General features: G+C 44.6%; 4 protein-coding genes across 4 annotated transcripts in view; 1 reads left to right on the top strand and 3 right to left on the bottom strand.

The window, feature by feature from the left end:
* The window catches only part of zanl (zonadhesin, like), a gene marked incomplete at both ends in the record, with an annotated part of 23,385 nt that extends 2,654 nt beyond the window's left edge, over positions 1–20,731 (top strand). Inside the window, 48 exons of the mRNA XM_079215651.1 lie at positions 16–165; positions 329–594; positions 996–1,080; positions 1,236–1,388; positions 1,552–1,719; positions 1,815–1,912; positions 2,009–2,087; positions 2,200–3,027; positions 3,118–3,311; positions 3,463–3,604; positions 3,901–4,145; positions 4,292–4,440; positions 4,647–4,775; positions 4,961–5,099; positions 5,396–5,537; positions 5,894–6,090; positions 6,265–6,403; positions 6,595–6,711; positions 7,060–7,184; positions 7,617–7,762; positions 8,992–9,135; positions 9,368–9,475; positions 9,995–10,164; positions 10,662–10,864; positions 11,141–11,285; positions 11,523–11,770; positions 11,969–12,146; positions 12,357–12,465; positions 12,557–12,651; positions 12,742–12,918; positions 13,519–13,724; positions 13,811–13,955; positions 14,083–14,180; positions 14,299–14,445; positions 15,010–15,174; positions 15,286–15,413; positions 15,531–15,802; positions 15,890–16,098; positions 16,871–17,015; positions 17,163–17,410; positions 17,497–17,626; positions 17,722–17,923; positions 18,543–18,704; positions 18,892–19,022; positions 19,683–19,885; positions 20,024–20,159; positions 20,282–20,422; positions 20,634–20,731. Coding sequence (XP_079071777.1) covers positions 16–165; positions 329–594; positions 996–1,080; positions 1,236–1,388; positions 1,552–1,719; positions 1,815–1,912; positions 2,009–2,087; positions 2,200–3,027; positions 3,118–3,311; positions 3,463–3,604; positions 3,901–4,145; positions 4,292–4,440; positions 4,647–4,775; positions 4,961–5,099; positions 5,396–5,537; positions 5,894–6,090; positions 6,265–6,403; positions 6,595–6,711; positions 7,060–7,184; positions 7,617–7,762; positions 8,992–9,135; positions 9,368–9,475; positions 9,995–10,164; positions 10,662–10,864; positions 11,141–11,285; positions 11,523–11,770; positions 11,969–12,146; positions 12,357–12,465; positions 12,557–12,651; positions 12,742–12,918; positions 13,519–13,724; positions 13,811–13,955; positions 14,083–14,180; positions 14,299–14,445; positions 15,010–15,174; positions 15,286–15,413; positions 15,531–15,802; positions 15,890–16,098; positions 16,871–17,015; positions 17,163–17,410; positions 17,497–17,626; positions 17,722–17,923; positions 18,543–18,704; positions 18,892–19,022; positions 19,683–19,885; positions 20,024–20,159; positions 20,282–20,422; positions 20,634–20,731 — 8,234 coding nt within the window. The remainder of the gene's footprint in view (positions 1–15; positions 166–328; positions 595–995; positions 1,081–1,235; positions 1,389–1,551; positions 1,720–1,814; positions 1,913–2,008; positions 2,088–2,199; positions 3,028–3,117; positions 3,312–3,462; positions 3,605–3,900; positions 4,146–4,291; positions 4,441–4,646; positions 4,776–4,960; positions 5,100–5,395; positions 5,538–5,893; positions 6,091–6,264; positions 6,404–6,594; positions 6,712–7,059; positions 7,185–7,616; positions 7,763–8,991; positions 9,136–9,367; positions 9,476–9,994; positions 10,165–10,661; positions 10,865–11,140; positions 11,286–11,522; positions 11,771–11,968; positions 12,147–12,356; positions 12,466–12,556; positions 12,652–12,741; positions 12,919–13,518; positions 13,725–13,810; positions 13,956–14,082; positions 14,181–14,298; positions 14,446–15,009; positions 15,175–15,285; positions 15,414–15,530; positions 15,803–15,889; positions 16,099–16,870; positions 17,016–17,162; positions 17,411–17,496; positions 17,627–17,721; positions 17,924–18,542; positions 18,705–18,891; positions 19,023–19,682; positions 19,886–20,023; positions 20,160–20,281; positions 20,423–20,633) is intronic.
* Positions 20,732–25,623: 4,892 nt separating this feature from the next.
* On the bottom strand, positions 25,624–35,298 carry trappc14 (trafficking protein particle complex subunit 14; the record flags this gene model as incomplete). The annotated part of the gene is made up of 12 exons (XM_079215930.1): positions 25,624–25,719; positions 26,128–26,292; positions 26,397–26,602; positions 26,699–26,841; positions 28,394–28,566; positions 28,677–28,738; positions 29,578–29,725; positions 30,921–31,041; positions 31,192–31,278; positions 31,841–31,973; positions 32,147–32,230; positions 34,873–35,298. The coding sequence occupies 12 exons, from the start codon at positions 35,296–35,298 to the stop codon at positions 25,716–25,718; spliced, it is 1,752 nt and encodes a 583-aa protein (XP_079072056.1). The 3' UTR covers positions 25,624–25,715.
* A 6,921-nt stretch (positions 35,299–42,219) lies between these two features.
* On the bottom strand, positions 42,220–50,679 carry gal3st4 (galactose-3-O-sulfotransferase 4; the record flags this gene model as incomplete). Its single annotated transcript, XM_079216156.1, has 4 exons — positions 42,220–43,302; positions 43,650–43,947; positions 46,655–46,771; positions 50,657–50,679. 4 exons carry the CDS (start codon positions 50,677–50,679, stop codon positions 42,220–42,222), a joined length of 1,521 nt encoding a protein of 506 aa, XP_079072282.1.
* A 17,549-nt stretch (positions 50,680–68,228) lies between these two features.
* On the bottom strand, positions 68,229–69,176 carry LOC306734293 (lysophosphatidic acid receptor 6; the record flags this gene model as incomplete). Its single annotated transcript, XM_079215650.1, has 1 exon — positions 68,229–69,176. The coding sequence occupies one exon, from the start codon at positions 69,174–69,176 to the stop codon at positions 68,229–68,231; it is 948 nt and encodes a 315-aa protein (XP_079071776.1).
* Between the last annotated feature and the right edge of the window lie 1,984 nt (positions 69,177–71,160).

Here is a 71,160-nt window from a genome sequence, read left to right as displayed (position 1 = left end):
TTTATGTTTCTCTAGCAGTAGCACTGGCTTCCTGTGACTTTAACCAGGACAGTGAACCATTCTGCAGGTTCAGACAGGACATCTCAGACAACGGTGAATGGACCCGGCACAAAGGTTCAACCCCGACAGCTGGCACTGGCCCCAATGGAGACTATCCTGATGGAGGTCAGTTCTGAATGGATGGTTTATCTGAAATATATAATTTCTGTACAATTAGTGGAACCAATAGTGTTGACTAGGCCATGATTGTGGTTATTGGAGAGTCTTAATATGGAAACACTGAATTATGACTCAATACACGCCTTCTTCTCTCTAAATCTGTCTGCAGCGGGCTACTATATCTACCAGGAGTGTGACAATGTGGCTAATGTGCAGAAGGTGCGTCTGCTGAGCCCTGTCCTCTCATCATCGGCCTCTCAGATCTGTATCCAGTTCAGGTACTACATGTACGGCTCGGACAGTGAGAATGTGTTGAGGGTTCTGGCCAAGAGGTCCACCGACGAGGAGGAGGTCTGGAAGAAGATGGGTATCCAGAGTCCATCCTGGCTGAAGGGCTCTGTCACTGTGTCCAAACCCAGCAGTCAGAGCATCACTGTGAGTGTGAACAGGTCACTTTACTGTAGATGTTGCTTTTTTTCCTAGTGCACAGACTTTAAATTGGGACCCAACTCAATAAATTGTTCCATCTATTAAAGCTGCATAATGCTAAATTGGGTGCTTTTGACGGGTGTTGCCCAGGGCCCCAATACATTGCTATTTTTAAAAAGCTCAAATTACAACGAAAAAAGAAAACATTGGGTGGAAACGCACTTACTGTATTGTGAAAGAAAAACCATAGCGTTGCGCTAAATGAGCTACAGTTTACTTACAGAGTTAATTGGCACAATAATTGATCCAATCTCACCAGATTACACAATTTAAATTAATCTACAAATCACAAGCAATAGCTGTCTTTTTATCATGTAGGGTGATAATGTATGCTCTTTGGTCTATAGATCGTGTTTGAGGCTCAGAGAGGCTTTAGTTCTTCCTGTGACACAGCTCTAGACAACATCGTCATCACTGAAGGAGCGTGTCCTGGTGAGCACACACACACACACGCCACACACACACACACACACACACACACACACACACCCACACACACACACACACACACACACACACACACACACACACACATGGCACACACACAAATTGTTCTATCCCTGATGATCTAAATGTTTTGTTCACAGCTTGTGTGTCTGGCTGTGATTTTGACACTATTGATGATCTGTGTGGGTGGACGAGTCAAGCTGAGAATCCTGCTATATTTGGCTTTGAACAGTGGAACGGGCAAACTAACACTGCAGGCACCGGACCTGATGATGACTTCTCCAAACCTGGATGTACGTGGTTCTTCTTTTTTTGCTTCGTTTTAAAAAATGTGAACACACATCGACAAAACCTTTTATTGATTTTGTATGAATGTTGACATTTACTTCATTTGATTTGATTTAAATGTATTCTTACCAAATATACAATTGTTATTTTTGATCCTTCCATACATAGTGGGCTTATACATGTTGATGGATTCTGGTGAGGCTATCCCTGGAGTCAAGTCTCAGATCAGAAGTCCTCTAATAACCCCCTCCTCTGGATGTCTGGACCTCACCTTCCACTACTACTTATACGGCACTAGCACCAACATGGAGCTCAGCGTCCACACCATCACCACAGGTTCAATATTTCACTTATCGCAATGGCCATACAGACAGGAACACAGACAGCATTAACACGTTTGTTTCATTTCAATTTTTTTGTCTGTTTACCAGGTGGAATCCTTGGACCTGCTCTCTACACTGTAAGGGGTAACCAGGGTCAGGGCTGGAAGCCTGCAGAGATCCGGTACTTGGGAGCTGCTGCCATTCATGTAAATACTTGAACTCTAGCTGTCTCTGTATATGTGTATGTGTAGGTGGTGCATAGGTTTGCATTAACTTTCTTGTCACATTTGTATGTATTTCAGTTTGTGATCGTGGGTACATTTGGAGAAACCTCTCAAACCGATATAGCTGTTGATGCTGTTTGTGTCATGGCCTGCAAAGGTGAGAAACTGACCAGCGGGAATTCAAGTTACCCTCTGCACCCTCAAAACTATGTATATGTCAATGACTTCTGTTTTATTAAGAAACATAAGAAAACATTTTTAATTTATAGCTCAGCCAACAACTCCTCTACCACCGGTAACAACTCCAGGACCAACCACACCAAAGCCAACAATTCCAGGCCCTACTACACCTAAACCACCAACCCCAGGACCGACTACACCTAAACCACCAACTCCTGGCCCAACTACACCTAAACCCCCAACTCCTGGACCGACTACACCTAAACCACCAACTCCAGGACCGACTACACCTAAACCACCAACTCCTGGCCCGACTACACCTAAACCACCAACTCCTGGCCCAACTACACCTAAACCACCAACTCCAGGCCCTACTACACCTAAACCACCAACCATAGGACCGACTACACCTAAACCACCAACTCCAGGACCGACTACACCTAAACCACCAACTCCAGGACCGACCACACCTAAACCACCAACTCCTGGGCCGACTACACCTAAACCACCAACTCCAGGACCGACTACACCTAAACCACCAACTCCAGGACCGACTACACCTAAACCGCCAACTCCAGGACCGACTACACCTAAACCGCCAACTCCAGGACCGACTACACCTAAACCACCAACTCCAGGCCCTACTACACCTAAACCACCAACCCCAGGACCGACTACACCTAAACCACCAACTCCAGGACCGACTACACCTAAACCACCCACTCCTGGCCCGACTACACCTAAACCACCAACTCCTGGGCCAACTACACCTAAACCACCAACTCCTGGACCGACTACACCTAAACCACCAACTCCAGGTCCTACTACACCTAAACCACCAACTCCAGGCCCAACTACACCTAAACCACCAACTCCAGGCCCAACAACTGTTAGACCAACTACACCAAAGCCAACAAGTATGACAAGTCCTTATCAAAGTTTTTTTTTTACAATAATAGTTTATATTTATTTTGCTCATCTACCAACTTTGTCTTTCCGCTTCACAGAACCATGCCCTCCTGATGCAGAGTATATAGAATGTGGCCCAGCTTGTATCCCCACCTGTATGGAACCTTCCACCAACTGTTCTGGCTCCTGTATCAGTGGTTGCTTCTGCAAACCAGGGTTTGTCTTCAAGGGCCGGCGCTGTGTCCCATTGGAGAAATGTGGCTGTCTGGATGACCAGAATAACTATTATGAGGTAAGATATTCTTGCTAGTATACCCATATGCAAACGTTCCTGTTTAGTAAAAATATATAATGATAATCATCAAATGACAAGAAGGTAGTAGTAGTTCTGTAGTTCTATTAACATCCTACCAATATTGATCCTTTGTTCAATTCTGTTTTAGCCTGGCGAGATTATATTTGGAGATGGCTGCTCAAAGCTGTGTCGCTGTGCAGGGAACTACACCCTGGAATGTGTTGACAACTCGTGTGACCCCACTGAAGAGTGTCGCAATGTTAATGGTGTTGCAGGCTGCTATCCCAAAGGTAATATCTGGTAAATTGTCGAGAAATTGCAATGGGAACCGGTTCTTGCAGTCTAATCACATCTGAAGGCAACTGTTCCCATCGGCCACACACAAGAGCGTACAGTCAGTCGAAAATTAATGAATTCAGTTCGATTAATTATTTTAGCTAATGTTAGAAAACATTAAATGTTGCTGTGTAACTGTCATTGCTGAGTCAGCGTGCTGACTTTATGACTCTTCTCTACTTGCGCTACTGTTTTATTACTTTTTCGCATGAACTAAATAACTGCTAACATACAGTTTCTCATGCCTCAGGTACATCCACATGCATAGCGAGTGGTGATCCCCACTACACCACCTTTGACAAACGCAAGTACAACTTCATGGGCAACTGCAGCTACTTGATGTCTCGACCCTGCAATGAAACAACTCTTCCACACTTTGAGGTCCACGTGGACAATGAACATCGTTTTAACAGTCCCACCATCTCCTACGTGAAGGCAGTGCATGTCTATGTGCACACGGTGAAGATATCCATCCTCAAAGGGGGCACTGTGCAGGTAATAAATGAGGGGAGAAACTAACTCACTTCTTTAACAGATGTAATATCTACGACAGATGTAATATCGACGAATTGTTTACTAGAGCTATGTCCAGAATTATCTGCAGAAAATAAACACTCATTCTCTTTATTTTTCCCGCTCAGTTGAACGGGACCAAAGTAAACCTTCCAGTGAGTCCGGCCCCTGGTGTGTCTGTGTTCAAGTCAGGAAAGCACTACACTGTGTCCATGAACTTTGGTGTGACTGTTCGTTATGATGGAAACCACTTCATGGACATCAAAGTGATCAAAGAGTGAGCAAAGACTGAACTTTACATTCCTGCCCCGACCCCACAGATAACCCTATTTTCAATGGAGATTTTGGAGTGATGTTAACAATGAAGTCTGATCATCAGTGAAAACACAAGTACTTGGTTGGAATGAAAACAATCACAAACTCTTGGACTGAATTGTTGCTTTTCCCCCTCCACAAATTACTAACTAATAGACTTTCTTGCAGCTATGAGAACAAGCTGTGTGGACTGTGTGGAGATTACGATGGAGATTCCAAAGACGACTTCCGTAAACCAGATGGACTATTGACCAACAATGCCAATGACTTTGGACACAGCTGGAACACCGATCCAGAGTGAGTTACATTTGTATGATTGTTTATTTTTGAATGCCGCTTTGAGGCATTTCATATTGAATGTGTTGAGTCTCTATACTAAACAATTGGGCACAGACCAATCACCCCTTCGTTAGAATTACTAGGGTTCTTAAACTTACCAACAACACAACAAGATTTTCTAACAAGGCCGTCTGTGTTGACAGGTGTAACAAGAAACCCAACACCACCATTCCCGAGTGTGATGAGGGAGAGCAGGAACTGTATGAGAGCTCCGCATACTGCGGCATCTTGCTGGACAAAAAGGGTCCCTTTGCTGTGTGCCACCCCAAAGTCAACCCAAATGTAAGTCCTTTCACACACACACACACACACACACACACACACACACACACACACACACACACACACAGGCCTATGCAGTACACACTAATACAAAGCAGTTCCCGCTTTGGATGTTGAGAATTTATTTGAAATTACAATTTCTGTTGGAAAATGAGGAGACAGAGTGAGGTATCGTATCTCAACTAACAGCCTGTGTGTGTGTGTGTGTGTGTGTGTGTGTGTGTGTGTGTGTGTGTGTGTGTGTGTGTGTGTGTGTGTGTGTGTCTGTGTGTGTGTGTGTCTGTGTGTGTGTTCAGAATTACTTCAGGGACTGTCTCTTTGACCTGTGTGAGCTGGATGGAGCCAAGCCCATTCTGTGCGAAGCCATAGAGGCCTATGTCAACGAATGCCAGGACCGCGGGGTGAACATCGGACCCTGGAGGAATGAAACCTTCTGCCGTGAGTGTTGGGTGAAAGAACGGATGGAAGACATGATAGGTGGATGAAGGGATATAGGGAGGGCAAGATTTGTCAAGCATCCCAGAATAAGAAATCAATCCCAACTGACCAAAAATCCTCATACTGATGCAAATGCTTGTTACCGACTTCAGCAGGAAATTACTCCTTTCTCAGCAAAAGGATAATTTCACATCACTCTATGAATGGCATTTTGTACTATTGAATGAATAGTTTGAATTCATTCTGTCATCACATTTTTGCATGTAACCCTGGCTGATACATCAGTAAACGTCTCAGTATATCTTCTCGCCCACCACTATGACTGACTTCCCCCTCTTGTCCTTCCCCGACTGTAGCTCTGAGCTGCCCCCCCAACAGCCACTATGAGCCCTGTGCAAACCCCTGTCAGGATACGTGCACCGGGAAACCTCCCTCCTGCGGCGGGCCCTGCTCCGAGTCCTGTGTGTGTGATGCGGGCTACGTGCTGAGCGCCGGCAAGTGCGTCAAGAAGACCTCATGTGGCTGCACACACACCAGTGGACAGTATTATGAGGTACACTGGATTTGATAAGCCAACAGGGAATGGTGTGTGTGGGAGATTTGGGCATTGTGAGGATATCGTGGTCTCCAATTTAAGCTTCCTCGTGTGTGTGTGTGTGTGTGTGTGTGTGTGTGTGTGTGTGTGTGTGTGTGTGTGTGTGTGTGTGTGTGTGTGTGTGTGTGTCAGCCTGGAGATGAGTTCTATGTGGAGGACTGTAAGCTGAAGTGCAGGTGTAATGCTCCGTTCATTACCTGCATGCCCACTGAATGCCCTCCAATGCACGAGTGTAAAAGCCAGGACGGAGAGCTGGGCTGCTACCCCACAAGTAAGTTCCCACCAAAGACATACTTTAGCTGGATTTTTGTCACTTTCAATCATTTCTTTATACTTCTGGAACAGAATATTTTTTGTTTTGGTGACCACACGGAACAACATCTCCCCGATCTTCTTCCTAAAAGGATGAGTTGCTCCGGCTGCGTTGTATTCTGATGTCCTGTGCGTGTTCCTCTCTCTCAGGCTCTCAGGACTGCGTGGTGTCTGGAGATCCTCACTACAACACGTTTGACAAGAAGTTCTACAGCTTCATGGGAACGTGCACCTACACACTGGCCAGAACCTGCGGGAACAGCACTGGTAGGTTCAGACATTTATAACTATTTAATTTTCAGATTATTTTTTGTCCTTTATTAAAACATTTTGTTGCTAATTGTTTGACCTGCCGCAGCTCTTAAAACACATCATCATACCACATGTAGATGCATGTATCCACTTCAAGGGGTCCTGTAAAAAACACCAGGAGGTGGCACTGCAGCTACATGACACATCAAAATAAACATGCCGCTCATTAGTCTGACTAATCCCACTTTTTGCAGAGTTCATCCTTGAACAGTATAGTATACAGACATTTTAGCGTGATAAATTCACAAGGAATTTAATAAGATGCGGAGTAGACAATGGAGTGTTTTCACGCTCCCTACGCAGGTCCTTGGTTCTCAGTGGAGGGGAAGAATGAGGAGAGAGGAGTGGCCGGTGTGTCCTACCTGAGGAAGCTCTACGTCACCGTGAACGGCATCACCGTGACCCTGATGAAGGCCCGAAGGACTCTGGTCAGTGTGGACAACAAATACAGCAGCACGCCATGAATTCTGTGTCTATAAATGTACTTTCACAAGCCGTCGGTATCACAGGAGGATGACGAGGCATGATATGTGTGCACACATGTGCACCACAAGGACCAGCCGTATCTTAATCTTTTGGTTCAGAGAAATTGCAAGCCTATCCTTTGTTCTCCTCGCCTTTTTATTTGATCTTATCCCTGAATTTTATCTCTTTAATGTCATGATCCCAGAAATCTGTCCACGCTCGTCCTCCTCATTGTCTCCTGTGCTTATCTGTTTGACCCGGCCACAGCTTTTTCACAAAGATCTAAATCCCTGTGTGCTGTTTTATTTATTTATTCACGTGTCAAATGGGAAAAGCTTGAATATGAAGTACCTGTTGTTTCTTCATGTTGTCTTTCCTGCCTCCCCCTCCGACAGGTTAATGGGCTGCGAGTGGCCCTCCCTCACTCCCCCTCTCCGCTCATGACTCTCAGTCTTGCCGGTCAGTACATCACCCTGCAGACGCCCTTCGGCCTCCGGGTGCGCTGGGATGGAAATCATTACGCCCAGATCTCAGTCCCCAGGTTGGTCACACGCTGTCAACAAGTTTACCAAAACAACCCGTGCAAAAATGTGGCCAAAATTAAAAGAGAAGGCTGTTGGAACATGACAGAAAGACGATCACAAATAAATTAAAAATATATAAATGAATAAAACAGAAATAAAACAACCAAAAGACGTCAGGGTCTCCAAGGCCAAAATAATTTCAAAATAAACTTCTGTCTTCATAGGAAATGTACAATTTACGCTGGTTACATGAATATAGTCTCTTTTCAAAATAAACTTCTGTCATAGATTAACTTAGTTTTTAGGGTTGACTTATGTTATGTTTAGGAAAAGATTGAAACCAAATTGAAAATGTTAGTTGAAATAAGTCTATATCGTTACATAATTAGATTTGTTATGTGACTGGTGGTAAATTACAGAAGTTGCGTAGCAAAGCTAAGGTAAAATAAGTCAAAATTGACTTGGTTTCACACGGGTCACAAACAGCGGTCTCCTGGGTGAAAGTTATGTTTGTTTGACCCATTCAACCGCTCCACCCACCTGACGAGTTGGGAGTGAGTACGGGTTGAAATAACAGAACTGTGTAAAAGCTCATTCCAACAATACTAAGGAAACAATGAGAATGAATGTAACTCGTTAAGTTTACTGAAAATCTACCCAACATGGTGTCCCATCAATGCTTAAAAAAAGAAAAGGACTCATCTGGAACGCTTAAAACCACCTAACACTGAATTGACAATCTCCATGTCTTTGGAATCCCACAAAATGAGTAAACATGTGAAAAACAATTGTGCTTCTGATGCATCAATTTATATTTCATGTGACTGTGGATCCGTTCTCAATCCAAATCTCTGCTGCTGAAAAGATGACACGACCGTCTCCAGAAGCTTATGAAGCAGTCAAACACCCTGAAAGACAGATCGATATGGGCCGTGTGCAGCAAAATAGTATATGAGGCTATAAACTGCAGACGGTCACTTTAATCTCGGTGTACGTCATGAAAACTAAGAACTCAGCTGGGATCTGCTATTTCTAATAAACCCTCCAACATTCTTAATACTTTGCTTATATATCTTACATTGACGATGCACAGACTAATAGTATCAGATAAAGAGATTTCTGCGGTTTTGTCTCTTTGTTTCTCGGATTCCATTGAAGGGCCAAACACTGTTTGACCTTTTAAGTCTTCTTAAGACATCGCTCCTCATCTCTTAATCCCGTCTTCTCCTCGTCTTCGTCCGCTCAGCTCCTACTACGACCAGATGTGCGGCCTGTGCGGCGACTACGACGGCAACCCGGGCAACGACTTCACCAAACCAGATGGCTCTCTGGTGGGAAATGTCAACGACTTTGGGAACAGCTGGCAAACGGAGGAAGATGAGGATGACTCGTGAGTTTAACTTCCGAACTTCCTTGGAGAGTCACATGTAGTCCAAGCATGTGACTAAACTACACGTGACCAGACGCTATAATCCGTACATGCTTTCAGTTGAACACAACTGCATCAACATTATTGTGTTTTCTAGAAAAATCGTTATTACAATGCAATACAATGATTATTTTTGAGAAACTAAATGGCCAAAATTGGCAGTGAAACGTGACCCTGTTGTTGCATTGATCAGGTGCAGCCCAGGCACCAAGCCCGACCCGGACTGTGACCCCAAGCTTGAGGCCGAGGTGGTGAAACCAGACAAATGTGGCAAAATCAAAGATCCTGCTGGACCCTTCAGGTGAGAGAGTGGCTTTTTATTCCTACTTTCTGAATCGATCGACATCGATCGGTTCTGAGCGGTGTCAGCACTTTTTATCTGGCGGCGATAGAGGGGGCAAAAGTGTAGGTAGAGGGCGTGACTGCAGATAATGACACATGTCCTAATGTTTTCAAATGACGGTTTATTGGTTCAATGTTGTGCCCTCTTTACAACTGCAGAGAGTGTGGGTGTTTTATTTTGAAAGGGGGTTACAGATTGTGGTATCTTTACTAAGATTGTCTATCTCATTTACCTTTTACAGTTATAGCTCGTTCTTGGAATATCACGTGGAAAGCGGTGGACTCTGAACATAACGCAAACACACACACATATATATATTATTTTTATAGATATTGCATCGTTTACCTCCAATACAAAACTATAAACCTGGCTTCAGCTTTTTCTCTCCTGGGCGAGGAATATAAGTGAAATTCGCAGTGTGTCATCATCGGTTGAGCTTTGCTGGACCATCTGAGTGTTTTTTCCCTCTTTTTCCAGGGAGTGTATAAGTGTGGTGAATCCCACGCCCTTCTTCCAGAGCTGCGTGTATGACATGTGTCAGTTCAACGGCCAGCAGCGCGTCCTGTGCGACCAGCTCCAGGCCTACACCGAGGCCTGCCAGAGCGCCGGAGCCAAAGTCCACCAGTGGAGGACTCCGAGCTTCTGTCGTAAGTAATCAGCGTTTTATCGTTTGTCCGGAGTGACAAAGCTGTTTGATGGATCAACATCAAATTTGGTTCAGACATTTATGTTCCCCTTTGGTTCTTTTTTTGTACCTTTGGCAGTCCCCTGACTTTTCATGTCAGATTGACTTCTGCCAGTATTTCAACATTGGCACTGACCGATTAATCCAATAATTGTTCTCTCTATTGATTCATTTTGAGTTGAAGTATTTTGTCCTTTTAAAACCCCCGAAATATTATCAAAATTGTTGCCCATGTTGTTAGTTCAGTGTAAACCTGACTATTTATCCAACGGTTTTCTTATTTACGGTTTACAAGCCGCAACTTTAACCACCGCAGCACCCAGGCAGTAAAGTATATGTTGGCCGTTTGTTGGTAGGTTCACCTCCCAGTTGCTATGGGACCAGAAAACCCTCCAACATCCTAACGTTAAACTTTTTCATCCCTGTCTTCTTTCCCTCCATCTCGACCCCTCCATGCAGCCCTGCCCTGCCCTCCCAACAGCTCCTACACTCTGTGTGCGAGTTCTTGTCCCGAGACCTGTGTGGGCGTGGTTGGGTCCCCTGGCTGCGAGGACGTGTGTGTGGAGGGTTGCGAGTGTAACCCGGGCTTCATCCTCAGCGACGACAAGTGTGTGTCGCTGAAGGACTGTGGCTGTGTGGACCCCAGCGGGAGCTATCACCCTGTGAGTAGTAGGGCCAGTAGAGTCTTAGAGCCTGATTCTACTGCATTCAAGTCGCACAATTCTGCAGAATATTAGAATGGAAACATGGGAAATGATACATTCCTGCTATTCACTGTTTACCACATTCTAATGTATCGGATCTGAACAATGACGGTGTTGTGAAGGGATTGGATCTGACACATGTATATAATGTGCACATTTGTGTGTGTGTGTGTGTGTGTGTGTGTGTGTGTGTGTGTGTGTGTGTGTGTGTGTGTGTGTGTGTGTGTGTGTCAGGTGAATGACAACTGGTACTTGGAGGGATGCAATCAGAAGTGTGTGTGTCAGAGTGGAGGTTTGATCCAGTGTCACAACAGCAGCTGTAAACCAACCACGGAGAGCTGCCAGCTGCAGGATGGAGAATATGAGTGTCGTCCTTTGAGTATGTCACACACACACACACACACACACACACACACACACACACACACACACACACACACACACACACGCACACACAGCACAGAACTATATAAGCTGTATGGAAACGACCAAAGTCAATAAAACGCAAAAGAGTTGTGCTTAATGAGAGATGGTATTTTGCCAAATAATACTGCTTCTTGTATGATAATATACTGATATGTAATATATTCAAACTAAGTAAAGCTCTCTCGTTTAGGAAATGGCATCTGCTCAGTGTCCGGCGACCCCCACTACACCACCTTCGACAAGCGCACCCATCATTACATGGGGGCCTGCTCCTACACGCTGTCCAAACCCTGCAACGTCTCCTCCGGCTTGCCGTACTTCACCGTGGACACGCAGAACGAGCACAGAGGGAGCAATAAGAAGGTCTCTTACGTCAGGGCCGTGGTGGTCAACGTGAACGGGCTGACCTTCGTCCTCGGCAAGGGCCGCACCGTCCAGGTATGTTAGCGGAGGAGACGCTGCTTATTCTACCAGTACCAGTAGCAACAATGCCCAAAATGCCCTTCTTCAATGTGCACATTTACCAGTTTCTCAGTCTTCTATAGTTGTGAACGTCTTTCGAGAAATCCTCTTGGGGGTTGTAACATATAAACACTCTCTGCCCGCCGTCAGAATAAACGTCTCTGTGTCCTCCAGGTCAACGGGACGGTGGTCGTCCCGCCCGTCACCTCCATCAGCGGGGTCAAGATCTACCTGAGCGGCAAGTTCGTCGTCCTGGAGACGTCCTTCGGCCTGAGGGTGCGTTTCGACGGCAACCACCACGCCGACATCTCCGTGCCGACCTCCTACAACGACCAGCTCTGCGGCATGTGTGGTAAGAACCAGTCGTGTTCCATCGCAGGGTATTAATACCAGAATAAACATCATACTTGTTACATTCTTAAACTCAGAGTCTTGTTGAACCACAATAGCATCCAATCCAGGTTTTGTCCATTCCTTCATGGCAGCTACTTCTGAAGCCTAACTACCAGGCCAACCAAAACACTATCACAAAGGCAGCCCATAATCTTTGTTTCCCCGGCAGGAAATTTCAATGGAAACGCCAAAGACGACAACTTGAAGCCAGACAACAAACCAGCTGCCAACACCAACGATCTGGGAGACAGCTGGCAGGTTCCTGACCCGCGGCCCGAGTGAGTCCCATCACACAGTACAAAAATACAAATTTCACTGCAAAAATCATCATGTTGTTCCATTCTAATAAATCCTCCGCCTCTTCTCCAGCTGCACCAACGGTGGGGGACAGGAGGACTGTGATAAAGAGGTGGAGGAGGAGGCCAAGAAGCCCACCAGCTGCGGCATGATCACGGATCCCAACGGTATGACACTCGCACGCACACGGATCTGTCGCCACGGAGAAAGTGGTCCTTGAGTAAAACGAGTGTGTCTCTTGTGCGTTCGGTCCTCAGGTATCTTTAAGCCCTGCCACTCCGTCGTGGCCCCGGAGCCGTACTTTGGAAACTGCGTGTACGACATGTGTGCCACCGGAGGTCAGACCGTGGCTCTGTGCCAGGCCGTAGAGAGCTACGCCGACTTGTGTGCTGCCGCAGGAGTCCCCATCGCGTGGAGGAACAACACCTTCTGTCGTAAGTCTGTTGCGCGTGGGCTGCACATAAGGGCCATTGTAGAGGGAAATAAATTACAAATACAGAGCCGGGATAATAGAGAAACCTAATCTCTGAGATTATAAAGACGGATGTATGTGTTTAAAAAAATTGAATCTGAAAGATTAAAGTCACACATGTATCAGTGAACCACGTCGATTAACTTTCCAAGATCAACCTCATCACACATCCACCGCCGCCGTTAAACAATGCTGCAAGATGCAGAGTGCAAAATATATCACAATGTATTCCTGTTCATAAGAGAACACGGCAAGAACAAGATGTAAAATACATAATGTTTCAGGACCATGGACTCTCTCAAAGGCAAATATATGACTTAATGACCTAAGAGAGAGAATATTTAATTTCTTTAAAAAAAAAAAAATCTCAGAAATATAAGACATCAACAGCGCTACATATTCTGTCTGGATATCACATCCTGCCACAGGATTTATCAGTCATGAAATCCGTGGCATCATTTAAAGTTGCTCGTGTGAGAAAACTTTCACTTTATATTTGGAGACAAACACACATTTGACAAAACGTCCTTCAACCATCCCTTGTCCATCTGCCCCCCTCCAGCTCTGAAGTGCCCCTCAGGCAGCCATTACAACCCGTGTGGCCCTGCCTGCTCCCAGCCCAGCTGCCAGGACCCCACGGTTGCCGGCTCCTGCAACCAGCCCTGCGTGGAGGGATGTGTGTGCAACCCTGGCCTCGTGCTCAGCGGAGACAAGTGTGTCCCGCTCAGTGAGTGCGGATGCACCGACGCAGACGGACACTACAGGCCGGTAAGTGTGTAGGTGGAGGGTTTTTTTTGCAATAAACTACTTTTGAGCGCACGTCGAGCTTCTCTCCATGTGCACCGTGCGTGTAGGTGGGAGACTCTTGGTTCACAGAGACGGACTGCTCAGAGCGCTGTAAGTGCAACGGCAACGGCAACATCACCTGCGAGCCCTGGCAGTGCAGCCCAGCACAGGAGTGTAAAGTGGTGGAGGGAGTGCTGGACTGCCACTCTACAGGTAAGACGTGCAGGAGGGCCGAAGGTCCACAACACCTTTTACCAACAATAGAAAAATATATTTTTTGAATATTTATAGTTCTGCCAATGATTCGTCCAAATGTGTTTTTCATGTATTCCCTCCTCAGGTAAAGGGGTGTGTCACGTGGCTGGAGATCCTCACTACTACACCTTTGATAGCGTGATGCACACGTTCATGGGCACCTGCACATACACTCTAGTGGAGGTACGGGGGGAATTTCATCTTTACATTTTTATTTGATAAACATCTGTTTGTGCATTCCGAAACAATAGGAAACATAAAAGCATGTTGTTTGAAATGATTTTTTCTCTGTGCCCCATAGGTGTGTAACACCACCAAGGTAACTCCTTTCAAGATCGTAGCTAAAAACGAAGAGCGCGGTCAACCAGAGGCCTCCTATGTCCGCTCTGTCAAAGTCTACCTGCCCCACGGCACGGTGGTGGAACTGCAGAAGAGCCGCAGAGTTCTGGTAAGGAACACCATTCTTTAAATAAAATATATCATATATGTAGAAAACTGCAGAAGCCATGAGACAAGGAGAGAGAAAAAACTTCTAGTGATCCCCTTTCTCAGTCTGATCTAATATTTTCTCTCCTATCCATGACTTAGGAACAAGTCAAAATAATAAGATAATCATTGTAAGTGCTAAAAAAAAGTTTTTGCAGGTAGAAATTATGTTTTAGGTTTGCTGTTGTAATCCTTCTTTCGGCCACAAGAGGCCAAAGTGTACAACAACCCCATGTTCTAAATAGGACTATATTAATAATTATTTTCTTCCAGGTGTATTTTGATTTACATAACTTGCTAACATACAATATATTTGCCTTGTGTTTGAAGTGCACAGAGACATTAAAACTCACAAAGACGACATGAATGCTTTTTGTCATATTGAGAACATGTGGTCAAAATGCGTATTACACCAACAAACACAAAATTGAAGACCAGAATGTTATCTCCGTAGGAAACACTAATGGTAGACATAATGAAATCGCCTACGACTAACTGTTTCTGTTGTCTCTCGATTTCGTCTTAGGTGAATGAACGGCGGGTACGAACCCCAGTTTCCATCGACTTGGACGGAGCCAAGGTGATAACCAGTGGATCCTACAGCCTGCTGGACACAAACTTCGGACTGCAGGTGAAGTTCGACGGCGTCCATCACCTGGAGATCACGGTTCCTGGAGAATACTTCAACAAGGTATGAAGACATGAGGCCCATCTTATTGTCTCATTGTCCCTCTCCCACATTTTGTCAAGTCAGACAAACAAAGGGCTCCTAATAACCCTGCTCCACCTCCCTCCTCTCCAGCTGTGCGGCATGTGTGGAAACTACAACCACAACTCCTCGGATGACAACCGGATGCCCAACAAGAAACCAGCCAAGGATGTGATTGAACTGGGCAACAGCTGGAAATCAGATGGGGACAGTGACCCTGGGTCAGTGGCTCACAGTCGTCACACATGGCTTTCTGTGGTGATGTGGATAGTCTGAGCTAGTTTATGGTCAAATCTATGCATGTTGTTTTTTCACACTTTTTATGTCCTCCCCTCCAGCTGCCTGCCGGACACTCGTCCAGACGTTCACCCCGACTGCACGGCGGAGGAAGAAAAGCTGTACGAGGCTCAGTGTGCCGAGGTCATCCTCTCCGACCGCTTCAAGCCCTGCCAGCCGCTGGTGACCGCCGAGGCCTTCCTGGGTAACTGCATCTACGACATGTGCGAGTACGATGGAATGCAGGCGACGCTCTGCGACAACGTGGAGGCGTACGCTCAGGCCTGCCAGAGCGCCGGAGTCACCATCAGCTGGAGGAACAACACCTTCTGTCGTGAGTTCTGGCCACGCCCATTAACAGGTGAAATAAGAGATTCCAGTCGTGTCCTCTCTTCATTATTCCCTATCCCTTTCCCTGCAGCTGTGCCCTGCCCTCCCAACAGCCACTACTCGGACTGCACCGCCCCGTGCCCCCCCACCTGCTCCGACCTCTTCCCCATCTTCTGCCACCTCCCGCCGACCACCTGCGTGGAGGGCTGCCAGTGTGACGCCGGCTACGTCCTCAGCGACAACAAATGTGTTCCTCTGAACAAATGTGGCTGTCTGGACTCCAACGGGGAGTACCATGATGTGAGTGGAGCGCAGTGCGTATTGATGGCCTGATGGGCCTAGACAGGATGTGGCATCATAGAACATCAGAGACACATGCTGGTTATACTTTACACTTTTCTTAGCAGCTCTTATTAAACATTATAATACGGGTAGATCAAATCAAGCATTCTGATTGGTTGAGTGAGTCACGGGGTGTACTTTATTCAGCCATAAAGTACTGTACAGCCTGTTTACATTTAGAGCGTTCCATATCAGTGCGCACTTAAAACAACAGGTCGATTTAAATTGCGAGACCGTTAGTTGTCATTTCAAGCTTGACAGTTACCAAACATGTTAAGTGTAAACTTATATATTTTGGGGAGAATGACTTTTGATGAGAATGTCAGCGGTGAATAATGTATTTGTATTTGTTCCTACTGTACAGTCAAACGTTGATACGGCTCACAATCAGGAGAGCAGAGCAGATAACGCTCTGAGAGCAGACTAGTTAGCGGGGGTTTGATCACAAAATCGTGATAATTTCCAGTGAGAGATACTTACGTCGGTAATTTCCCGACACGAGGCAAGTTCTCTAAAAATCATGGAGGAGAAAACACTTTGGGCCCCTGGGCTTGTGCTCGTTGAGTAATCCATCCATGCTTGGGACTTAAAGAAAAGATTGTTACGCATAGAAATATATCTTTTTGTTTCTAAACGCATGTGTTATGTGTGTGTGTGTGTGTGTGTGTGTGTGTGTGTGTGTGTGTGTGTGTGTGTGTGTGTGTGTGTGTGTGTGTGTGTGTGTGTGTAGGTGGGAGACTCGTGGCTGACGGATAAATGTGCTGATTTATGTACCTGCAACCTCGGTGGCCAAATCACGTGTAAGGACCACAGCTGTAACTCCAACTCTGTGTGTGCACTGGACAATTATGGAGACGTCACCTGCAAACCTACTAGTGAGTCACTCTGTTTGGCTTCACCTGTGATATCCCAACATTTTGTAGCTAGGCAGTGGACGTTTTGAAGACTTAGTTTAAACCTGAAAAAAAGGTATTGTTGAAATCATAACCCATTTTGATTGTTTCATTGACATCGTCATCTAGAGTTCGACAAGTGCAGCATCGCCGGGGATCCTCACTACCGAACATTCGATGGTTTCACACATCACTTCCAGGGCCCCTACACCTACGTCCTGACTCAGGGCCACAACCTGCAGAACTCCCTGTCGCCCCTCGTGGTGAGGGCGAAGAACATCAGACGCGGGGGGAACCGGAGGGTGTCGTTCCTGGATCAGATCTACATTGATGTTTACGGCTTCAATGTTCGCTTCCTGCAGAAGAAGATTGTTCTGGTCAGTAGTTTGTTTTTGTCTTATTAAAGTTTTGTTTTTGCTTGCGTAAAAAAGCACATTGTGAAATAATCTTGTATCCCTTCTAGGTGAACGGGGAGCGTGTTGCACCTCCTCTCAGTCCAGTTGAGGGTTTGACCATCACGATGAACTCCAGGCAGGTCCAGCTCACCACCGACTTTGGACTCACTGTACGCTTTGATGGCAACAGTCGCGGAGGTAAGAGAAGAAGAAACATCAGCATTCCCTAACTGGCATTGGCTCGTTCGTGAATCCATTCACACACCGCCTCCATCTTTTTGTTTGTGTATCAGAGATCATACTGCCCAGCACCTATAAGAACTCTGTGAGAGGGCTATGTGGAAACTACGACGGCATCACCAGAAATGAGTACATGAAGCCGGATGGAATAGTGGTCAGGGATCTGAACACGTTTGGAGAAAGCTGGAGGGTCAGTGACCGACAGGCGGATGGACTCAAGATCTTCAACCTTCCTCACACTGTCCATGCTCACAGGTAGGTCCACTGTAGGCCAATATAACATTTTAGGGTTCATGTGCATCGATTGTTTAAACCACTTATCATATGATCAATGTCATATGATAATACTTTTCAGGGCAATACTGTACATCAGGAGTTTAGTTTGTTAAGTTTCAATGTCCATTTTCAGACAGATAAATATGCATCGGGAAATACCTCTATACATAAAGTGTTGAAGCGAAAGTAGTGGTGATAATAAATATTTAGTAAAAAAAGACTTATTAACAATAAGAAAGATAAGAACAATGAATAAATAAGAATAAAGAGATAAAAAGGGAAAATTACATTTTTAAGTAATAACTGAACTTTGTTTCTTATAATTTTACCACATGGATGGTCTTTACGTTCGGTGCCTGAATATCCAGAGTAATGTTAATGGTTATATTAGCATTAGAGATACCTTGTCATGAACCAAAATGCAGGTAAAATGGTAGAAGAGGAAGGATCAGAAGATTCCCACACTCTGTGGCAATCATAATCTCTTAACCTTGGATTTTCCAAGCAAATGTTATGGTAATCTGGTTTGCAGTTATTGAGAATGTTGACAGTTGACAGCTTCCTCTGTCCTTCCATCCTGTCTGCCATCTGTCTCCAGGCGAGAGGTGGAGACCGATCCAGATTCAGGCTTTGAGACGTCGGACTGCTCTCAGTCTCAACTCAATGACTACAACAACGTGGCCCAGTGTGGAGCGCTGTCTGACTCCAAGGGGCCATTTGCTGCCTGCCATGCTACCCTGCCGCCTAAGACCTACCAGGAGTGAGTAGTCCGTGTGTGTGTGTGTGTGTGTGTGTGTGTGTGTGTGTGTGTGTGTGTGTGTGTGTGTGTGTGTGTGTGTAGAAACTGTCCTCTGGACAGAGTTACAGTGCAGTTTAAATTGGTGCATAACACATGATTGACTTCATACCCTTACTTAAAATTTAAATATGACTGTTGTGTCTCTCAGTGACTGTGTGTTCGACCTGTGTGCTGAGGGGGGCAGTGCGGCGCTGCGTTGTGCCAGTTATGAGGCGTACACTGTCGCCTGTCAGGAGGCCGGAATCAAACTGGGATCCTGGCGGCAGCAGCTGGACTGTGGTAAGATGACATTCACATCATGTGGGATGTGAATGTGTGCATTGTTAGAACTGTCCCCTGTGGGCCTCCATACGACTATGGAGGCCCACAGGGGACTTCATTAAAATGATTAAAATGTAAACTTCAAAAGGAAAATCTAATTCCACAATGTCAAATAGTTTTTCATTTCATTTTATTGTTCATAGCATGCCTGAATGAGAAAATTATAATGCTGTTGTTGAATTACACTTATATTTTCAAGTTGACATCATTTTAACAATGTTAGCCAGTTAAGTGATACGTCGCCAGAGTTGCAACAACTAAACCGAGCAGTGGAGTAATAACAGGAAAGCGCCGGAAAGCATTCTCCTCTTTATGGTCTATTTTACTCTAAATGGACCATAATTTACTAGATTAACATTATGCTGTGTTGAATAATACTTTAAACTAGAGATTGAGACCATAAACTCATGTTCACAATGTTTACTGAGGGAATAAATCAAGAGAGAAGTAGAGGCATGTTCTATTGACTTCTATACAACCAGAGGAGACCCCCCACCCTGCTGAGAAAATGAAAGATTTAAGACACTTTTACATCGGCTTCGCTCGGCAGAACCGGAGGTTGCCGGCTGGTTGTGACCTCTCTCTCTCTCTCTCTCTCTCTCTCTCTCTCTCCCTCAGTCCTGTCCTGTGATGCCAACAGCGCCTACTCCACCTGCATGTCACCATGCCCCGCCTCCTGCGCTGACCTGGCGGCCCCCTCAGAGTGCGAGGCCACTTCCTGCATGGAGGGCTGCCAGTGTGCGGCAGGCTTTGTGATGAGCGAGGGCGTCTGTGTGCCATACACGCAGTGCGGCTGCACCTTCCTCAACAGATACTACACCGTAAGAGGCCTTCTGGAGTTACAGCAGTGTGTGTGTGTGTGTGTGTGTGTGTGTGTGTGTGTGTGTGTGTGTGTGTGTGTTGTGTGTGTTGATCTCTTTTAACCCTCTGCCTCACCTCTCCACCTCCGTTTCCCGCAGCTGAAGGAGAAGTTCGTGACTGAGGACTGTTCCCAGGCTTGTGAGTGCACCAGCACCGGCGCCGTGTGCCAGCCCAAGGCCTGCCAGGGCGGTTTCCTCTGCACCATCTTCGACTTCAAACGGGACTGCTACAGAGGTGTGTGTCAATGTCATCCTTTAGCCACCACCAAAGCCCTTCTCATGAACAACAAACGTTTTTTTTTTTGCAAATGTACGTGTACACAACTGTCAACAAACGTAATGACTTCTCTATTGTAGCGAGTCCCTGCCTCAGCTACCCCTGTCAGAACGGAGGGAAGTGCAATGAGGCTAGCAACAACACTTACAGCTGTCAGTGTGCGGACGGCTTCGAGGGCCCGAACTGCGAGGTGGAGATCACACCGGGCGGAGGAGGACTGGGTACGTCTGGTTCCCTCAAACTACCATGTTTACACAACAGTTGAACATCTGTATCGGACTTCTGCTGCATACACTGTTAAAAATAACGTAAAATGTACTCATGATAAGGTGATCTATCCAAAGATCTTGACTTTCTCTGTAGATTTCATTGACTCTTATCTTTTCTTGATGGGAAACTGAAGTGAATGAATGTGATTGTTGCTTATGACAGAAAGCAAGTGGATCATCCTGATAGCGGTGTTGGCCGCAGTCGTCGCCATCATCATTGTGACCGCCGTCGTGTGCGTTTGCCGAAAAAAGGCCAAGTGAGTCCCAGCTGGTTCTGTTCTTTGCAAATATCAAAGCATTTTATGTGAGGATGGGTACGGAAGAGGATTAGGGCAACATGGGAAAAAAGGAGAGAAAATAGGAGTTTTGATTCTTTTTTTTTATTTTTAATCAGAACTTTGACATTAATCTCCCAATTCTGAGAATAAGGTATGAATTCTGACTTTAAACTCAGCATTATAAGCGTAAAGTCAGAATTATTAGAGTCGGAATTCTGACTTTAATCCCAGAATTTTTTTTTTACATGTGGCCCTAATCCTTTTCTGTAGAGTGTGTAGTGTGTGTGTGTGTGTGTGTGTGTGTGTGTGTGTGTGTGTGTGTGTGTGTGTGTGTGTGCGCGCCTCATGACTGCTGACCGACCCTGAGGGGTCAGCCTGAGGTCACTGCCGCTGTCCTAAACACAAACTAAATCCACTCTCATCAAGGCCCAGATAATTTTCCTGCATTTTCCTTGCAGGTCACAAGTTTATGTAATTCAGAGGCAGCAGTCTTCTCACAGTGGGTGAGAGAAAATTACAGTGTCATTACCTTTTTTGGGGCGGGGATTTCTGGGCGCATGCAGTATCAGCACTTGGAAGGGTTAGGATGTGATTTACTGTCTTCACTCTACCTTCACTGTCTAAAAGCACCGGCCTCTCACCGTGTCTCGTCCATCCCGTCATCTGGACGTCTCTCACCTCGCTTCTTCTTTCTGTCCGCAGGAAAAACAAGTCTCACGAGAAAAAGCTCAGCATGAAATCTACAAGTAAGAATGATTATTATTGCTCACGGAGAATAAAGATTACGTTCACGAGACGGGAAAAATACTCAAACAAACAGATCGTTGACCTCGGGACTACATTTAAAAGCAGATGACAATATTAGAGTTTATAAACTTGTTAGAGTTAGCACCACCTTACCAGCTGCTTACATGATGACTCATCAGCAAATTCATTGTTACTCACAATGAATCCATTAATTTATTTCACTCCAGTATTTGTTTACTTTTTCAAACTACATTTTTAAATCTGAATAAGATTAAATGATATCAGTGTCTACATATTTTCATGTCTAAGTGACGACTGGGGACAACAGCAAGGAACATATTTTATTCCTCTGTAATATTCTTTCCATAATGCTTAGAAAACATTTTGTCATTTAGAAAAATACTGAAGTGACCCTTTAAAAGTGAATATAATCAAAGATGGACCCCATAGTAATAGTATTAGTTAATAGTAATAGCATTAGAGGCCGACCCACATATTTGCAGGCGGATATCAAGCGCTACAGAAATTAATATTAGTATTAAAGGCAGCATTGATCCCTTTGTATCCTAATTCAATTTCATTCACGCTTAATTTTTTTATTGATTTAATTTTCAGCGTTATCCTTGACGGTTTGTCCTTTTCTCCACTGTTAATATATGGCTCGAGTTGATGCTTTAATAGCCATGTACTAGGAAAAATTGTCCCAAAAAAAACTTCTGTGTATGTTTTGTCCGAAAAAGGAAACTAGCTACAAGTATTTGCGTAACTTTAAGAATCCGTAATCGCCTCCAAATAGTCGGAACGTCTGCAGACAGATTCAACGATCAAATTGTTCCTGATGATTATTCATATCTGTCTCTGCTTCCTCTGACAGCGGTTCCATATTCAAACATCGAAGACGACAGAAAGGACAAAGTGACAGCTATGTAACGACAAACCGTCACCTGAACGTTACATCGCTCCTTCAGCACGCCTCCTGGAGAAATGAAGGAAGATTGTTGTTCAAATTTTAGATATTGTTCATATGCCCATGTTTTGCTTTCTTAACTTATGCTTTTGAAGATGTCATTTTAGTCCGATGTGCACTTTTAATTCACAGAAAAGTGGAAATCCCTGTGTGCCAGTGTTTGTGTATTTATGGAATGAGATGCGTGCAACAAGAGAAAATGTATTTTTCTTTGTCCAAAAGTTTATTATGAAAAATAATTATACTAAATGCTGCACAGTCAGTGATTAGCAACTAAATGTATTTCAAATATTTTGTGCAGGCTCATATTTAATATTTTTTTTGTCCTCAAAGGTAAATGTGTTACCTCAAAGTGCTATAAAATACTATATTGACATTTTGTTTGACACTTTTTCTGACTTAACTTTACTCTCGCTTTAAACCACTTCTGTCCTGATCATTACCAAGTATTTATAAATTATCAGAATTTTTAGGAGGATTTTCATACCTTTCTTCAAAGTATGGGGGATATGAATGATTATCCACAGCATTCATGCTGTTACGGCTGTGGGATCAAACATTGTGGTTTTAACAGGAAAATGTTGTCCTTAAGGGCCTGAGTGTTTATTATAGACAGTTAGCTGTCCAACCCTCACATCCTTGCCAAAATGTATGCCATATACACAATAGCGCAGTTAAAATAATTAAAACATTGAAAATCAAGACCAAAAATGTCCCCCAGGGTTAAAGGGTCAGTAATACGTACCGCAACGTTAAGGTGGAGTTCAAAATCCGATTTATTAACGTCAAAATATACTTAAAGTACCAAATGTAAAAGTACTCATTGCACAGAATGGTACATTTGGTAATAATGTAAATTACATTATTGCATTATACTCATTGATATATTAATATATGTATCCCTTGAATATTGCACCTGGTAAAGGAGGAACATATTCAAATTACTTTACATACTACTGGGTAGCTTCATTTATGTGTCAATAATTATTTTTGCATTAGTAACATGTAACTGTAAAGTAATGCAGTCAAAAGTTGACGATGTAAGAGTAAAAGCATAAAGCAACAGCAAATACAAATACTCATAAGTGTACTTCAATACATACTTGAGCAAACATACTTTCACCACTGATTGAACGTATGTTGTTCAAAAACAACAAACTCTGCCAGGCTTTTTCTTCCCGTTAATATTTTTCCAAATGATGAAAGATGTTCTGTAACGAACAGATTACTAATTGATAAACAGACCAACGCGTCATCCAGCAAAACTTTATTTGCCATCAAAGTGGGCAGAAATCCGGGAGATTCCCAACATGTGACACAACATGAGCTTCCTCGCACACTGAGAGGAGGTTCCACACCGAGGAACGGAATAAAAGACACATTCAGACAAAGAACAGCAGCGGCTGTGTTCAGCCGGACTCAGGGGAAGGCGACTCAGCATTCCAGTGTACTAAAAAAACAGATCTCACTTGTAAAATTCCACACATTTTCCCCACATTCTACGACCTCAAACTCGAGGATTTTGATGTTCGGTGTGAAGGGTGTCGCCATACACATACGTGGGGGTCAATAGGTCAATAATGTCTAGCTGCTTTAACACTGGGATGGCACCATACTGACACCTACAAAAAAGACTTGTAAGTCAATGGGGAAATGTCTTTTTGGATCCTGTGGCGTCACGTGACCGTGTAAATCCACCTCCTCCTATGACTTTATTGACCCCTTGACCTTTCGTCCGGTGCCTGCGCCATCTTAAAGTCCCCCCTAGCCAAGGGGGACCACGTTGGTCCAAGAAAATCAAAGTAGGACATTTGTCAAATGAAATGTAATGTCAACAGTCAAACAATTCAAGTTTCAAATAATACATAAATATGTACTTTCCTGTCAGTTTTCCAGTCATTCATATTGAACACTTCTTTCAAGGAAATTGATCTGGAAATGAAGAAATAAATAAACTTAAAGAACTTTCTTTTTTTTTTTACATAGTTCTATCCGGGGAAAAACCCTAAGAAAGAAATCCTTCTGTTACAATCAGTCTCATTTAAAAGATTTAAGGCTGCTCAATGAAATGCTTTAAATGTGGATTTCAGAAATGTCAAAGAAAGTGAATGTAAACACAAACTGCTGGCTCGAGGCGGCATTACTCCAACAACGAGCTCTCGTAGCAGATGAATCCTTTTTCCACCGCAGACGTGAGACAAGGTTTTCATTTCTGGACCATGGAGTGTATATGAGTGGTCAAATAAAATACAAAAACGTCAATTTAAAACCTGAACATTCACAATAAATAGACGTGTACATTTAAATAAGTCAGCCAGTGTGAAGACTACTGAATGGTGCTGGATCAAGCTCATTCAAATGTGATCCTCTTTTAAAAACAGACCAATTTTGTGACCTTTAAGCTATCAATATTCATTGTGATTAACAGATTTTCAGATTATTGACAACGAAACCTAAAAACTGGCACTTGTTTAGAGGATGTGTGTTGAACAAAGAATAAATAATGAAACTTCTGTCTCATCTTATTCAAAAGGAGCAGTGCGATATTGAACTTCCTGTTTGCCATCATACCCAGAATCAGATTTTGTAGATCAATATCCATTATTTGGAGGCGATTACGGATTCTTAAAGTTACGCAACTACTTGTAGCATGTTTCCTTTTTCGGACAAAACATACACAGAACGTTTTTTTGGGACACGGGGCGACTCCACCGGTAGTAAGAAAGAAAAGAGAAAATGACTAATTCTCTCTCACTCTTCTTTGGGACTGTTACGAGGTCCATGTTTTCAGATTCAGCTATGGCTAGCATATGGGTTGATGGCAAATAAGTACTTCACAAAATGTATCTAAGGAAATACAAACCATTGGATCCTCCCAGCTTTATCTGTGCTCCCAGGCCTGGCACAACCAGGCGTCCTGATTATACCCTAAACATAACCTTTAAATACACTAGCAACTATAAATAAACAAAATCACAGAGGCAATGAAAATAACCCACTGAGTAAAAGGAAATGTAGGCTACAAGGACGTGTAAAAACAAGAATTTAAATGATGAACCGTTGAAATGAAGAATTGTTATAGCCAGCAGCATCGCTCCATCACCTTCCTCCCTGACCAATCACCAGTCCTCTCTGCTCCTCCGTCCATCTCTCCATCCACCATCTTGGCGTCTTCAGGCAGAGGATGAGGCCCTGGCGGCTGGACAGAGGGACCAAACACTGTGCGTCTTCAGTCAAAACCTTCTTTTCCAGGTCATCTGAGGACAAAAATAAGAGTTTTTAGTTTTCTGCCCAGGAGCCACAAGCAATGTGCGTTCCTGAAACGTGGCGACGTGAGTCCGAACATGGTACAAATGTCGGTTTAAAACCATATATTTCCCCCTCCAAAACCTAAAACCAAAAAACCTTTTTACTAGACTGTTTTATAATTAAAAAAAGTCCAAGTTGGTTGGACAGGACAACAAGACGGCCCTTTTTGTTTTTGAATTGGCATCATTTTGTTTCTCCTCATGGTTCAGCTTGGTTTTAGATAAGCTCAACCAATTTCCACGCACTCCTCCACATTTTGAATAGACTCACTAAATGTAAAGAACGACCACTTTAATTTGACATTTGCAACGAAGAGCTCATAATACGGTTTAAAAGTGTTAAAGCGGTTTCCTTACCTGCCGTGAGCCTCTTGGCTTGGTTGCAGCACCAACACCTTACACTCTCTCTTGGCTATCTTTCCCAGTGAGATGAGGGCGTGGTCAGGGGTCGGTGGCAGGCGTCTGCCAATTGGAGGTCCTACGGGAGGATCGGCGGCCCGGCGCACCATCACGCTGCCGGTCCTGTAGCCAGCGGATGATAAGACGGGAACGAGCTGTAAATGTCTGCATAACGTCTGTGTCTTAACATCTTTTATACAAATACAGCTGGCCTAAACCCTCCGTACCTGACGTGGTTTGATCTGGACGGCTGCTGGTGGGAGAAGCTCCGAGATCGTCCGGGGCCGTGTCTCTCCAGCAGCTCTCTGGCTGATGATGGTGATGATGATGATGATGATGAAGATGGGGAGTTCCTCATCGATGACCGAGGCTCCATTGGGGGCGTGGACACCGAGGTTGTGAACTGGAGCTTCAGTTTCATGTGCTGGCTCAACTACGGTGGTGGGGGATAGAGAGACGGGAGTGTCACTGTTTATTTTTCTCAGTTAACTGATTTCTGTTTGAGTGCATCGGAAGAACCAGGCGGTACCTCAAATAGTCCAGACCTGAGGATCTGGAAGGCCACGATGAAGGAGAGGGTGGAGCCCTTCCTACACTGCCCCAGGTTGTTGAGGGGCGACTGGCACACCACTGCCGGGTGGGCCCTGTGATCCTTCTGGCCTGCTTTGTTAGCTGATGGACGGATGGATGGATGGAGGGAGGGAGGGAGGTAGGGAACAGGTGGTGAGGGAGAGAAGGGAGGAAGAAGGTGGAAGTAGATTAAGATAGAAAACCTGATGGCTTAAAGGAAGCTCTGCTACTTTTCTCGAGATGTTTCAACATTCATTGGCACGTTGTTCATGCCACACTATAGAGAGGCAAAGCCTTCCGGTGGACCACCACGGGACCATATTTTGGGAAAAAACTGCGAGAAACAAATAACTGTTTGATCCCGTGTGAATTTTTGTGATGAATTGCATTGTTTGTTTAAAAGATCGTTTCGCACATCAAGAAAGTCGCATTTTGTCAAAAACTGTAGAACTAAGACGAAAATACCAAAAGTGGTGTAAATCTCTCTCGGGAGTTGTGATGCCTGTGTGTGTCATATTGGGACATATTCACACAATAAAAAGAGTCACCGGATAAACCTCCTCAGGTAAGAAAACGCTACATTTGTGCATGGATATAGCCAAGTTAGCTAACTAGCTGGCTAGCCAACTAACTTAGCTATATGCTTAGCCAAAGTGACTCACATTGAGAAGAAAGATGTATTTCACTGATCGATGTCACAAAAAAACTAAACGATACAGCAACATCTCTATGACAGAGCTTTTTTTGACGTGCAAATTATCTTTAAAATGTTTTTTAAAAATCTGATGTTTATTGATGGCACAATTGAGACGGGATAAAAAAATATTCGTCTCTCTGCATTTTTTCACAAAATACGGTCCCATGGGGGAAACCGGAAGGGGCGGGGCTTCACCTCTCTATAGAAAAAAAGTGGTCTAGCAGAGCCAGCCCTATGTCTAGGTGGTGTAGGTGATTTGCTATAAGGGCGCAACAAAAAAATTCTAAATTCAACAAAAACCACAATGATTGGTGTTTGCAGAGGGCGCCAGCTAACATCAGGGGTCTGGGTAGTCTCTCTGTCATGGATTGAGACATGTATATATCATATATCATATATCATAAAATTGCAGTGAAGCTTGAAGTACTGCCAAATCTATATCAAGCAGCAACCTCCAGCGCTGGAAAATGACAACAGTTCCTCAGAATAACGACAATAGGAGTGAACTGACTAACTCACCAAAGATGCCTGATGTTGATTTAAGATTAGTCTTCAGATATGTTTTATTTACCGACATTATATTAGTTCCCAAATATGGCCATGTGTTGGTCATCGGATAAGCAAACATGTTTTTGGCTTCCTCCACTTTCACGCAAAAGTCACACAGCACTTCACAAAACAAAATATTCATTTTGAAGTACAAGGACGTGGCTCAGTATTTCAGCGAACACCAGTGGGTGATGATGGCTGCCCCATCACTGAATGTAGTTGAAAATTATCCCATCTCCCCAAGAGGAATAAATCCAGTAGGAAAGGGGCTTTAGTCTTGAGTGTCGGTGCACATTTAGCTTCGGGCTGTGACACAAAATCCCTCAATCCCAAGAAACGTAATGAGCAGAATCATTTTTGCACAGTAAGAAAAAAAATGAAAGAAAGATGATGAAGTCTGCGACTCACTGTCCGAATTCCAGATCAGCCGGACGGCCAGGAAGTCCTGCAAGTTGTTGAGCAGGGTGTATTTGACCCAGAAGTGCTCCAGAGGCCGGACCGCACGGGGACAGGAAGCGGTCATCACCAGCAGAGGACGGTCCAAGCGGATACTGGGCAACGAGTAACAACTGGAGATGTATCTGCAGGGAGAGCAAACGAGTGTTTCACTGTTGCAATGACACCTGGACAATTCCTGCTCACATGAACATTCTCCTACATGCCAAATGTTGAACAGAAGAGGCGCCGTTACCTTGTCAAAGGCAGTGTTGGAGTGTACCACTGTAACACAGCCACCAACTGGACTTCCAAACCCTACAGACACACACACACACACACACACACACACACACACACACACACACACACACACACAGATCTTTAAACACGTGATGAACTAAAACTAATTAAAACACAGACACACTTTCACAGTGGGTGACACACACACCCGCTGTGACTCACTCCCACATCCACCGTCCTGCTGACACAGAAGTGAGATAATCAGCCTTTTTTTTGTTTAAACGACAGAGCTTTTATAAGAATAAAACTATACATTGTTCAGCTGTTTTTTTTTAAGAGCTGACAAAATCGGACAAATGAGGGCAGAGACTAACAAACTGTTGGTTTTGGTGTTTTCATGGGAATTGTCGACAATAATCTCTTCTCCTTAAAACATAGGAATAAGGTATTCTAGTTTGATTAAATGTTTGACCTCTCAGTTCAGAGTAACATAATCCTAAATAGCGGTTGAATTGGGATTTGTGAAGGACGGGAGCCCTCGTCAGCTGAGGTTGGGGTCAAGACCACCTGGTCCATGAGACCAGAAAGTGGTTCCAGTGAAACCTGGAGACGATGTGTTCTGTGGATTCTACAGAACAACAATGGCACAGTTTTTGGGAAGAGATATCGCTGTGGAATTTTCTAAATGTCCTTTTTTTATGCTGAGCCACAAACTAAATTCCATTGATCTCTATTGTATTGGGGGCATTTGAGCAGCAAAAGTAAAAACTCCCCTTAATAAACCACTTAACACGGAAAAAATAATCTTGTGATTCTACCGAGGAAACGAAAATTTTTGACTTTTGCCATAAACACAAATCTACTTGTGTGATGATCGTGAAGTGAAGGAAGCCGCCTCCTCCGTGTCTCCTCACCTCGCTGGAGTCCTCCTCCGCTCTGTCTTGTAGCTGCAGCTGGAACAGGAAGTTCTGCTCCTCCAGGGCGCTGAGCGTGCTGGGTAAGCGCGACGACTCGCCGTCCATTCGATAGAACGACGCCATGGTGACCTCAGCCGATTGGTGGCTTCATGGGGAAGTGGAAAACAAAAGAAGCGTTTGTTTCGGAGACCAAACACCCTTCCTGATTTGATCCACATAACAGCACCGTGAATTCTGTACGGAGGAGACGACTCCTCCCCAGATAAGTGTGTGTCGTCATGCTGGGTTTTGTGGTGCGCTGATCCGGCATGACGGGAGAGCTAGCAGCTGTGTGACGCTGTACTAACAACATACTCAGCACAACGATGCTCACAAAGCTATGCTATCGTTTGCTCACTAGCTCTAAACACAGCTGAGGCTGATGGGAATGTACCTTTGATGTAGGTGCATACAGCTGGGAATTTTTGTTTCGCTCAACCAGCCACAATAACAACAAATACCACCAATGTCAACTGCTTTGGAGAAACAAAGGTTGTAAAAAAAGATTAGCCAAAAAACAAAGATTGTCTAGCTCAGCGTTTCTAGTCTACAGCGCACGTCAGTCTTCACTTAGCAACATTATGGCTGCGCAGAAGATGGAGCCTCCAGTGAAAAGCAGACTGGGTTACCCACCAGCCTCTCTTGACTTAAAATAGATGAACAACTAAATGTGCTCGAGGCAGAAGTTCAGAGCCATAACACAGTGGGGGAAGTGGTTTGTGCCGCAGCCGAGATTTGGGAAGTTCCTACGAAGGCTTTGAAACTATTCGTGGACGTGTGTTTAGACGTTGCTCAGGGTTACCAGCCCTTCTCAGCTTCTGGAAACCTGAGCAACAAAACAGTCAAGTCGAAGACAATGTTTTGTGTACTGCGCTGCCGATTGCTTCCATAAAGCGTGAAGAAGAGTTTGGTTAAGACGTCAGAATATTCTGCATCCAGCAGGAGATCAATAACCTCAGAGCGCTCCTCGCTTGTTTATGCAAAGTTAGATATTGAACGTTCAAATTGCGCCGACTTCCACGCTGCACATCCGTGGGTCCGCAGCAATATGGCCACCAAGTGTGAAGCGGATCGGAGGAACGGGTGTCGAGGTACGCAAATTACACACTTACATGCAGAAATTCCCTGCTTTACAGTTTGATAGCCCAATACCACCAGTCACAGGTTTGGCTCTAGGGGCCTGTGCAGCAAGCTGTGCAGCATAAGGGACCCTCTTTCCTACGACCCTCTATTCAGATGAGGAAAAACTCCCTGCTTTTGGACAGCTGTTTTTAGTCAGAGAGTAAACAGCCAGAGCTTACCAAACATCGTCGACGATGAGAACTGAGCCGTCTGGCATCATGGGGAGGTAGGAGGAGTTATAGTTAGGAAGGATCTTCACATCTCTGACACACAGCTCATCCTGAGAGCTGCAGTTCAACACTGAGGAGACAAGAGGGGTGGGCGATGGCTAAACTCAAGGAGTGTATGTTTACAGATCTGTGTGTGTGTGTGTGTGTGTGTGTGTGTGTGTGTGTGTGTGTGTGTGTGTGTGTGTGTGTGTGTGTGTGTGTGTGTGTGTGTGTGTACTACCTTTAAGGACAATCAGGTGTTTCCCAGAGACAGCCATGTGCTGACATTGGACACTAGGAGGTGGAAGAACATTCAGGATGGTGCTGACTGGGGATGAAAACAGACACAGAGGTTTAAAAAAGCGTGGCCGCTCGCCGGGTCTCATGTCTATGTCTAGCCTCATGTCTGGTGTCATGTCTATGTCTGGCCTCAGGTCTGGCCTCAGGTCTTGTGTCTGGTCTCGTGTCTGGCCTCATGTCTGGTCTCTGGTCTCGTGTCTGGTCTCTGGTCTCTGGTCTCTGGTCTCTGGTCTCTGGTCTCTGGTCTCTGGTCTCTGGTCTCTGGTCTCTGGTCTCTGGTCTCTGGTCTCTGGTCTCAGGTCTCAGGTCTCAGGTCTCAGGTCTAGGTCTCAGGTCTCAGGGTCTCAGGTCTAGGTCTAGGTCTCAGGTCTCAGGTCTAGGTCTCATGTCTGGTCTCATGTCTGGCCTCATGTCTGGCCTCATGTCTGGCCTCATTTCTGGTCTCTGGTCTCTGGTCTCAGGTCTCAGGTCTCAGGTCTCAGGTCTCAGGTCTCAGGTCTAGGTCTCAGGTCTAGGTCTCATGTCTGGTCTCATGTCTGGTCTCATGTCTGGTCTCATGTCTGGCGTTGAGAGAAACGGAGTGAGTGTACCCTGCGCCCTGAAGGTGCTGAGGTCCTGCCTGAAGGTGTGCATCGGACTCCGGAGCTGCAAAAGAGTCAGGTAGCCGTGTTCCCTCACCTCCACCGTCTCCTCGCCATCCTGCCTCCACACGGTCACTATGATCTGACAGCACAGAAAGGCAGAAGGTTTAGCCGACATCTCTGCTGTCCACCTTCATTTGGTCTTCCTGATAAGTTACACTGACGAGGAAGGTTTCAAACCGGTCTGATGTGCAGCTTTCCCCCCCCCCCCCCCCTCCCGTCCCCCCACTGTGTGTATATGCAGACGTGTCTGACCTTGGCTTTCAGTGTGTTGACCGGCAGCTTATCCAAAGAGACGGTGAGACTGAAGATGACCTGGTCCTCCAACACCAGAGAAGACTGCAGGACAAGCAGAGGACAGGATGTTGAGGGATCAAAGACAGAGAGTTGGTTTTGATAACGATATTCAGAATACATTTGCATACAGACTGTTGACAAACAAGTCTAACAGGGCTTTAACGTATCTAGAAGATGACCGAAAACTGTGTCAAATGCCCATTCCTGAGTCAAAGGGGACGTCTTCAAATGTCTTGTTTTGTCCAAAAAACAGTCAAGGGGAAGTTTTTGTTTTGATATTTTGACAGAAAAGACAGAAAAGACAGAAAAGCAGCAAATCCTCACATTGGAGAAATTGCAACCACAGATTGTTTGACCTGAATTGCAGCTGGGCGATATATAATATTGTGGTGGCAGGGGTGTGGTTAGCCTCAGCTGCGGAGGGGGAGTGGAGGAGCGATTCAGGGAACAGGTGCCGGTCTGTCTGTCTGTCTGTCTCCCATATAAAACAGTGACTGAGGAGGAGTGAGGAGAAGCAGGTAGCAGAGGCGATGCAGCCGGAACCGCTGACAGTCGAGGAAACGACAAACACAGTACCTGCATCTTACCTGTCAGAAATAAAGTGCATTAAGAAACCGCAAACTACCGTGTGTTGCCCTCTTTGTGCTGCCCGGTAATCGCGAGGCAATGGGGATCGTTACAAATATTGCCCAGACTGGAACAATTAATCATAGAGCCACATTGTTAATTCAATTCAGTTTATTTTATACAGCCCAACATCACAAATACAAATTTGCCTCTGAGGGCTTTACAATCTGTTAGCAATTAACTTTCTGTTGGACAACTTATAGTGCAGCTCTGCCGTGAAGTTATACAATTACTATTTAGCATCTTAGTCAAGAGCGCTTTTTGAATTATGAATTTATCAAATTGTAATAGGAGAATAATTATTTTTCATTTCTTAATATCATAGTTGGGAGCCTGTTAGGTCACTAATGGTCCACCACTGACCAAGCAGTCTGAGCCAACTTTTGGTACATGAAGGTTTTAAAAACTCAGAGCAACAGACACAGTTTGAGGTTGTGCACCCAGCCATCTACAGCCGGTACAGAGCCTCCAGTGTTGGTACCGTCTGAGTCGTCTCCACTGCCTGGAGATCTCCTCCCTATCTGCAGCCTGACACGCTAGAAGCTGGATACTGAAACTGGTTTAAAGCCCCTGAGGTCCTGACCGCACTAGCAAGTCTGGACACATCTGGAGCACCAACACCACTGCACAGACCAGGCAGAGCGGAGGCTGCTCAAATCAATCAGAAGAAAGCAGGTCGGTGGAGAAAGGAAGTGTATGAATGGCTATGATTTGGTTTCCCCCTCACCTCAGGAATTAAATAAAGCCACTTGCTGTCACACTGAATGTCTCCCCTAAACTCTCAAACCCTGAACCCTCAGGGACTTACTGACGTCAGCTGGAAAATGGTTGAGTGTGAGAGGCTGCGAGGGCTTGAACTGGTGTAAATATGAATGGGACAGCGCTTTGCTGCAACATATCCCGTGACTACATAACACAATATTGTGTACAATTGTGTATTTATTTTATACTTTGTATTCACTGATTTGAACGTCTTCCTCACGAGATGAGAAGTCAAAACGAAATGTTTGATGAATGTAAAAGAATACATACATATATATATATATATATATATATATATATATATATATATATATATATATATATATATATACACACAGTGTTGGGGGTAACGAGTTACAAAGTAACAGATTACAGTAACAATATTACTATTATAGGTAACGAAGTAAAGTAACGCATTACACTCAAAATATTGATAACTACACTACTTTACTAGACCTCAGTAACGCGCTTTCCTGCGTTACTCAAGACATTTCTACCAGTACGAAAAGTTCTCTTTTAGTGGCGCGCGAGTCACATGACACTTCCTGCATGAACAATCTACGGACCAGTATTACAACTGTTAACGCGATTGAGAACGCGCTCTTGCACCTGACATGTATATATTTTCCACACGTAACATCAACATTAGTAATCGTCAACAAGCACTTTTACTTTTCGGAGTAACTACCCCAACACTGTATGTATGTATGTATGTATGTATGTATATATATATATATATATATATATATATATATATATATATATATATATATATATATATATATAATTTCTGCTTGCATTCCTTATGATTTCATGTGTTTTCATCTTTAATCTGTAATGTTGTAGTGTAAAGGTATTTCATTGGGCTAAACGCCCACGTGCCTCTTTGTTTACCTTTTTTCTTTTTACTGTGTGTTTTACGTCATATTGCTATGAACTGTGGGTAATTCCCTTGAGCAAAGTCGGCATATAATGCAGACTTACGGAAAGGGATCATAAAGGACTCAACATGTCTGTTAGAGATCCCTCAAACACTCCACGATGTGACAGTGGGACAGCCCTAAACCCTCACGGACTTCGCGGGAGCGCGCCTCAAAGTCCTTGAGTCCTTAAAGGTGGAGATCGGGCCTCAGTCTCATGAGAGGTGAGGTGATGGCAGTGAGTTTAAAGGTCATCCAAAAATGTCCTCCGACACATAGACAAGTCGTTGTTCGCTTTAACACCGCATGTCGATGGTCAACACAGTGAGGAGCGCCTCACCTGATATCTTAACCACTCGGACATTTCCGTCTTACCTTCACCGGTTCCCTCCCAGACTGTCGCCCACCAGCGGCCGAGCTGTTGCGGATGAGACGCGGGCTGCACTCACTGAAAGTCCGGCTGCTCTCCGGCGCCCTTTCCCCCCCAGACTCCCTCTCTCCGGCCTCCTCTTCCCCGCTGCTGGTACTCTGGATGTCCGGCTGGTACTCTTCGCCGGGTCTCAGCTCGCGGCTCTCGGCGACGCTCGCGCTCGCCAGAGCGGACAGAGAGCCCGCCAGCTCCTTCCAGCTGTCGCCCCTCCTGCCCGCCTCGTTGCGGGAGCGCAGGACCAGCAGGAACTGGACGACCTCCCCGAGGTAGACGTGGTTCCGCCGCGGAAGAGACGCGTAGTCCGCCGGGTCGGACAGACTCGATATCGGAGCGGCGGGGAAATACATGAAGTACTCGCATTGTGATTCCATCACCGCAACTTTAAGTAACTACACTGTCCACCAGCTGCTGCGGTGTGAACAGCGCGAGACTGAAGTAACGTGGTCTGTTCATGTGGGGTGAAAAACCCCGCGAGCCAGTGTTAAATAAAACGATCTAACTAAAACAGTCGAATACTTTTACTACCACAAACAACATGATTAAAGTAATCCCTAGGACATCGATATCCATCTTCGCCGCTAAGCTTCCGTATCAATACAAACAACAGGCCGGCTAATCAAAAACAGATCTTTATCCAGACCACACTAATCAATCACCAGCCAACAGGACACACAGCCGAGCCGCGACTTTAACCAACAAAAGAACTGAGCAAAGTACAAAGGGAGAAGTGCAGTGAATGTGCAACACGACCAAGGCATTCAAAAGTACACCGATTAGATAAAACGGCACAGATAAAAAATAACCTGCAAATAAGTCAGAGTGGCACTATGACCAGTGTTGGAATTAGATATCTGTTCTTGAGCAAAAGTAGTAATATTGCAATGCAAAACCCCGACTAAACCCAGCTATACTGGGACCGTTTTTTGTAATTCCTTATCTTGTTATCTCGTTCTTGTCATCAATTAAAAAGAAAACCCAGTATATGATCCATTTCTAATTTTCCTCAAGGTGTCTTCTGTGAAGAAATTAAGTGTGTATGTTTTTTTATTTGTTTTGCAAAGCATGTTTTACCATATTTTTGTCGCTAAAGCAAAACAATTTTCACGTGGCGTGTTGGGTTATTTGGGACACACAATTTCCTCACATGGTTTTCAGCCATAATTAGATTATTTCAATGAAACTGTTTTTCTTGACCGTCAATATATGTCTAAAGTTGCTTGGTTTTATTAAGCCTATTATGATGTGCTTTTCCACTCTCCCTTAATCTGACTCAGTTTAGCACGCTAGCTATTTGAAATCCATTCATAAACAGCGAAGTAGGGTAAAAAAAAAGTATTTTTCGCTGAGAATAAATTAAAGAATAAAGTCTCACGAGTAGGCCCAGACAAAATCAAGGAGATGTGTTAGTGGAGTCAAAGAAATGTTGCTTTTATTCAGTACAAGAAAAAGAAAAAAATGGATGCACACAAATCTAGCACAAGTTTCATCCCCCCCAAAAAAGAAAAATCATTTTCAAGTAAGATCCAAGCCAAAGTACACTGTTGCTTTCTGAATGAATCGCTGCCCCGTTCTGTCGAGTGAAATTTGTAACAGCTTGAGAGAATATTAGATCAATGAAGTGTTTCCTGTCAGTGATAAAGAACCAACCGAGTGTTTTTGGAATCGCAGCACAGGGGTGCAAGCTGCTCAGATGAAGTGGTAGGAAAGAGATCCCGTTGTGCACCAGACCTCTGCTGACTGAGACTGACACAAGGCGTACCTTTTACTCAGACACACAATGTAACATACAACGTGTTCATGTGTGAAAACTGTAATACTAGTAAACAGCAAGGAAATAAGTCACAGTACCATGTCAGTAAAAAAAACTAAAACGTTAGAATCCCATTTCTCCTGGAAGAATAAAAACAAAGCTGAACTGTATGTGGGCCAGACAGTCATGAACAGCAAGCAGTCTTCATTTGCCTTTCTGCAGCCTGTGTGACTGGGAGTGATGTGTGTGTGCACAGTGTGGACGGGAAAAGAGAAAAAAAAGAAAATAATTTCAAGATCCTTATCTCTCAAATATTAACTCAACAATATTATATTAATGAGACGATACGCATAATACAGACTCGATAACGTTGGTTTTGAGAAGAAAAAAAAATAAATCACATCTGAAATAGTCCGTTCAGTATAATGAATTTGTATTTCTAATCACCCTCTGTTGAAACAATAGCATGATACAACCCATTTATAATCGCACTAATCATCAGGTAAAATCAATAAATGATCCCACTGAATTATGAGCCAAACATAATTTCTGAGTGGCATGTGGGAGAGTGTGTGCATAAAACATAAGTAACAGATTCTGTCACACTGTGACATCCCCTCACCTCTTAACTCTCATAAATACATTATGTACAAAATGGCAATTAGAATAATAAATACAGAAGGAGGTTGTTTTAAAGTCCTGCTCCGTAATACGACTGCATCCTAAGGCGTGAAACAAAGCATCAAAGTCGCGGTTCTGTTCTGTGCGTTGGCGTTCGTTCAACAGTGGTTGCCCCTAATAGAAGGTGAAACAACTAGTATATATCCCTCCTCTCAGTTGAGAATATAGTCACAATTATCTAATGTTCACGTTAGGTTCACAGGCACAGCTGTAACGTTAGCTAGCGCAGCGGTGCTAGGTGAGCGAGCGGTAAGGAGAGTAGACACCTCGCTAGCTTCTGGCGTGGCGGTTCGTCAGAAGAAAAAAAGTTACTACATGGAGTTGTTCCAGACAAGTACCGTGGATCATCTTGAGTAACCGGGTCAGGATTTCTGGAAAGAGATGTTTGCCGTTGAATCTTTCAAATGTTTTTTTTATGGCGCTTTGAGCACCACGAGCCGAGTGCCATCTAGTACCGTTACATTGGAGCGAAGGCAGACAACACTCAGCAACTCACACCAAAAATATCTAGATTGATAAATAGCACTACAGGGGAGAGGGAAAATATGTGTTTTTGATTTTGGGCTGAACTTTCCCTTTTAATTTCTTTTTACTATTAAATATGAATTTCAGTATGGGCATCTATAAGTATCTATGGGAAGAATGTTTCAGCTACAAACTCCTCAGGTGGTAGCTAATGTTCTCACCATCTTATGAGTTAGGGGGAAAATAATACAAACACTTTGACAAAAAAGATAAAAGGTTCCTTCCATTAAATTCAATTGTAGTGGTGTACTACAGCTTCCTGTCACCGGTGGCAGCACTGAGCACACTGCTTAACAGCACTTTGGTCTGTGAGGGGAGAGAGGAAGAAATCCAGCGGCATTTTTGATTTGCCGCGGCTTGTCTTGACTTTAATAGAAGAGACCTCACTGGTCCTGAACCATTTGTCCCACATCACATTTTATTAGCGACAGAAACGGTGTTGCGGGAGCAGCCGTGCCGCACTGTGATACACAGTGTGAGGCTCCATAATCCACATAAAGGCCACTGTAACGATGGATTATATAACTGAAGCAAGCTGTCTGCAAGTTGAGCTTCCAATTGTAGCGGAATAAAGAGAAAGGACGGAGGGAGGGAACACGGACAAACACAGGTATGTTCCTTTTCATTGGAAATGCTACTGAATTCATTTATTTCCTCAGTGTCCAAAGGAAGCTGGACAACAAACCTCCCATTCACTGGAGGAAACAGAGGAGGCAGCCATGACAACACAATGCAGTGTAAGGTGACGCCATTCACACGCTCTGCCGTTCTGTGGAACACTCTTTGTTTGGGACTATTAGCATCCATCACTCAAATGTCCAACTGGAGCGCCAACAAACTGCAAACTGACTGCACCGTAACAAAATATATATATGTATGACGGGCCATGGAGAATGCTCAGTTCTGATTGGTTGGAGCGTGTGTATCATTTTCAATTATCAGCACACTCATTTTTTCCTCATTTTATCTGCTGTTAGGTGGCTTCCAACACAAAATATGAGTAAACAATACTGCATATTGTGATCTGGCACCCACAGCCACGGGCCTCCTAGGCCGGACCTCCGTACCTGCAGAATATTACTCTCTCAAATGGAATGATCATCGTCGTCACAGGAAAGACCGTGTTGACAGCAGAAAGAGGAAAACCGCAGCAGACGGGCGACTCGCTCTGAAGTGCTCTGACTGCTCACACACAGACCGCAGTCTGCAGTCTGACATCCAGTCCCACAGCAGCTCGCATCGGGTTTCCTGCACCGCCTGACAGCCAGCTCAGCGACTGCTGGTACTGGAGAAAGGCCGCCCCCACACACTGAACTGCAAATAAAGATGTTTCCATTTGCGACCAGACCGGGACCGTTCTTTCCCGAGGATTTGTTTAGCGGCGCACATCTTAGCAAAACACCTTTTTCTATGGCCGAGTTGTAATACAGGCAGGCCATGGCCGAAAAGTTATCAATCATTAAAATAAGTCATGCCTGCTATTGGCGATGCACAACTTGGTCTATAGCTGTCAGAAGCGTTTTGTTCATTTTGTTCAATTAGCTCTCAGAGGGGAAAAAGGACCTGCGGACACTGACGGCGATGGGCAACACTATTGGCCGGCCGAATCACGATTACGAGGCCTTGTGCTCGTGGCCTTCGTTGGTTAGGGTGGTTTAGGTTTAAACAGCAAGAGCAGTGAAATTGGTTCGAGTTAAGGTAATAATATCACGGTCAGCCAATCGGAGGCAGAGTCATGCCTTTGCCATAGTAGGTAAAAGGCTTGAGTTGAGCTGAGATGGGCCAGTTCCACAACGTTTTCAAACTCTTTCGCCTCGTCACGGATCTTAAGTTAAATAAAATCTTAAATTAAGTCTTCACTTTTTTTCTCCCCGACACTTTTCAAACACATGTAAAGTAAAAGTAGCAACTTTGAAACGTCAAACAAAAGAATAACATTTCAACAGGAAAACAACTGCAAATCCTCTCGTTTGAAACTGATTTCCCCTGTTTGTATATATTTGCACACGACAATTCCTCTTGTCCTGCTTAAACCCCCCTGAGCAGTGTAAACTTGGAGTCCCACTCCTTGCAGGGATGCGTGCTCTCAGATCCAAAATGCAGTTGTATCACAATGAACCACAGTACCCATTTTCATCAAACATCCGTAGAAAAAAAACAAACAGACGAACATTTCTCTGTCTGTGCAAAGAAATGCTGTGCTGTTGGACTGTCGAGTGAGAACCTGTCTCTGAGAGGTAGAGACGGTATGTGTCGCAACGTCGGAAGCCTCGCGAGGCAGAATATCAGCAGGCTTTCAGAGAGTACCACGCAGGACAAGGACCAGGAAAATAAAACTCGGGAAAAATGTTGGGTTTTGTCTTTTTGCTTCCCATGGTTGCATCAACCTAATCACGCGCCAGTCGGAGGAGAAAGTGCATTTGCACAGAGAGCCTCTGAGACCGTGTTTACCATTCCACCCACCACCTACTTTAGGCGGCCGGTGTCGCCGCGGTTTAGCATGTGGTGGTTAGCATTAACGCCACGGGAAGCGATGTGGTTCTTTGATGGAAAGAGTTTGTCTCGTAAATCTGTGAGTTTCTCTCTTGGTAATTTCCCACTTTAATCTCAAGAGAATCTCCAAGTTGTTTTCTTCTTTATTTATTTATAATATCAGCCTCCTCCCCCATCTCCATAGTTCTTTAATACCTAAAATGTGAGTGGTATTATTGACATATGTTTATTGTTATGCACCTTTCACAGAGTCAAATTCCTTGTATGTGCAATGTAATTGGCCAATAAAAGATTCTGATTCTGATGCATTGCCTATTTTTTTTTTTTCTCAATGCATTGCTTATGATGGGCTTTCGTGGTTTAGTTGATGGATTTTAACAAGTTATTTTCCGTTGCTTGGCTTCGTGTGGGAGCTGGAGTGTGTCTCCGTAGCCTATTGGACCACACAGCCGGCGAACATTCCCAGAATACTTGCTGACTTCGCTGCTTAGAGTGAATCTGGAAAGGCATTCTGGGGAACTGAGGTCATTATAAAGTATTATAAAGAGATTTATTTTGGCTCACAATGATACCAATTTCCTCTTGAAATGGGTCTTATGGTAACGCCCCAGCATGTGTTGCGCGGCTACCTCAGCAGATCGTGGAAGGAAGGAAAGAAGGAATGTGCCTAAACTGCCAGTATTAAACACTCCTGCAGACCGGCGAGTATCAGGCACCGGCGAACAGGAGCCCGGGTCTCGGATGCTTTTCCCCCTCCTGTATTATTAAGAGATATTTAAGAAGCGGTCCGGGTCACCGGCTCTAGACGGGGCTCGGTGCCGACTTTGAATCCGAGCTGAGAGTTTGCGTCAGCGTAACAGAACGCTTATCCTAATTCTTTTTTTGTCCTTGAACTAGTACCAGCCTATAGTGACTTCACAAAGGGATATTGGTGTTGGACCATACTCTGACCCCAGTGTGTGCCTCTCGCGTGTTACCAGAGTCACAAAGCAAAGCTTGCAATCTTTGGAAAAACCCAGAAGGTGGTTTAACAACATTTAGTATAGTCGCTCTGAATGGAAACTAATTCTGCCCACTGCACGATAAAAGAAGAAGAAGTGTAATACAAAGTCCAAGTTGCAACTGTTCCCTTATTTGGATGGAGAGAAATAACAAATGTCCTTGCTCGTTTTGTACATTATATACATGACTTTGCATGGAAATATAAAATGATTGAGAAATAATCAATATAGTCAAGCATGACCGGCAATAAATATAAAAAATGTTTGTACATTGAGCTGACATTGACATCTCCAGCTACTGCTGATTCACAAATGCAGTCACAACTTTAGAATGGTCCGTGTGGAAATGCTGTGTTTTTCAAAGATTGCCAGGTATTTATGTTTGCTCAGCTCAGAGTGGCGCTGCCTGAGTGGCAAAGACTGGGGCTGCACGTACCTTCACGTCGAGAGATTTCAAGCATGTGCACCGAGGACAACGTGAAACCCCTCACTCTTGAAAGAATAAACATGAACAGGGAATAAAACCGGCTTCCGCGTGCCGATAAATAAACAACAAAGCAGAAGCTACTGGCAGCACGAAAAAGCGCTTTCCCTCATACAAAACCAAAGTGGTCTTTTCATCCAAAAGGTCAAGTAGTCCACGAGAATTACACCGTGAAAAAAAAAAAAAAAGAAAACAAGCAAACAAATCAAAAAGTGGAAGTGCAAAGAGGAGCTTTTTTGTCTTCTCAAGTGTAAACCACACTCGGCTCAGTTTTCAGTTTCATTAGTCCGTCGGTTCAGAGACCAAAGGTACCGTATTCAGGAACCAGACTCGCCTCAAACCTCATCTGATTCGTCCTTTATCTTGCCCCCCCTATCAAAGTCTGGTTCCTCGACATTAAGCGGTTTCCATCCCAGTCTCTCTCCCCCTCCTCCACAGTCCTCCCCCCAGCCCGCCCACCGACCGGCCTCTCTCCTGTCCTGGATGAGTCTCGTCTTAAAAACGAGCCGCCGGCTGCGACCATCGGAACCGGGTTCTGGGGCCCAGGCTGGGCTTGGGCCGCCAGAGCCCTCGGGAACTGCTTCGCATCCAGCACGTCTTTGTACTGGATCTCGGGCCGGATCATCCTCAGGCAGGCCGTCCTCGTGGCGTTGTCCAGCCCCGGCTGGAGCTCGTAGCCGAGAATCTTCACCAACCCACTCTGGTACGGGCGGATGTTTTTGTCTCGGATCCGATGCGCCTCCACGGGCTTTCCGCCGTCCCTGAGGCAAACCCGGGCCAGATCTTCCCGCCGCACCCTGAGAAGAGCTACTTCCTCCTCCATCTGGGCGAGACCGAACCGGTTGATTTCTTCCCAGAAGGTCCGGTTGAAGGATTTGTATAAGTGCCAGTCCAGGGCGTTCCACTGCTGCAGCTTCTCCCGCTGCTCCTCCGTTACATTGGTCACCGTCTTGGCTGGTGAGCGTCCCCCTTTTCCACCGACACCAGCCGCTGTTGCCACTTTGCCCACCCAGCCCGCGCTCATCCCCCCGATGCCGCTGGGCTTCTGCTGCCGGGCATTGAGGCTGAACGAGACGACGGCATCCAGCGGCCAGCAGAGGGCGTGTCTCAGCAGGATCATGGACTGGTCAAAGTACTCGGACACCAGAATCAGGTTGAAGGTCTGGCGGATGATTTCCTCGGCGCGCTGAGCCAGTGTCGCTGAGAAATTGGCGTTGTGGTCCATGCCAAAGTCAAACAGCAACAGGTTGCGGGCATAGTGGTTGTTGCGGAGACGAGGGTCGTAGTACTTCCTAGGGTCGTCGGCAAAGTCGCCCAAGGTTTTGGCTTTTCGAAAGGCAGGCGCTACCTCTTTATAATAGGCAAAGGAAGACTCAGCCAGACCCACCGGGTTCCTGATGATGGAGAAATAGAAGGTGTCTGCAGGCATCACCTTCTCCACCTACAAACACAGAAAAGGAGAACTTGTAGTCACTAATAGGTGCTGTCAAACAAACCAAATCCATAGAGGTGGTGAGTTTCCTGAGTCACATTTAAGATGCAGAGAAGATTATTATTAAGATTATTATAAGAGTATTATTTGAGTATTATTTGCTCAATTTGACTCTAAATTAAGGAATAAGAGGACTTTTTTTCTTCTTTTTTCTCTTAGAGGAACATGTTGTCCGTAACCTACACAGACACATTAAAGTTGGGGATAGAAACAACGTGTATATCATAAAATTATAGTCCAGTGTATCCACATCCCCACAGAATGATAATCTACCTCTCCTCTTCTCAATAACTCACCTCAGGCTTGTTAAATCTCATGTGATTGCCCATGATGTGGAACTCCATGGCCCTGGGACCTCGGTAACCTTTGACCCTGTGGGCGTTGAAGGGGAGTGGGTAGCCCAGCTGGTAGCCCAGTGGCAGGGCGAAGCGGAGGTCCCGCTCCTCCCCGAAGCGGTACAGCATGTTGAGCACGGTACTGCTGGCCGTCTTGTGGGTCTTGAGGAACATGATGTGGGTGTGGGGCTGACAGGAGCCCAGAGAGGGCCCCTGGGCATCAGGGGACGTGAAGATGGAGCGACCAGCGGTCTGGACACTGCTGGAGGACAGGTAAAGGGCCCATTTCAAATTGTGTGCATTGAAAATCCGTTGAAAAAAGAAATGTGTCCTAGCGCCCACACTTGGTTTCTGGTAAACTCTTATTGGTGAATGGCCAGAGTTCATATGAGACAACGGCTAGACCAGTGGTTCGCAAACTTTTTCTGTCATGCCCCCCTTTGTTGACGAAGGAACATTGTTTTTCAAACTGAATTAGTGTGTGATCTTCCGCATCAATATGATATTAACAAAAAGTCTTTATTGCTGTCCCTTGCCTCATCCCTTTCCAGAGCTAAACCACCGTCTTTTGTCTTTTCAATTATCTGCTCTTCCATGTCTGCAGAGGTCACCGACAAGCATTGAAATATTTTTGTTTGACAAAGGAATAGTTTTGAGTTTATTGGCAGTTGCTGCATTAATAACTGTTGAAACCATGTCAATGGCTGCAGGTAGTATCAACTCCTCCACTGATTTGCGCTTTATACCAGTCACAAATCTGTCCATCTTGGTACATCACTTCCTTCTTATCTCTCTCTCTCTCTCTCTCTCTCTCTCTCTCTCTCTCTCTCTTCTCTCTCTCTCTCTCTCTCTCTCTCTCTCTCTCTCTGTATTTCTTAGGTGCAACCATATGATATAGTGCCCTATCTTTACAACTTGTTTGCAATTGTAATTGTTATAATTATATTTTATATTGATTTACCGGTGTGTGTCTGTGGAGTAATAGTGGAGCATTTAGCAACGAAAGAGACAGATGTTTTGCTGGAGGAGACCAAAAACAGAGCAAATATTGAACTCACATTCTGCTAATGTTGCTGTGTGTCTGCATAAGAGTAACAGGGACTTTTATTTCAATAATGTTCACTCTCATTTGCATTGAAATTTTTAACTAACAATAAAAATCTTCTCCTAAGACCTAAATACCAATATTGGCATTGACTCATAAATCAGTCGGGCTCTAGTGCATAGGTCAGTTAGAGGGCAGCATACTTTTAAAAGCCAGTTGTTATGCTCTGAGCGAACCACAGACATGCTCTCAACAGGCGGACGGACTGAAACCTGAACCTCCCTCAGGGCCCTTGGAACCAGATGTTTAAAGGTTAGAGTGAAGGAGTTAAATAAGAGCTTTGGAGAGGCCCTGTGCACCACAAGGAGAGTCAAAGTCTACTTTGGGGTTAGTGAATAACTTATTATTATGTTCTTACTGTGTGCCGTTATTCAGTATTAATACTAAAATCACATATTTGGTAAAATCGTACTTTGAGAAATATTTTGTACTATTAAAATAAAATTCCCAACTGTTTAAAAGTATCAGTGTATGTTACCTGAACAAAAACAGCAGAACAACACAGCTTGTTTCAATGCGCCAAATCAATATTTCATATCTCATGTAGCTCATTTTCAGAGCTCATTTTCAGGTTGTTACTAAGATTTTAAACATCTTTTTAAATGTTCCGAGTTGTAGTGCAGAGTCTTTCTCCAGCCAACACAGGCTCGATCTCAGTGGATTTTGAAGTGAAAACTGAACTCAAACTCAAAAAGCCTGAAACACGTCCAGGCCCACATGGGTGTGTATGTTTATCACCACGGTCCATTCCCAGTGCTTCAGATTAGATCACTGCGATGATCACCATCGAACGCTGAGGTGTCAGATGACCAAAAACAATTGAGGTGAAGAAGTACACACAGGCATTAACCCTATCAGCCCCACAGCTGAGCTCTATTTGCATGGCACTAGTTTCACCTGGGGACCTTGAGGAATTGGTCATGTTTGCAGAAGTTGTCTGTGATCTGTATTCCGTGTCATGAGATCATATTAGTCCCATTTGAATTGGCATCCCTGTGATTTGGTTGTATTTTTTTTTTTATTAATCTATTTATTCTGGGTTTTTGGGAGCAAATTCATGCGACACAGCAGAGAACCATTCGCACCTGAGAAAAAAGTTTAACATCTAATTATTGCCAATAAAAAGTGAAATGCTTTCAGCACCCTGAGGTAATCTGACAAAATGTGTTTTTTATTATTTTACATTTTTAAATGAATAGAAAAGATGTCACCTTTTATTAACCACTCAAAAAAACAATAACCGATGTAAAGAAAATAACTAATTCCAGTTCTAATCAACAAAAACTCAAAACAGTAGCATGGCACGGTGAGGAATAGGACACACTTGTAGGTATGTTCATGAATTGTCTCTGAATTGACACAAATACTACAAATAAACTATTTGCAGGCGGACTTTCCAAATAAAGTGCCACTAACGGACTTCACTAACTGATCCAATCGCGGAGCTGACATCGCTCCGACCCCGCATGTCGGCACAAAGACAACTTTGTGTGTTTGGCAAAAAGGTATCCCATGATTAAGTTTACCACCGGGACATTTAGCCTCTACATTGTTCTCCTCGGTTCCTCAGTGTGGTCCGTGCGGTGTCACATGGTGAGCAGACGGCTGCGAGCAGAACAAATAAATAGTCCACTTTGTTAATAGCTGTGCACATACACAGTTTGTGCCTCAATCGCACAATAAAAGGAAGCGAACAAACACACACTCCTTTGAACTGTAAACACCTGATGAGAGCAACTCTATCAATGATGTCGCAGCAGGTGGTCGGCCTTTGACAGGTTTTACGGCAACCAACTGTAATGCAAGAACTGAAACAGAGAAAGCTCAAATAAAAGTACAATGAGTAAATGCAATAAGGTACCTCTTGTTGAAGATGACCCCCAACAGCTGGCCAGCGAAGCCGATGGCAACGAAAAGTAGCAGCGCTTTCCACATCCAGACTGGACCCACCCGACCACAAACCAGCCACCGCAACATCCTGGGAGGAGGGTTGGAGGGGAAAAGGTAAGAATGGATGGATGGGAGTAAATAAGAGGATACGGAGGAGGGCCAAAGGTAAAAGTGTAGAAAATGATGGGTCAAAGAAAAGGTGAGAGATGGGAGTGAAGGGGGGGTGGGGAGAGGGGGGGGGAAGCGAGAGGGGGGGAGGGAGGGAAATGAGAGAAGCGGCACGGAATGAGGGATGGAGGGACAAAGTGATGGATGGATGGGGGAAGGAAGGAGAGATGATGTTATGAAGTGGAGGAGGGGGACCAGGGGAGATGATGTCATATGAAAGCAGAGAGGGGATGAAGAGATGGGAGGGAGGAGGGTGGAGAAGGGAAAAAGAAGGGCGAGAGAGAGAGGGAGAGATTTAGATGAGTCATAAAGTTAACATGACTAAGGCATCATCGTCACCGTCATCATCATCACGGGGAGGAAAGCAGCCTGAAAGCATCCAGAGACAAATACATATCATTTTATTTTATTTTCTGGTCAAAACGTCTGCTGATAGTTTCGATGATTTGTTCCTTGTCGCGTATATTTTGACCCTGAAGGCATGAACTCAAACTTTTGCCACGCCATTAAAAAAAAAACGCCTAGGTGGCGAAGTGGCAATGGGAAAAAATAACCGTCCAATCAGAGCCGAGTATGTAAGTGACGTAGCCGCGAACATGCCTGCTGGCCTTGGGCTGTAGAGAGGGACGAGAAATAGGCTGCCTGTGTGTGTACAAGGGTATAGGCCGCTGTGCCGTGTTCACTGAGAATCAATTATCGGGACGTTCTGGTAGTACCGAATTCACAGGACCGCGATGAGCATCAGCAGATGAAACTACGTCTGTCATGGCAAAGCTCGGACACGGGAGAGGGAGTCTGCATACAACCCCCTGGCTAATGTGACACTGAACAACTGCATTTCTGCACTCAGTGGTGCGGAGCTGAATGTGTGAGTGGGAGACCACTTCTGTATGTTTGCATACCACAGTGTAAACTTACAGTCCCAGTAAAGGCAGTCAATAGCAGAGTGGTCTGTTCTAGCACGCTCTTGCCTTGTTACACAATAAGAACATTAAGCGGTTAAACACACATGGGTGCAGCTCGAACGACCAACCACACCTCGTTGCATTGCCACAAGGACAACCACCAACAAGCTATTAATAATAAATTAAAACTGTTTGTCCAAAAAGTGAAGCTTGGGGGGCAGTTTATTTTTCATTGGGCACAAATTCCACAATAAAACTTCCAGCATATTGTTTATTTCAAACATCACACAGATGCACGATTGTGACCCTGATAGCGTTACATAGCGGCAACGCTTTGAGAATCACCAGCCTGTTTGATTTACGGTTCTAGCTAGCTACAATACTGGCAAGAGTTTCAAAGATGGAGGGGGAATGTTGCTGATAGTTTAGACCTCTGTTAACTTTAACGCAGAAAGCTTAACGTCTAGAGCAAGGGTGGGAAAACTACGGCTCGTGGGCCGTAGTTTTTCGAGCCCCTCGCTCGACAAGAAGAAGAAATGCAGCAAATCGCTGGACGACCTGCACAGAGAATTCTGCCGTCGGTTCTCTGATTTAAAAAAAAAGAAAGTCAGCTGGTGTCACATCCCCTCCCAGTAGACAGGACTCGGACGTATTGCGGCTGAGTGTCGACTGATCAGCTGTGTTCCGGCTCGATGCGGCCAAATGTGAGCCAGCTTTGGCTCATTTAATTGATGCCATACCTTAAGCAGGTTCTGGCCCGTTGATGGCTGCCGAATCTGGGTCGAATCTGGCATTATAGAAATTAATCAGCCCGATTCTGGGGCATCATTCATTCCGAGTCGGCAACCGTACCCGGACTGACGCGTTTCTTCTGGCGTGCCGGGTTCGGGCCGATGCTGGCCCCGGTTATTGACGCCAGAATCGGGTCAGTGTAATCGGCCCGATTCTGCGGCGTCATTCATCTCGAGTCTCAGCCGAGTCGGCAACCGGACTCAGCCCAGCGTGTTTCCTCCGGTGTGCCGAGCTTAAGCCGGATCTGGGCCCGGTCATTTTGGCTACCTGGGCTGTCATAAGAATATGAAACAGCACCGCAGGAGTTGGAATTGGAACTGATTGATCTTCAATGTGACTCCGTCTTAAAGGAGAAGTTCATCTCTTGGCGTGAGGACGAGAGGTCAAAACGCAGAGAAAAATAGGTGTAGACGGGGTCTTTGTCGGCCGCGGCTGGTTAGCAGAAGGCTTAACTATCAGAACGATGAAGAGAAAATGGCAGCTTTCCGCAAACGTTCGCCGTGAGCTTGCCTTAGCCGTAAGCTCGCCTTAGCTGTGAACAGAAGAGTGAACTATTAGTTACGATTTCTCTCTGAAATACTTCACTAATATTGCCAGACTCTCTTTTTGATCGGTTCTCTTCCTTTCTTGGGTTGCTTCGCAGTGCAGTCAGTCGTTGCCGAGGCTGGAATAGCAACTCTTCCTGCAGGATATTCCGCAGTTAAATCAGTGAGAAGGGCCATGCACACGCATCGGCATTTGCTGAAATGACATAGGAGTCTCTCACGGGTTAGATTTCCTAAAGTCTGAAAGCGGAGCCAAAGAGGAGGTGCAGTCGTCTGGTTTTCTCTCAGACTTGAATTACAATACGCTGAAAGGTTATGTTGGACTTTTTGCCCAAGGACACCAGAAGGAAACCGGCCTACCCCAACTTTAATGTATGACATTTTGAAGCTTCCAAGCTTGTAAATGAGCTTCACTGACCTTTAGGGAAGAAATTATAGCTAAACCTAAACTAAAGGTCTCAGCTTGTCTCTGCCAACGAAGTCGAAAACTGGGAAATGGTTCGTGCATCAAAAATACCCCCCGCCCCACCATCTGAATTGTTCCATGCAAAATACAACATTTGAGAAAGAACAGCAGGAAACTCACAATTTATAAAAATGTCTCCTTGCTCAGTTTGTTTTTTAGGTGATACTATTTTTATTGAACGGATATACGTCATAAATAATTGGAAAACAATTGTTACATTTCATTGAAATAGCAACAAAATGACAACAATAATAATGGTAATTAATCGTTAGATTTAGTCGCAAACTATAATAGCTTTTGTTGATATCCCTGATACAATTAGGTGACTAATCGTTAAATCAACAAATCATGTATTTACTTTTTCCACTTTATTCTGAACTTTTTTAAAACAGATCATTAAAATGGTTTATTGCTTCCACAATTAAACTGGCCATGGACAGATGATACTTAATAATAAAGCAAATGTGTTGCAAAGGTTGATGTTCGTGCGCAAAATAGGAAATTACTTTTCTGTGGTAACTTGAGACACAATATCTCAAGTGTGTGTGCATGCGTGTGTGTGCGATGGAGATAACAGAAACCAATCGCGTGTCTTCGCTGTGGCTGGATCACGAACAGACACCGGACAATATTAAACACATGCTGTAAACATATGGAGAGCAGAGGCATACAACAAATAATAAGAATAAAAGAAAACCCCTCCAGTCTCAGCAGAAGAAAGGCGGCACGAACACACAAGACACAGAATCAGCAGTGGCCACACAGTCTCCACACAGCACAAAGAAGCCTTCAGTGGGCATCCCAGCCTCCATTCCCACCCACACACACACACACATATATGCGCGCGCGCTGTAATAGAGACGAATAAATCTCGCAGATGATTTGAAAAAAGAAAGACGTGAAGAGAATGGCCTTTGAAGCGGACCCCCACCCCCTTCCCTCCTCTCCTTCACCCACACCTTCTCCCTTTTCCCTGCAGGATCACAGCGCAGCGCCACCTTTTTTATTCCCCACAATCACTGTGTCCCAGCCCGCCGGAACGTCTCCTTCTCTCCTCCCCTGCCCGACGGCTCCTGCTAGCTTTAGCTTCACGTTACCTGGCTCTCCGTCTGAAAAGCATCGTGTCCCCGGCCCGGCGTCGGTGTTATTGTGCGGCTGCAGAAGAGAGCTCGGAGCATCTCGAAGGCTTTCGGCTGCAGCTGCTCTGCCGCCGGGTACAGGTCAGGCCATGGATCCCCTCGGAGCGGCCCCCTCCGCGCCTCGCGCGCGGATCCCGGGTCGGTCTTTAGGATGCTGAGGGCTGCTTCGGTCCCGGTCGAGGCGAGGAGCAAATTCTGTGTCTGCAGCGACAGCTCTAACGCGTTATTCGGTTTACGGCCGACACACACTGTGGGCACGGAGAAAGAGAGTGTGTGCGTGTGTGTGGTGGTTCCGGGCGCTTTTCAGAATAAAATACAATTTTCGGACCTGCAGCAAAACGCACGAAGACAATATTCGTCTCTCAATTATCCTCAAGGTCTTCAATCCGTGTCTTCCAATGAGCCACAAACAACCTTATGAAGTGGTACAAAAGAACCATAAAAACATATACGTGCCATAGGAACACATTCCCGTGCAGGTGCCCTCCACACAGGGTAAATTCCTGCGTTTACCATGGTGCTCTTGTTTTCTAGAGTGTGACCTTCAACACACAGACTCTCTCTATCGCCAGTTTCACAAGTGCATTTCATAAAGTTTACATTTCGTAATCCTTTAATAACACAATGTCCATGACACACCAAGGACACAAGTCCAGTCAGAAGTCCAAGGGGCCGAAATCCAAAACAAGGTCTGCACTGCTTTTTTTCTTTCAGTTCACGTTTTCAGGATTTGACTCACTTAAATTGTCACCTTTATTTATTTCGAATTTGTTTGGCCTAAAACACACACAAAATGAATAAAAAGAATTTGCTCACGGAATCAGTTTATATAATAACCATGTGTATGTTGTTAATTGTGTATTAACTCCCCCAAACATGTGTCTCTCATGGTTACTGTCCTTAGTAATTACTAATTCATATCACACAATTTTGACAGAATAATGTAATTACTAAGGCCATGAGACCAATTTCCCACCCACACCCTAAGCAATTTATACATTTTGCAATCACATTTTTTTTTTTTATAAATCACAAAAACGTCACACAAAATAAATCACCCTAACCCTGAATCAGGTATTCTCTCCTTACAGGAAGATGCTCCTGTTGTTTAAATCAATTCTGGTGGAGGATGCTAAATACCTACCAGCACTGAGTTGGAGGAAAGCTTACGTGTCATCGCAGCAAGTTGTCAAGTGACAAAGATTGTGCTTTTATTTTGAAGGTACAGACATTGTATTTCCGGTAAGGTTTGTGTACCCTTGACAAATGCTTGCTGAATTTGCCAAATCTGACGTCAATCTGTAAAACTGCCAGTGAATAAAATGTTTCCTGTATAAAAAAAGAAACCTGCTATTCCTGATGTGACCATGACTTCTGGTTCTCCATCATCACCTGTACCGGTCTGAATGTTACATTCAGTTCTTGCTCACGTCACATAATTATTGTAATTCATAGTATAGTTACTTGTTACTATACAGATACAGATTTGATTTACAAAAAAAAACATATAATAAGCATTTAAAATGCAACACATTGTTAAAGGTGCTCATTATGAGGTCTAGAGTATATCTATTGACTCTACACAGCTCTCAACATGGCGATGGCTCAGCCGCTGGCTAGAAGCTAACAAAGCTAAAACCACTGCCGGAGCAAACAACGTCAATTGGGCAAGCGGTTTTAGTTGTAAACGGCGTATGAAAGCAGCACAGAGCGGCAGCCGTGAGCAAGCCAGCGAGGCATGAGTACTTCTTCCACTTGGCAGCCTCCCAAAAGTCACACTTGATCCTCAACACTGTGGATTTAAGTGCTTGAATGTTCAGGAAGCTTGAAGACTCTCCGCTGTGATACAAATTCAAATCCGGGTGCGCCAAGATTTGTCCCCCTGAGACGAGTGTTTTGCTTCATGCAGAGTCGGCGAGTGCAGAGGAGCTCTGCAGGTCACTGCTGCTGCTGCTGCTCAGTATCCTCACACTGTTGCAGCTGTTAAAATATGTCACTACTGCTTACAGAGCAGGAGCCTGCGAGTGGTATTCTTTTAACACCATGTTGAATGATGAAAATTCAGCTCTGTTTATGCTACCACCGCTTCTACGGAAGCCCTGAGAGGCAAGTGTGATGAAAAACAATTCTGAAAAAAATCATCTTTGAAACAGGTGGGGAGTTTGTTTTGCTTGTTTTTACAGATTGAAAACATTTCCTTAGAAAAAAGACTGGCAAAAGTGATCTGGCTGAAGTGATCTTTCAGTGTCTGAATGTTAAATTGTAACTTCAGAGTAAAAAAAAAATCCAATCAACGCAAAGGGAACAACCATCTTACAATTTAAGACAATCCTGATCAGTATTGATGCTGTGCGTTCAGCAGCACACAGCTCTGATTCTAAATTTAGACATAAAGCCTCTAATCGGTTAACTGCAGCCTTTGTTAAGGAGCGCAGCAACAGCTGCTCCTGACCAACCTCCCCTCCTCCCTCCACCTTAGTCATATGACCCAGAAGATAGCACCCTGAGGCTCTGCATTGTGTGTGTATGACTCAAAAAGCCAAGTCTATTGGCTGCAAGCTCCTAGCTGGATGAATATATTTGATTGGCTAGCGCAACATGTTGCCTGATGATGTTGGACTGTGCTGCCATTCCATTATCACTCGACAAACACCAACGCTTGGTGTGGCCCTATGCTTCAAACGCTCTAGGTCCCACTTAAGAGTTTGTTTGGACGTGGCAGGGATGGCAAGGTTCCAACTCCATGGCGTCTTTTCAAAATAAACTTCCGTCTTTCGGGACATTAGCTTTTGGCAAAAAAACAAGGAAGGGAGCGTGGTTGACGTTAATTTGGCTGACTTAAGAATCACGTGACATGGAAGTGACTGACAACTCACAAAACTAGCGAGTGACTTACTACTTACGTGACTAACGAGTGACTAACGACCCATGTGTCGAGCGAGTGACTAACTACTCACGTGAATAGCGAGTGACTAACGACTCACGTGACTAGCGAGTGACTAACGACTCACGTGACTAGCGAGTGACTAACGACTCATGTGACTAGCGAGTGACTAACGACTCACGTGACTACCGAGTGACTAACGACTCACGTGATTAGAAAGTGACTAACTACTCATGTGACTAGCGAGTGACTAACGACTCATGTGACTAGCGAGTGACTAACGACTCACGTGATTAGCAAGTGACTAACTACTCATGTGAATAGCGAGTGACTAACTACTCACGTGACTAGCGAGTGACTAACGACTCACATGATTAGCAAGTGACTAACTACTTACGTGACTAGCGAGTGACTAAAGACTCACGTGACTAGCGAGTGACTAACGACTCACGTGATTAGCAAGTGACTAACTACTTACGTGACTAGCGAGTGACTAACTACTCACGTGACTAGCGAGTGACTAACGACTCACGTGATTAGCAAGTGACTAACTACTTACGTGACTAGCGAGTGACTAACTACTCATGTGACTAGCGAGTGACTAAAGACTCACGTGACTAGCGAGTGACTAACGACTCACGTGATTAGCAAGTGACTAACTACTTACGTGACTAGCGAGTGACTAACTACTCACGTGACTAGCGAGTGACTAACGACTCACGTGACTAGCGAGTGACTAACTACTCACGTGACTAGCCAGGGATTAACAGGACTAACGATTCAAAAACGACTCTCCTTACTAGCGAGTGACAAACCACTCACGTGTCCAGAGAGTGACAAACTACTCAAGTGACTAGTCAGTGTCTCACTCCCTAACTTCTAAAGTACCGATAGCAGAACCGCTAACTCCGGACCTTGTCAATACGCTGTGTTTTGACTAAATTAGAACATATTCACATTTAGAAACAAGTTTCAAGGGGGTTTCCTAGTAGCCAGAGACAAAAAATTAACGAACGTGATTAGCAAGTGTCAAACAGGTCACATGTTTGGCGAGTGATGAAGACCCCCATGACAAACGACTCACGTGACTAGCGAGTGTTAGGCGACTCACCTGACAGACGACTTCTAATAATAATGCAAGTGGGTTTTTCTGAGAGACAGTTGATAGTGCAGAAGGACACATCTTTTCCGACTATACCTTGAATAAAGAAAGTAGCAACGTAGTAGCACTTTAGTAGTACTTAAATTGCACTTACTAATAGCACTTTGTAGTTTGGCTTTCTTGATTCCGGTTGTTCTGAGTTTGTACTCATGGTTGAATGCACTTATGGTAAGTCGCTTTGGAAAATGAAATGTAATGTAAAGGGGCACAAACCAAGAGCCAGTATTTTAGTTGGGACTGAAGCTTCTCTCTGAAACTGTGTTGGGGACTACAGCAGCTCACAACAAGGCCGCTGTGCACGCACACTCATTGTTAACGTGCCTTTCTTGTTCGTATCATAAAAATGCAAGCGCTATGTGATTGCTGGTGTGTAGTGTAGGGAGACAGAAGAGGAAGTGATTCCTTACCGCAGACAAGCAAGTCTTCAACAAAGAGCTGCAGGCAGACCACACAGTTTCAGATCTCTACATGCGTGCAGCGGGCCCGAATGAATTGCAGAGATTTGCTCTATACGCAAGCTTGCTGAGCCCCTGCATTGACCATGCAGTGGTTTCTCTTCCACACCCTCCCCCGCCACTCTCTTGCCTCTCACGCACTTGTGCTACGTTCACTCCAAACGCGGCAAAGAATTTCGCGCCGCGTTTACCGCTTCAGTTTACTCGCGCGAGTGAAAAGAGGGTGTTCACACCAAACGCAAAATCGCGCCACGACAAAGGGGCCGTGGCTTATCGCGGTCACTTCTCTCCGTGAAAAAGGATTATCTTTTCCACTATCGACTATGGACTAAATAACCACTAGTTCTGCTTTATACTTGTTGTGGAAGTCCCAAAATTTCCGAACATCAAACGCCCTCGTGTTTGGGTTTATAACACCATCCATAGCCACACACAGCTCGGTGAATTTCACCGACTCCTCCAGGAACTGCGTCTGGCTTATCTCCGTAAAACGGATACCGTTTCCGTCATCCACCATGGAAATAACCACTAGTTCTGCTTTATACTTGTTGTGTAAATTCCACATACGTCGGAACATCAAACTCCATCGTGCCTGGATTCATAATATTATCCGTAGTCCCACAACAGGGTCTGAATGATGGCCGCTACCAGCGCTACTTCAGGAGGACCAGCAGCAGTTTGATTCAGCGACGGCAAGACGGCGGTGGTGACGGGCGGAGCTTCTCAACGCTGATTGGCTGACTCGCGAAATCGCGTGAGTCATAGTTGCTGAAGCAACTATGACTCGCGCGATTTTGTCGCCAGAGTTGGGATATTTCAACTCGTGCGAATTCGCGCCGCATCCTTCGCGCCGCATCCAGCAGTTGACATAAAACAGCACTTTTATGTCCTTGCCCTCAAACAGCTGACACAACACCTAGTGGCACAACCCATGCTATGCAAAATAAACTGAATTGAATTGAAAGACAATTCCCACTAAACAATAAATTGCTTGCTTCTATTTTTGACTACCACCGTAATGGAGGTTCAAAGAAATTCCTCAAATATTTCTAAAAAACAAACTAAGATTAGTTTCTCTGAGGGGAATTTAAAATGTCATAGTACCTCATCGGTCCCCAAACAATGTATGTTAGCTCCTTTATCAATGAATCTGGGGACAAACTACCTTAAGAAGTACCTTAATGTATAAGGGCAAAGTGTCTGTGAGGCCCAATGTAATGAGCGTGTTGGTTTGGATCCAGTCAGCTGTATCAAACCATTAACAATCCATTTTATAGTTCTGGTCCATCTGCTTCTGCAACATGTTATCCGCCACTAACCGAGCCTAGCTCACGCTTAACCAACAGCGCTGCCTGGATAACTGGTCGCCCAAAACCCAACCCTGCAGAGCTGAACAATGAGGCTATTGCACGCACTGCAACCTCAATAGAACAGGACCTCAACCTGGCTGCCCTCCCAGCAGGTACAGGGCCCCGCTTTGGGAAGGACCTGATCCCTGCAGCCACGCAACAATAGACCCAATGTGCTGTTGTGTGTATATATACTTTATATTACTGTCTGACATGTGCAGTGCCAGTGGACAGATGTTTCAAGTCTGAAGTTGTGGATCAATAAGTAATCCACACTCTTTATACATTTTTAAAAGCTAGAGAAAGATTATCAGAATTGTCATATTTGTCATATTTCATATGTGCTTGAATAAGTTTTAAAACATGTCGGCAAAGTTTGTATCGAATAGACTGAAACATTTCCATAATCATAATCTAAAAAGGCACAATGGACTACAGGTGTGTCAAACCCTTTTTCACCCTGGGCCACATCAGCATTATGGTTGCCCTCAAAGGGCCGGTTGTAACTGTACCACTGTTTAAACTACTTCCTAAAATATTGTTAAATAACTGTCTTTGCATCTGATTATTGTTCATTAAAGTGTAAAAATATTGGACATGCATTTATATAAATATAAGTGTCACAGTGAGGTTTGTCTTGTCTTGGGGTTTGGTCTCGTAAGTTCCTGTTTTATTTTGAAGCTCTCGTTTTAGGTCACTTGCCCTTCCTCATGTGTCACCGTCTGATTGTTTCCACCTGTTCCCCATTACCCTCATGTGCTTATAGTCTGTGTCACCTCTTTGTCTTGTGCCGAAGTGTTTCATCCTTGTCTGTGCACCTAAGCCCGTGTCCACAGTCCTAGTTGAATTTTCCAAATGTTTTTGTGCTTCGCCACGAAAGTTGTTTTCTGTTTCCTCCTTCGAGAGTGATTTTGCGTTTGTTAAAGATTTCTAGTCTAGCTTTGATTTGTGTTTCTGTAGTCTGTTTTCTTCCCTCCTTCAGGAGCGTTTTATGTTTAAGGATTTTCCTTGTTTCTAGAGGTTTTGTGTCCCTCCCGTTATTGGAGTAATTTATTATTAGGAGGGTTATCGTCCGTGAGCAATTTATTCCAGGACTTCATAAGAGTTTTTTTCATAGCCCAATGTTTTTTTTTCACTCTTCAAAGAGGATCAGAAAACAATAAAGTGCGCTTGTACGTATATCCTCTGCATCTGGTTCCTCGTTTAAGTCCAGGCCTGACAATAAGTAAGCAAATGTCTCTGTTATTACAACAGAAATCCATTTGATTTAGGGTTCAGAAACCCACATAACTCTTGTACGCTTTTTTGTCACAGTTGAGAAAGACACAACTCTGGTCCAACAAATAGTTGTGAGCTGCTAAGAACATGTGTGACAGATGTGGTCTGGGGCACACCTGCTCCCATACCTGTATGGTCTGTGGCACACCTGCTCATCACCGACACTGCCTCATAACACAGAAGACTTACTGGTTTGTCTCCTTGAAGCACAAACCTATATTTGCTTTCCCATCTTCTTTAAATGGCCTTCCCTCTGCGTCAATCTTTCTCTTCTTGGACATTTTGAGATTATTTGTCGATCATTTTCAAGTTAATCACTTGTCTTTAGTTAAACGGCGATATGGAAACACTGCTTTAGGATGCCGTTCATTTGCGGGTCACAAAATCAATATGCATTGTGGGAGATGTAGTATATGGTCACTGTACACTGTAAAGCAGCATAGACTTTCATTTTAAGAAGACCATATGCCTTTCAAGCTGTCGTGGGCCACATAAAATGACGTGGCAGGCCGAATTCGGCGCTGCAGGACCCCTGAATGACGTGCCGAGATCCAAAGTGAGGAGCATTTTCAACTTCTCAAATGGATTTAATGATAAGATGGTGCAGTTTCAACTTGAGATAGTACAGTATGCCAACAAACAAAAAAAGCTAGTTAGGAATATTCCCTTTTGTGCTGCGTTCACGCCAAAAGCATTGTGAATATTCGCGCCGCGTTTACCACGTCAGTTTACTCGCTCGACAATAATGCTGTGTTCACACCAAATGCACTGAAAAGAGGGCGTTGCTTATCTCTGTGGCTTATCTCCGTAAAAACAGTTACCATTTCCGCCATCCATCATGGAAATAACCACCCGTTCTGGTTTATACTTGTTTAAATTCCACAGACGCTTCTCTCCGTGAAAAATAGTTATCTTTTCCGGTATCGACTATGGACTAAATAACCACTAGTTCTGCTTTATACTTGTGGTGGAAGTCCCAAAAATGTCGCAACATCAAACGTCTTCGTGTTTGGGTTCATAACACCATCTGTAGCCGCACACAGCTCGGTGAATTTCACCGACTTCTCCAGGAACTGCGTCTGGCTTATCTCCATAAAACGGAGAAAAATGCTTTTTCGCAACCTATCGCGTCTGTGCATTGACTTTGCATGTAATCTACTCGCGCGTCGAATTTGCAAAGCGTTTGGTGTGAACGCAGCATTACATTCAATAAACCAAAAAGTCCATATTAAGGACACAAGGTAATACAACACACAAAATCATTTCATAACTCGGCAGTGCTTTCATGAACAAACATTTAATAAAAAGTCGGGAATGAAGCGAACTATCACAAATAGTCCGGTGTGTAAACTTACGCAAGTAAAGCGTATTCACATTGAGGAGTGTGAATAGACAGCACTCTGCTGCATTAAAAAAATCCCTTTGAGTGTGACCCTATTAATCACAATGTTTTGTCAAAAGCAAATATCAGTTGAAAAATAGTCTTAAATGTCTTAAAGTACTCTAAATTACTGAAATGATGAAAAGTCTGAACACGTTTGTAATATTTCGGTATATTCTGGGAAAATACTGCCCCTTGATGTTTCTGACTTCAAACACAAAAACATCTCTTGGAATCAATGTGCTTCATGAATGTAAAACAGATGCTTCAGGAGCCACAACAGGGTATTTAACCCGTGCTTCTAAACGGACTGTTTGTGCACCACAATGAGGATAAACCCCCACATACTGATGCAGTCCTGCTCGTACCCCCCTCTGGTGCTCCACTCCACTAACCTGGTGCACCATGGTTTAACCTGGCCCAGTCAGGCCGGGTTAATGCTCCAGGATCAGTCAAACGAGATTACCCCTAAACTGCTGGCCCAAATTCCTGCACCATAAGCCGACAAGTGTTCTGTGTACTTGAGACTATGTGCCACTTGCGTGTGACCAGCAGTGCAGTTAGATATGAAGTCATCACGGTTTTGTTTTTGTTTTTTAAAGACAATCAATTCATTTCCGGACTTCACATACATCACACAATGTGCCCTAATTACCCAGGAGACAATGGGCTTAATGTGATTAACAGTAAACCGCCTGTATGTCGGGAATTAAGAGCAGGGACCTTAAAGGGATAGTTGATCCTCTCATTTTGAGGTTACCTGTAGTTCCATTCATCAATCCAGATTGTTTTGGTGATATCAGCCGTATGGTGTCTGCCTTCTCTTTGATATAATGGAACTAGATCTGGGGTACAGTTTCATGTGGGAACTATTTTCTTTCAACCACACTTCCCACATGAAACTGCTCACAACTAGGTCTGTGGAATATATTTAGCAACACGTCATTGTTGCTGATAAGAGACATTGTTGATTTTTTTTTTCTCCAGTGTTTGCATTATGTTGTGCTAGAAATGGATATCTTCAACACTTGGCAACTCACACCAAAACAATCTGGATGAATAAATATCACCACAGATAAAATGAAAACTGTGTGTTTTTTTTATACCAAATAAAAAATACATATTTTTGTATTTATTGGTTTATTATGATTGAGTATCTATTATTAATGAACATAATATCTCATGTTGCGATTCCATTGCTGGAATCCCCTTTTTATGAGCACACTGTTGTAAATATTCTATATTCTACTCAGTAAAAAAGTTTTTGTTGGATTAAGATGGTATTCCTGGAAGTCACGCGCCCGCAGTGGGATGTTCTAGCGCCTGAAGTGTAACCGTGTGGGTTTGTCTCTGTCCCACTGCCCGCTGACCCATGAAGCAGACTCACCTTGTTCCACAGACGTGCACTGCGCCTCACCAACTGATAGCGGAGCAGTTTCACGCAGAGCCCTCTTCCTGCCGGACCTGTAGTTGCTCTCCAGCCGGAATTCCAGCAGAAGACGGCGGGTGAAGTCCGTCGAACTCCCTCCGGCTCGTGGGTCAACTTCTTGCTCACTGAAAGAGGCTATTCCCCGTTCTCTGGCGCGGAGGCGGCGCGTGCAGCGCGGTGCGGTCATCTGAGACCTCTTGGGTGGATACATGAGTCCGTCTTGTCCTCCTCCCCCTCCTCCTCCTCACCCCTCTCCCCCGTCCACCCGGTTGGCAGCTCCTCGTCCAGTAGTAGTAGAGGTACCCCCCCACCCCCCACACCCCTGCTGCCACCGCAGCCTGCTGTGAACGTTTCTGCCTCCGTCATGTTCAAAGGGGTTTTTCTGCTTTAAAATGTATGAGAGCCTCTAATCTTAGCCTGTAGTTGATGGAGTCTCACGCAGAGCGGAGGCCAGGAGATGTAAAGAGTGTGAAGGGGTGGGAAAATAGATCAATATTCTGTCAGTGCATGGTATTGAGGTTATTTCTCGCCTCAAATGCTTTCAGAAAACATGTGTTCATGTACTGTTCAGCTCATTTTGGGGTTGCGTCGCATCTTTCCATTGGGTGGTTCTCCAGCAGAAGACTTTAGAAATCAAGAGGTTCAACAATGAAAAGTGTATCATGCTTCACTTTGATTCGGACACGCGAGCAAAACCGTGTTTTTTAAACGTCCGTAAAATGTTAAATAATCTCAACTTTTCACAACTTTACTTTACCACTTCCCTCCTGTTTTGATGCCGGTAGATGTGGTGGGAACTGTTGAACAGGTTGATATGGGCGGCATGTTTCATTATCAGGGCTCTCAAGTGTCACGCATTGAGCGTGACTGTCACGCATTTCGGTCTTAAGTCACGCCCTCCCGCCACACATCGTATTTCTCACGCTGAAAAAAAACTCTAGGCTATTTAATGTGCCGCAGCGCGCAAACATGACCTGGTCGCGCTGCCCTCACCATGGAGGAATCAAGCACGTCTCCCCGAATCCCCTGCCAATAAAAAAAAAGAAATGGGCTACACGAATAGCCAATCAGAAAAACGTATCTGTTGTATCTGGGTGAAATATAATCCAGCAACCAATGAAAATAAAGCTAATAATAATATAGGGGGCAGGGGGGAGGAGGATATGTCACTCTTACCTGTCTTAAAAACTTGAGAGCCCTGCATTATGATGAACTATATAATTCAATAATTCGGCTTAAATGCATTTTTTTTTCTCGCTAATCACATTTGAACGCAAGGTTGCGTCGCGTGCTCAGCCCGACCGCGCTGTCTGGCCCAACATGCTTTGCAGAGGCGGGTTTGATGCAATGTGTGTCGGTGTGATCCTGGTCTAATGGCCAGCACACACGTTCCGGGCTCCCCTACTCTTACCAACAGTGGTCAGCAAAGCCCGGATATATTGGGTGGTTCTAAAGATTTTCTAGCCAGATAGTGAGTTAAAAAAGCAAAGGTTAATCTGAGCCAATGGCGCAGTAATGTGGGAAAGAACGATAGCCTATTAGGAATCGAGCGAACAGAAGAAGGAAAGACCTCCGCGGAAAGTACAATCACGTAACATAAAGTAGGAGTAAGAAGGACATTTTCAATTTCCCAGAAACCCAGAGAACATGGCCTGTCTTGTCAGAATGTCAGCTAGAACCTTTGTACACTCATGGTGGGACATGCCAAGGCGATTATATGACCGGCCAAGAAGTCAACCTGAACTGGACAGGAACGCAACAAATATGTGTTAATGAGTATGAAATATGTAAGTAAACATCCGTCCAGATGTGTCCGGGTCGACTTGCTAAAATCTGATTGGTGGAAAGTAGCGTGAAGGGAGGTATCTCGTTCAGATTTAGCGATTCAGATTCTGTTTGGACATGTTGTAAGATTGTATTCTTGATCAAGAATATAAATCTGAACGCTGTCTTCTTTTTCCCACAACAATACGCCGTCTCCATGATTTTCATCCATTCTTTTTTCTTTATACATTTTCAGTGCAAAATCGCACAGAAACTAGCATTGCTCATTTGTCCGCCGTATTTGTTTACACTAAAGAGTACGCCATAAAGGTTTCACAAGGATTTGTGGTTTTGACAGCTGGGACACTGTTCATGGATGGAATCTGTTAGTGTGATGTGTGGTGGTTAATGCTAAATATATCACAACATGTTGTTATTTTCAACATCTGTTTAGATAAATCCTTTAGTGTAGGCCGACCTTAAGGCAGTGTGTTCAGTGTTCAAGAGCTGTTGGAAGTTTGGACAATGTCTATGTGTAGGAGTGATTCGGCCTCAACGTGGGAAGAAAAAAATGTGAGCAAGAGCCAAGAGTGTCTTCTTTGCGAAGGCGAGTCATGCAGTGTGGGAGGGCCAACCGTCCAAAAAGAGTACAGGAGAAGAAATATTCAGGGAGGGATCCAAGAAAAGACTCAAGCACAAAGAAGGAGAGGAGACATGATGTGTTGTGAGACGAGAAGCTGAGGACAGCAAAGCAGCCAGGAGGTAGACGTGGAGACGGAAGCAGAGACATTATTTTAGATGGTGGTGTAAGTTCCTGCAGAAGAGGTGCAGCTGCAGTTGAGAGAGGCCGTCAGGCTCCCTGCAAACACCTGGAAAGTAGAGGATTTGTGGCCGAGTGAGAAATGAGTGTGAAGGAGTTATTATGGAGATTTTTGTTTAAATGCCAGTCACCATGGAAAAACTAAAGAAGAAGATTTAAGTACCCTCTGCAACGGGTTCTTGCGCCATCCACTCGACCTCGCCCCCTGCAACCACTCCATCAAGCTGTCAGAGCTATGGTGGAGCCCACACGGGCACTAACTGCACTCCAGAGAGGGGAAAACTTACCGCAAATTAGATGCAAACATCTATGTTTGTGTGATACGGTCGGCAACATACTATACTTTTGAGCTAAAGGCTTTCACATCCTGTTTGGGGAGGTTGGGACTGGTCAAGTAAATTGTACCTGCACTCAACGCATCCCCCAAATGCCAAAAGTTGAGGTTGTGATGTCATCAACTTCATTAAGCCATCCAGAAGAGCTGGGCATCAATGGAAGAATTCACAGAATATAGGCGGACATGTGTTTTTATTCGGTCCAGTTTTGAGAAGGATCCTTGGGCGGCTAAAAATATAAAGATGGAAGCTAAAAGCCTACAGATCACAGTATAAAAGTGAACTGCCACCTCGCCATGGCGATAGAGACGATGTTGTTGAGGAACAACACGGTATGGCCTTTAATCGCATTGTGAGCATTTCCCCACTCATGTTGCTTCCAGTGGAAGTTGAACTGACTTTCACCCCTTAAAGCAGCAAGAGAGCCACAGTGGCTCGTTGGGGCTCCTCAGCTCTGAGAGCAGATCTCTGGACGTGATAACAAACATACCAGCAGCACGTGAAGCGCCCTGTGACCTCCACATGAACACAGGAAGACTTGTTATGTTAGGAGACTAAAATCTGACACATCAGAACCAAATGGATTATCTCTCACACACACATACATACAGTTTTGCCTTTACCTCCGACGGAGCACAGTTGCGCTCATAAAAGTTGGTTCCGAATTCTATAAAAATAACATTCATACAAAATCACAATTAATAGGCCATAATGAGGTCTTAAGGCGTGTATTAATGAATTGGAGTCAGGTATAGGGGTGGGCGATATGGCCCTAAACTATGCCCCAATATTGAACAAATGCAAAATTATTTATATTTCAGCTTGTTGTTTCCTTCTCAGCTGAGGTTTCCCTCTGGAGGTGGTAGAGACCAATCACACTGCTCCTAACGAATGGCAGTGTTGCATGTCTAAATAAGCAACTGCTGACAATCTAAGAGGTGATAATGTGTTAAATTACACTAGTTGTTTCTGCTGCCCCCAAGTGGCCATAATACCTAATTATTGCAGAATGAATTAAGATAATGTAAAATAAGATTTGCAAAACATATTGTTGGCAAAGATGCAAAGGTGCTTAAAGTGTGAGTGGACCATTTCGGTCTCCAGGCCCCTCATCTCACATTGAGCATAACAGACCGGCTCTAGATCGGCTTGGAGAGGCCCAGGCACAGAAAGGCAGCCGTTATCTAAAGAAATAAATGAAGACGTTTCCAGAAGCCATTGAGAAAAATGTGTTTAATAATCATGATCTCAATATTGAGACCCTGGTCAAAATAATGAAGACATGCGCCCAGGGACCATGTTCCGGCTCTGCTCGTCTGCAGCTGAGTTTTTTTTGTGTGTGTGTTTTTTTGCAGATGTTTTGTAACATTTGATAATGAAACCGAAGGAAAAACCTCTGTCTAAAGTAGAATTTCCAACATCACTCCTTCATGACCCCCTCACCACCACCACCTCTACCAAGCTCTCCTCTCAGCTGCAGGGGGCCGCTCTTCACATGTAAAACCCAGTTCCTTTCCAAGTATGTGCATTGCAAGTAGCCAGTTTTGTACTGTGGGAACTTGCGGCCATTACAGCCGTGGAGCCTTTATGTCTGTGTGAGTCTTTATGTCTTGAGGTCCCTTATTCAACACACACAGGAAACCACAGATGCGAGCGCAACGCCTTCTTCTCCGTCACACAGTTGTCTCTTGAAAATGTCGCAAGCCAAAGCAGAAGGTAGCCAGCACTAACGTTGCAGTGTCCCCGTTGCCTTCTGCTTCTCTTCTTTCCGCTTACGTGTCACTAAGGAAAAACTTAATGGCTACTAAAATGTGTGTGGGGATTAATGCATGAAAGACACTGTGCTTGTCTCTTTATCGTGTGTGTGTGTGTGTCACGTAAAAACTGTCTGAGCTTGCAAACCACGACCCACATAAGCAATCAACTTCCTCCTGCCGCCATTCCACAAACCTGCAGGAGAGGACTTGCTCCTCACGTGCAGTCGGTCACTCTGAAGCGGTGTCATGTGTCGTGGGCGCCGCGACAGGCCAGGCACGTGTCCCAGCAGCAGCACCCATGACCAGGAACAGGTAATAAAGTCAGCGATAAAAGCAGAATTACGGCCAAAAGGATCTTGTGTCTACACATTATTAGAACAATATATAATTTGAATGCCGGATCTCTGTGGACTCACTTTGCTTTGGCAATGAGCCCTAATAGTCATCATCCATCTGTCTGTCCCGGCTGCGATGTTCTGGTGATGATGTTTTGTAGTCTCACTTAGCTACTTGTCAGCAACCGCCCTTCCTTTGGACAGTTACAGCAGCCTTTCAAAAAAAAACTTGCGGGGAATTTACTGACACATTTAATGTTGCAGAAGTTTTGCGTTAACCACATATCTTATTTCATCTAAACAAAATGACATCAATAAATTAAATGAAAAGACACTGGCTCCTCTCTGCAGGCGTTCTATTGTGTCTGCTGATTGGAGGCAATAAAATCATCAGCGTCTCCTTTCTGTTATGTTGAATGCACAAAAAGGAAGAGTAAAAAAAGCGGAAGGTTCTAGTGGAACGCACATTAAAGCGTCTTTATCTTCTGTACTATACCGTGTCCTCAGGTGGAACGGAAGGTCTGAGCAGTGTGCAGTCACAAGATGGATTTAAATCAAGTTCCTCAACTGGCCATCTAAAAACTGTGCGGCCTTGTGATGGAGACTTAAGAGAAGGACTGTTCATGTAGCACCATTTTAACCTTTTAACAATTCCACACACACACACACACACACACACACACACACACACACACACACACACACACACACACAGCTGATATCAGGGAAGCTGATATCCAGGGCACTGAACCTCAAGAAAAACAGCCGTCCCAGTTGCAGTAGAACTGAAGTTTGAAGTAACACTTGCAACTCTCAAAAAGTACCTTTTCAATTGTACTCAAATACTTCTTTCCCTTGATTTATTTCCCTTGAGTTGACCCAGAGGTATAGTGCTGTATAGGGCTCTCTTATCTAATTACAATGTTGACAGTATAGGAAATCTTTTTGTTGTTGCCATGGACGGAATAAAATGACAGATCCGTTGAGAGATTTAAAATTCTATGTGGCATCATAATCAAATTCAATGTTAATCTTAATATTTGTATCGTGCACTTCTACAAGACAGTTTAAAAATTGGCCCTCCAAAAAAGATTGCAGACCCAAATTATCTGGCGTACAGTTAAAGCCTTAGATTACAGCACATGAAAGATTGCAAGATACACTGTGATATATCTGTGTGTGATAATACTCGGTATGCCTGATGCTTTGCGATTACCAGTCCGAGCCACCGCTGACAGAACTGTGAAATATGCATGCCTTCACTTGCATGTGGCTGGCCTCAGTAATTCACTGTGGTTGTGCTTACTTACAACATCAAAACTATTAAAAAGAGCCAGAATATAAAATTACATGTAAACCATGCAAGGGTCATAAAGCCTTAGATACACATTTGCTCATAAAAACACACCAATGTGTGTACTTCCACATCTGTTTGTGTAAGGATTAAACAAACAAGATAAATACCAATAATGCACATGGTGTATGTACAGATCAGCACTGTATATGCGCCACATTATATGCAGATTAGGTGAAATTACCTTTTAACATGTCAATAATGTGACCTCGAGACCAAACTGAAAGTAACCTTGCTGCTTTCACTCCCACTTGCCTTTGCTTTTCTAAATGCAAGGATTTTTCCTACACAAAGAGTGGAGTCTGTTATAATTCATGTAGCCCCAATGCTACGATTTATTTAGTTCACTTAGAAAAATCCCTGCTACATATCATAGCATTTATAGACAAAGCAACATTCGCTAAATGCATGCACATTGCAATAAAAAAACATCAATCATTTCTACAAAACACAAGCAAAATGAATATTTTAATATAGATACAGATTGGAAATCAATGCGTTAAAAGGCATTTTGGGTGATGGCCTTGCATTCATATTGTGCTTGACCACATGAAAATACAGGTGTAAATGCACCCAAAATGCTCTGAGGACGGATTCTGATCCGCCGAACCACCTTCAGGGACGCATTGTGAGCACACTGAACAACAAGTGTAAATGCAATTATGTTTTCGGTCCACATAAAAAAACTATGTGGGCTCAGTTAGCGAGCAAAGCTACTAGCAAGAAAGCCGCAATAAGGCTTCTCAAAATAGAAATTCAGATACTTGTGGATAGTTAAGACAAGACCAAAGGCCAAATTTGGTACGCTGAAAGTATACAAGCGAAACAAGAAGGTGACGTGACGTTGTTTGAGCTCGACAGAGTGACCGGTTCTCCATCGGATCTCAACGTGGATACTGGAGACACATATGAGGTGTCAATGTTATCAGGTTAATCTAGACACAATCAGGGAACGAGAGACATTTTAATGGTAAATGTTTTCATTTGTGGACACCCCAGCCCCGGAGCCTTTCATATTACATTTAATGTTATAAATAGGCTCCAATTGTCGAAGCAATACAGACATTCAGGCTTCCTCAAAGGTTTACTGCAGATGTAAATGTTCAATAAAAGACTATGAAAGAAACTCTTATTTGGCGGACCTAATAAAATGACTGGGTTGGACTGGCGAAGGAGCTTTGAAGCTTTTGGACAGCGGCGTCTGTTGAGAGGTTCTTCAGCAGTCCGTTAGCTGTTGGGCATTCTGCTCCTTTGTGTCTCTGAACTTTGGCTATTCAGAAGAAACATCCTCCACAGAGCACCCATGTCAACGCTCATCCTGAAGGTGTCGGTGGTGAAATAGTAGACAACGGGATCTAGTACTGTGTTGAAACATGCCACCATCAGGCTGTAGCTGTATGCAGCCTCCATTGGGTATGGTATATCTTCTCCATACAGAGAGAGGAGAACCAGGATGGCGTGGTAAGGGAGGAAGCTGAATATAAAAATGAGGAGGCTGGTGGTGATCATCCTCTGGATCTTTCTGCCGTCCACCAGGTCGGTCTGGGCCACGGTGCTTCGTCGGACAGCACGGGCCAGACCCCAGGAGCAGATCAGCATGATAATGAGCGGGATTCCAAACCCCACAAACAGAGTGATTAAAACCACCGCAGGCCTTGTGGCATAGACCGGCAGGCTATCGAAACAATCCACATGGGTGACTTGTAGGCGCTTGGAAAGATAGATGGGCACGCTGGCACCAAAGGTGAGCATCCATATTCCGAGGCAAACCAGCGGTGCTTTCTTCCTCCCTCCCTGGACACGGCTCGACATCGGGAAGGTGACGGCCATGCAGCGGTCAAAGCAAATGCAAGTTAGGAGAAAGATGCTCCCATACATGTTGGCCTTCAGGACCAACCCAAGGACTTCACACAGCCACTGAGGAAGGTCGTCAAATCCCAGATAGTAGTAGATCCTCACGGGCAACGTGAGGATGAGCAGTACATCTGCTATGGCCAGGTTAGTCATGTATACAATGGTTTGTGATCTGGATTTGATATGGTGGAAGAAAAAGACCAGCGCTAGGAGATTAAAAATCAAACCCACCACGGAGATGAAGGAGTACATGCACACAAAGAAGATGTTGGTGTGTCCTGTACTGTCGTTGTCATTGGGGATGGCGCTGTTGTTCGACATCATGACCTGAGATACAGAAGAGAGAGGGAGGGGTTAGCAAAAGTCTAAGCCCACACTGTCACTAACTGCACTCCCTGAAGAAAGATTATCTAATTTTTGCGAAATCAAAAAAATAGTTTTCATAGAGAAGCAGACAGAAGGGTCTACAATATGTGTGTTGAAGAATACATCCATGATGTCAAGCTGATTCAGCTCCTAAAACAGGTTAAAATGATAAAGATAGAGGCCAGCAACTGAGTAAAAGTGAACCACCACATCACCTGGCAATAAAGACAATTAAATTAAAGAACAACCCTATTCCTGCAAAGCCGGGTAAATTTATTTATTTACGTTTACAATCATTAAAAAGCTAGTGTGTGTATACTTTTTAGTTTACCCCCAGTAGTAATAATGATGTGCTAACGTACTGTGCTAATGTTAGCTTTTACGTAGAAATGTAACGTTTTAGAAGCGTATACATCTTCCTCCAACCTCTCCGCATAACGAGCGGTACCCTGGTACATACAGCCGTCTATGTCGTTGGTCGGACACGTTGCAGTTTTCAATGACAATCTTTAAAAGTTTCTTCTTTTTTAATCAAATATATAATATAATATATATATATATATATATATATATATATATATATATATATATATATATATATATATATATTTATATATAATATAATCCACATAATAATCCATCCAGTCTACATGTGCTTTGTGGACTTGGAGAAGGCTTTCGACCGGGTCCCTCGGGGGTTTTTGTGGGGGGTGCTGCGGGAGTATGGGGTGCCGGACCCGTTGGCACGGGCTATCCGGTCTTTGTACGCCTGCAGTAGGAGCTGTGTTCGTATCCTCGGTAGTAAGTCAGACATGTTCCCGGTGGGTGTTGGCCTCCGCCAGGGCTGCCCTTTATCACCGGTCCTGTTCGTGACTTTCATGGACAGGATATCTAGGCGCAGCCAGGGGGCGGAGAGGATCCGGTTCGGGAGTCTCGGGATCGCCTCTCTGCTGTTCGCGGATGATGTGGTCCTGTTTGCCTCCTCGGATTGTGACCTCCAGCATTCACTGGGGCGTTTTGCAGCCGAGTGTGAAGCGGCAGGGATGAGAGTTAGCGCCTCCAAATCTGAGGCCATGGTGCTCTGCCGGAAACCGGTGGATTGCTCCCTCCAGGTGGGGACAAACTGCCTACCCCAAGCGAAGAAGTTCAAGTATCTCGGGGTCTTGTTCACGAGTGAGGGTAAGGTGGAGCGGGAGATCGACAGACGGATCGGTGCGGCTGCAGCAATAAAACAGGTGCTGTACCGGTCCGTCCTGGTGAAGAGGGAGCTGAGCCGGAAGGCGAAGCTCTCCATTTACTGGTCGGTCTACGTTCCAACCCTCACCTATGGTCACAAACTCTGGGTCGTGACCGAAAGAACGAGATCTCGAATACAAGCGGCCGAAATGAGCTTCCTCCGCAGGGTGGCCGGGCTCACCCTTAGAGATAGGGTAAGGAGCTCGGACATCAGGAGGGAGCTTGGAGTCGAGTCGCTGCTCCTTCGTGTCGAAAGGAGTCAGCTGAGGTGGTTCGGGCATCTAGTCAGGATGCCTCCTGGACGCCTCCCATTAGAGGTTTTCCAGGCACGTCCAACTGGTAGGAGACCCCGGGGAAGACCGAGGACACGCTGGAGGGATTATATCTCCCGGCTGGCCTTGGAACGCCTCGGGATCCCCCAGAATGAGCTGGAAAGTGTTGCGGGTGAGAGGGAAGCCTGGGTCGGCCTGCTCAACCTGCTGCCACCGCGACCCGACCCCGGATAAGCGGCTGATAATGGATGGATGGATGGATAATATAATCAAATATATATAATGTATTATTGTATATAGTATATTGGTAATAAATATCTCTGAGTGTAGGTGAAGAGAACAGTGTGATGAAATATGGTTCAATATTGTCATTCACTGTTATTCTACATATATTTACGGTGACTATGAACGCTATATTTCTGACATGCATT

This window comes from Taurulus bubalis (assembly GCF_910589615.1).
Source record: "Taurulus bubalis genome assembly, chromosome: 3".
Taxonomy (NCBI): Eukaryota; Metazoa; Chordata; class Actinopteri; order Perciformes; family Cottidae; genus Taurulus; species Taurulus bubalis.
The sequence above is the reverse complement of the archived record's forward strand: the minus strand, read 5'-3'. Positions and strand labels throughout refer to the sequence as shown.